At 38.2% G+C, this 70,412-nt stretch overlaps 6 protein-coding genes and 1 long non-coding RNA gene across 9 annotated transcripts in view; all 7 read right to left on the reverse strand.

The window, feature by feature from the left end:
- Positions 1-9,977: 9,977 nt before the first annotated feature.
- Positions 9,978-34,008, reverse strand: tacr3a (tachykinin receptor 3a). Its single transcript, XM_026171107.2, has 5 exons — positions 33,363-34,008; positions 29,776-29,973; positions 28,865-29,015; positions 14,527-14,723; positions 9,978-12,705 (listed from the first exon to the last, which is right to left on the reverse strand). The coding sequence occupies exons 1-5, from the start codon at positions 33,728-33,730 to the stop codon at positions 12,372-12,374; spliced, it is 1,248 nt and encodes a 415-aa protein (XP_026026892.1). The 5' UTR covers positions 33,731-34,008; the 3' UTR covers positions 9,978-12,371.
- A 5,588-nt stretch (positions 34,009-39,596) lies between these two features.
- Positions 39,597-44,097, reverse strand: LOC145429227 (uncharacterized). Its single transcript, XR_013909453.1, has 2 exons — positions 39,852-44,097; positions 39,597-39,763 (listed from the first exon to the last, which is right to left on the reverse strand). It is a non-coding gene; the product is annotated as an uncharacterized LOC145429227 (long non-coding RNA).
- A 5,604-nt stretch (positions 44,098-49,701) lies between these two features.
- Positions 49,702-54,515, reverse strand: cnga1a (cyclic nucleotide gated channel subunit alpha 1a). Of its 2 annotated transcripts, none has more exons than XM_080302471.1 (9): positions 54,145-54,515; positions 53,308-53,409; positions 53,153-53,212; positions 53,013-53,066; positions 52,766-52,915; positions 52,570-52,674; positions 52,143-52,249; positions 51,018-51,628; positions 49,702-50,916 (listed from the first exon to the last, which is right to left on the reverse strand). In XM_080302471.1, the coding sequence occupies exons 2-9, from the start codon at positions 53,385-53,387 to the stop codon at positions 49,915-49,917; spliced, it is 2,169 nt and encodes a 722-aa protein (XP_080158597.1). In that variant the 5' UTR covers positions 53,388-53,409; positions 54,145-54,515; the 3' UTR covers positions 49,702-49,914. The 2 variants fall into 2 exon arrangements, with proteins under 2 accessions (XP_080158597.1, XP_026025209.2); XM_026169424.2 differs by having other exon boundaries at positions 53,153-53,215; positions 54,145-54,365.
- Positions 54,516-55,081: 566 nt separating this feature from the next.
- enam (enamelin) lies at positions 55,082-58,307 on the reverse strand. The gene is made up of 8 exons (XM_026169314.2): positions 57,496-58,307; positions 57,229-57,305; positions 57,099-57,122; positions 56,863-56,925; positions 56,706-56,747; positions 56,547-56,567; positions 56,360-56,443; positions 55,082-55,791 (listed from the first exon to the last, which is right to left on the reverse strand). The coding sequence occupies exons 2-8, from the start codon at positions 57,280-57,282 to the stop codon at positions 55,411-55,413; spliced, it is 669 nt and encodes a 222-aa protein (XP_026025099.2). The 5' UTR covers positions 57,283-57,305; positions 57,496-58,307; the 3' UTR covers positions 55,082-55,410.
- A 4,414-nt stretch (positions 58,308-62,721) lies between these two features.
- Positions 62,722-64,950, reverse strand: scpp5 (secretory calcium-binding phosphoprotein 5). Of its 2 annotated transcripts, XM_080302473.1 has the most exons (11): positions 64,757-64,950; positions 64,579-64,639; positions 64,438-64,491; positions 64,237-64,302; positions 64,055-64,105; positions 63,867-63,935; positions 63,713-63,742; positions 63,556-63,603; positions 63,409-63,459; positions 63,203-63,286; positions 62,722-63,088 (listed from the first exon to the last, which is right to left on the reverse strand). In XM_080302473.1, the coding sequence occupies exons 2-11, from the start codon at positions 64,630-64,632 to the stop codon at positions 63,071-63,073; spliced, it is 525 nt and encodes a 174-aa protein (XP_080158599.1). In that variant the 5' UTR covers positions 64,633-64,639; positions 64,757-64,950; the 3' UTR covers positions 62,722-63,070. The 2 variants fall into 2 exon arrangements, with proteins under 2 accessions (XP_080158599.1, XP_080158598.1); XM_080302472.1 differs by having other exon boundaries at positions 63,052-63,286; positions 64,757-64,844.
- Positions 64,951-65,405: 455 nt separating this feature from the next.
- Positions 65,406-67,970, reverse strand: scpp7 (secretory calcium-binding phosphoprotein 7). The gene is made up of 9 exons (XM_026169315.2): positions 67,684-67,970; positions 67,495-67,559; positions 67,161-67,205; positions 66,897-66,944; positions 66,765-66,806; positions 66,465-66,524; positions 66,205-66,381; positions 65,825-65,900; positions 65,406-65,691 (listed from the first exon to the last, which is right to left on the reverse strand). The coding sequence occupies exons 2-8, from the start codon at positions 67,546-67,548 to the stop codon at positions 65,868-65,870; spliced, it is 459 nt and encodes a 152-aa protein (XP_026025100.2). The 5' UTR covers positions 67,549-67,559; positions 67,684-67,970; the 3' UTR covers positions 65,406-65,691; positions 65,825-65,867.
- A 443-nt stretch (positions 67,971-68,413) lies between these two features.
- Positions 68,414-70,412, reverse strand: part of LOC113023292 (uncharacterized) — a 2,252-nt gene continuing 253 nt past the window's right edge. The window contains exons 1-7 of the mRNA XM_026169316.2: positions 70,306-70,412; positions 69,807-70,079; positions 69,656-69,712; positions 69,297-69,470; positions 69,178-69,213; positions 69,031-69,069; positions 68,414-68,902 (exon numbers count right to left, since the gene is read on the reverse strand). The exon at positions 70,306-70,412 is cut by the window's right edge and continues 253 nt beyond it. Of these exons, the coding sequence (XP_026025101.1) occupies positions 68,606-68,902; positions 69,031-69,069; positions 69,178-69,213; positions 69,297-69,470; positions 69,656-69,712; positions 69,807-70,079; positions 70,306-70,359 (930 nt within the window). The 5' untranslated portion in view covers positions 70,360-70,412 and the 3' untranslated portion in view covers positions 68,414-68,605. The remainder of the gene's footprint in view (positions 68,903-69,030; positions 69,070-69,177; positions 69,214-69,296; positions 69,471-69,655; positions 69,713-69,806; positions 70,080-70,305) is intronic.

Genomic DNA, 70,412 nt, shown 5'->3' on the forward strand with positions numbered 1-70,412 from the left:
TGTGAGATGAGAGAACGTGTTAGCTATGGGATGCTATGCTTCATTAAACTCCAAAACTCAAAAGAGGGTAATAAAGTTGCCAACAGGAGAATGGAGTCATGTCTCTTTGAGAAGGACAATTAAAACCATCTGACCTCCATCAGGAGGGGAGCTGTGGTGTCTCAGCTCTTTTATTGTCACAATATGATACAGGGGCAAAGACTATCCTTTTAAAGACTTTGTAGTCCATGAACACAAAGTCAACAACCTATTCAGCCATTTCCTGTCAGTTAAGATGAATCTGATGAGGCGTGTGAGGTGTATATCAAGACAAGTGTATATTAGCAGCCTTACGGGGAGCACGGCACTGCCCACCTGGTGCCTTATTCCATGCTGCTGAAAGTAGAAGAGGAACTACAAAGGATGGAGATCAATCATGTCATTGAGGTGGTGATATAACCTACTGAATGGTTAAAAAAACTGCACTACATCCTGCCTACCCCTGATTAAAGAACCTAAGTGGCACAACAATATACCGTATTTTCCGCACTATAAGGCACACTTAAAATCCTTTAATTTTCTCAAAAATCGACAGTGCACCTTATAATCCGGTGCACCTTATGTATGAATTCTGGTTGTGCTTACAAACCTCGAATGGATTTTATGTGGTACACTGCGCTCAAATGTTGTAGTACAACTTTGGTAAGCTACGAAGCTGCACGGCTTGATGGATTGTCGGAGCATTACGGCTACCGTAGTCAGGAGCCTCGTGGAGTACTCTGGGTCCAAAACTCTCTCCGGTCCCAAAGTCAAACGAACACTGCGTTTGTTCGTCACTGAGAGGTAACTGAGAGGTCACTGAGAGGTAAAAACTGTCTAAGTTCTTTCATCTTTAATGAAATGATCAGCGTAGTTGCTTTACGAGGTGTAACAATTAAGTTTAACATCCAGGAATCCATGAAAACAGAGTTTTCTTTGCGGAATCAAACTCAAAGTAATGTCAGTACTTCAAAGCTTTAAACACTGCATGGTCATAATCTCTCCACACTCCATATTATTCATTGCAGACCCTAAAAGACTTGCAGATGCAGAAAATATAATCTCAGCTGCCAGTCAGGATTTTCTGTGAGACAGTTGGAGGTGCATTACAAGCTGCTTTCTGCTAGAATTCCCCTCACCTAATCAGACTTACAGAACCATACCAGTTGACCAGGTTTGGAAGGATTTCTGTTTATTAATTAGAGCTTAATTACAGCTTCCTGTGTTGTGAATTGTTCTGACTTAATGCCCACCGAATTGACCATTTTCTTGAATCATGAAACTTGAACTTGTTTGTGTTGTCCCATGGCTGTCTTTTGTCCCGTCTTCCTTCTCTTACCCCAACCGATCATGGCAGATGGCCGCCCCTCCCTTAGCCTGGTTCTGCCAGAGGTTTCTTCCTGTTTAAAGGGAGTTTTCCCTTCCCACTGTCGCCAAAGTGCTTGCTCATAGGGGGTCATATGATTGTTGGGTTTTTCTCTGCATGTATTGTAGGGTCTACCTTACAATATAAAGTGCCTTGAAGAGGCTGTTGTTGTGATTTGGCGCTGTATAAATAAAATTGAATTGCAAATTAAATTGAATTGTTGTCATTGTTTTTATGCAGCCTTTGCAGGGCTTTTTTAAGCACTAATAATTCTTAACTAATTTATCTTTTTCCAGTGGATGAAGCAAGTCAAAGGTCTGAAGTTGCTTCCAATGCAAAATTGCATTCAAAAGTCCCCTGTAAGAATCCACAACATGCAGAGAAGAAAGCGCGTCAGTAGACTGCCAAAAGAAAACATATTCAATAGAGAGAGAGCAACAACATTAGTTGTGGCCAAATCAAAAGTTAGGTACCAAAAGTTAGGTACTTTATGCAACACACACACACACACACACACACACACACACACACACACACACACACACACACACACACACACACACACACACACACACACACACACACACACACACACAAAGAAAATGCTGAAATGTAAAAAGGCCTGCACGGCAATAATGAGAAGACAAAATTGGTGGATGATTGCGGGATCCTTATGGAAAGGAAAAACATCTTCAGACCTGGCAGTAAAGTACAGAACACTTTCCATGAAGTAGGCATATTATTATCCTACCATAAAGAGAGGAATTCACAAGAGTAAATAGAGAGGGCCCATCACAACTCACTGTGCAAATCATTCGCCTGCTTCAAAAAAGGCAGGCTATATTAGGCTTGGTCCTAAAACTGACCTGTAACAGCATGACAGGAATAAAACAAAAGAAGAAAAATTTAAATATTGTCATGATCCTAGGTTTTTTTGTGTTTGTATGTATTTATTCTTACTCTATTTTCTATTTTATCTTAGTTGTTCTTGATTCTGTTATTGATTGAATTTTGATCTATATTTATTCTTGAGTATTTTTTAAGCACTTTGTATAATTTAACATAGTTATAGAGTTGAATTCCATCAGTGTTTGCTGTCTCATTCTTCTGTATCAATTTCCTTATGGTCAGTTTATTTATGTGTCTACATTTCCCATGGTAGTTCTTACTTCCTGTTTTATTTTGGTAGTAATTTGTATCCTATGTCTTGCTTTTAGTATTACTTCCCCTCACTTGTGTCTCATTGCCTTGAACATCCTCAGCTGTTGCTCTTTAGCCTCCACTTTACTCTTGTATATAAATAGTGCTGTCTTCCCTAAGTGTTTCATTCAGTTCCTCTAAACCTGTCCCATGGATTTAGTTTCACTTCACTCTGTGGACTTCATGTTTTGCTTTCTGGACACAGAAGGGAGGCCAGCAGAAATCCTACTGGCACCCTGTATCTACATATCCTCAACCTTTTACACTCCATGAAGTCAACAAACAAGCAGCATGTACATGAGTTCCAGATAGGGCTGCATGCTTATGGTCAAGATTAGAATCAATAAAATTATAAAATAAGGATCATCAAAGACTCCAGTCACCCCAGACATAAACTGTTCAAATTACTATACTACTATAAGCTGTTCAAACTACTTCCATCAGGCAGGAGGTACTGCAGTATCTGGTCCCGAACCAGCAGACTGAGAGGCAGCTTTTTTCATCAGGCCATCAGACTGCTGAACACTTCATAGACATCTCACCTTCACTTACTGGAACTTCGACATTATGCACTCCATACTGTACATAAATACCATTTCTTTTGCACAATATCCAACTGCTAACCTCTGTACATATAAGGCTACAGTGATAGATGGAGCTGTACAACCACATGAGGAAGAAGAAACAAGAGAAGCTTGAGAAAACCAAGGGTTGAGAGAGGAGCTAGAGAAAATGGGTTAAGGCAACGATGGTTTCTGTGTGAATTGTAGCACTTGGGGCAGTGACCCTCAAACTGGGTGAGTGGCTCCAGCAGAAGCTGTTCAGAAGAGCGCAGTTCATGGAACAACAAAGATACTACACAGAACCCTAAAGCTCTCAGGCCTTTGGTAGAGGACCCGAGCTCAAAGGATAAAGACCACCCGGAGGGCGCTTGGGATTTTTTTTTTTAATATTTATATATATTTTGACTATTCTCCAAAACATTTGTTACTTGCTGTGTTTAATGGCCACATACCATTGGCCAAATGAAATATGATGATGCGCTGTACAGGGTCGCCTTTTATGGGCATCTGAGCTGATGTTAGGACAGTTCATGCTAGCTACCATTGCATTGTTTTTCCTGGCCTTCATTCATTAATTATACTGGAGTTTGTCATGTCTTTTCAAGCGGTTGAATAAATTATTTGTGTTGCCTTGCAATGCAGACACAATTCTGCAACACTCTTCACATTTGATTTGTTCTTGGTTAACATCAGTTGCGGTAAACCCAAAGAATTTACAAACAACAAATGACGATCCACTTCTAGGAACATGCTCTTCATCGTGCCAGACATTTGATTTTCATTGTATATCTGTGTTTTAACGTAGCGTTATTCATCCAGACTAGTCCAGGAAACTTCGAGCTGCATGGTGTAGCTCACAGCTCTGATGGGTTCGTGCAGGTACGTCAGGTGCTTGATTTGCTTTTTCTTTGCTTTTTACATAATGGAATTGTATGTAAAATTAAATCTTGCTCGATCATGCCGATTAGTGGGAAGCCAAAATTGTGATTGAGATTAAAATGTAATTAATTTTTATCTCAATCACTATTGTCTATAGGATTTTTAGAAAATTATTGAAAGTTAATGTTATTTGATTTTTTTAATTTGTCCAATTATATTTGAGCTCTCTAAAAGAGAACCTAAAATAAAACATGGATGCAGTTGCTATTGAATGAATTAATGAGTTCATAGGAGAACCTGAACTTTAATTGCATGAAAAATTATGAAAATTATGTCACAGTCCAAACATTTACTGTCCTCATTGTATCGCATGCAGATAAACCTAAAAAATCACAGTAGGAAAGAATGATGGTAGCGTTCCATTAAGTGGCATGATACGCCATCATATTGAAACCTTGCAGCTTGTATCTACTTTCAAAATAAAGAGAAGCATAAATAAACACTACTCTGTATATGTGAAAGAACTGCTCTCTGAATTTGCTCTTTTATTTCTGCCAGAAAAACCACAAGATAATTTTATTCACAAATGTAATGCATTCTGTCTAATGTGTCTCTTCTGTTGAAATAAATAGTTAAAATTGGGTCATGAATAACAGCTATATAAATACATGTCTTGCATGGTAGATAATTGACAGAGGATTAGGAAAAAGATACAATTTAACTGTGTTTATAAGAAATAACAACCACAAATTAGCCCATTCTTTTATTTTATTTTTGGTTATATTTCTTGGTTCACAATAAAACAGCCAACTTTTCTAATCTTTGTATACGTCTTTACATAACTGCAAACCTTAACATGTACTCCCCGCGACAGTAACTACATTACCGATTGAACTTTATTACACTGTTGAGTTTCCTCATCTCACGCAAGACTTAACTCACAAAGAAGTCTTTTATTCACATTCCTAGGCTCTAATTAAGTGTTTAAGAGGCTCCTCAAGAGAATACAACTTAAGCTAAACATTGCTTAAGAGTTAATCAGTAGATCCAAGCACTTTTTCCAACAGTATCCAGAGAATCACTTGAATTTTTGACTGTCTGCATACAGATAAACAAACTTAAAATTTCCCCTTAACAGTGTTTTATCCATTAGTTCTTGTGACTGCAGGGGCACAGGGAATGGAATGAAGCCATTATTTAACCTATTAGTCACAGCTTTGTTTGACAACTCAAAATATCTCACAATACTCCTTGCCCTGCCACACAAAAGGATTTTGCACGGAACATTCTGATATTGCAAACATCTTAGATCAAACCACAGGAGAACACTCACAGATTTATCAAGTTAATCTTCACTGGCCGGAGTTCCAGTCAGGCGATGCTAGGTCTCCAGGCTCATAATTTGTCACATAACTCCTAGTTCAGGCCTGGCAAGTTCACAACCTGGTGCCTATCTCAAACCTTGCCTGTTGTCTGACATTTCTCTAGTGCAGCTGTGTAAGCTTTTCTGAATGAGGTTAATCTCTGGGGGTGTTTGAAAGTCAGTGTGTAAGAAAATGTAAACTTTAAGTACTCATTTTCACTGATATTTTTTAACTTCAACAACTAGACTACGGTGCAAAGACAAAATTTTAAACTGATTCTTGAGAATGAGGCAGATCACTGGAATCTTTTCTAGCTCAGAGTGAGCAACCTATGAGACACTCAATAACCAGTTGATTACTTACACCTGCTTGTTAACACAAATACTAATGGACAGCCTGTTAGGGTATGGGTAGACTAGCTCTGGTTTTGTGTTGTATCTTGTTTCATGTTTTGTTTTTTGCGAGCAGGTGTGTCTGGGGTGGAGCTGGGTGACAGATTATTTTACTACCTATGTGGTAACACTTACTGGCCTCTGTGCGATACTTACTGTCTGCATTCCTTGCATTCATTTAACCTTTCTCCAGCGTCTGTTTCCACCGACTCACCTCTCCTTCCAATTGTGTCTCAGTCTGAAATCGCAGCTCCTTTGGTCTGTTTCAGATTTCACAGTGAAAGCCTTTCCTGTTTTGTTATTTAGCACTGTCTCTGTAAATAAAGGTTACATTAACTCAAACATTGTTCTTTTGAGTCTGGTTTTTTGGTCCACCTTTTGGCTCAACCTGATATAGCCACTCATAATGGTAGTGACTCATTGCACTTAAACATGTAGATATGGTGATGGCAACCTGCTGAAGTTCAAACTGAGCTTCAGAACTGGGAGGAAAGGTGATTGAAGTAACTTTAAACGTAGCATTGTTCTTGGTGTCAGATGAGCTGGACTGAAACTGCTGCAGACAATGATCCATAAAAGAGAAAATATCCAGTGAGTGATCGTTCTCAGTGTGTCTGAAAATGACAGCAGGTGCTGCTACTGTCAAGTGAGAGCAGGAAATCTAGACTACAATTTGCATGGCCTCTGCAAAATTGGACATTAGAAGATTGTAAAACCATTGCCTGGTCTGATGCGTCTTGACTTGTGCTGTGACATTCAGATGGTACGGTCAGAATTTGGTGTAGATCAAAGGATTCATCTCACCAACTATTGGTGGTTCAGGCTGATGGTGGCAGTGACGTAATGATGTCAGAACTATTTCCTCAGCTCCGTTAGAACCAACTGAGCCCACAAGAGAATCATTCCTGATCATTTCCATCTCTTTATGACCACAGTGTACCTATTTTCCATCTGTTCCACGTCACAAAGCTCAGATCATCTAAAGTTGGTTTCACGAACATGACAATGAGTTTGTTTTACTGTAATGGTCTCCACACCCACCAGATTTAAATCCAGTTTAGCCCCTTTGAGATGTGATGGAACAGATTTGCATCATGAATGCACAGCTGACAAATCTGCAGCAACAACATCCTAAAAATTTAATGATCCCTTCTTGGTTCGGACCCATGTTTGAGGACTGTATTGCATTTTTTAGAATCAGTCTAAGCATTTAACTCTTGCCAGCTAATATTACAGTGGCCTGTATGTCAACCCTGCCACTTACATAGGACAGAATGGCAATCCTGGGGTGAGATATATTTTCTATGAGAGCAAACTGTAAACAATTTGACAGAGATCTGCAAAACAGAACCCTAATGACCACCTACCAAATGCCATTTGTCATCATTTAAAACACAGGTAATTTAAACTTATGTTAGAAAAAGAAGGTGGACAGGGTGCACAAAAGGTAAAGCTTACGTGATTAAGTTGCCAGAAACCCACACAGGGCACCATTAAGAAGTATAATGCAGGTTTTACAAAATGAAAACAAGCTAATGTTTGTGTTTGTTGCTGGTTGCTGTGTGTTGGAGTCTTTGCTAAGTTTATCCCTTTAGCTTCATAGAACCCAATCTATTCATTCAGCTATTAATTATGTCTGACAGGATCAGGATCAAAATCTTTTTCAGTTTTCTAAACCCTAGACAAATGAAAAGTCACAGGGCTGACTTTTGAGCCTTGCCAGTTGTGGGAAAAATTATTTATTGTACCGTTATTAAAAGCTTGATCTGTTTAAAGTCAAAAGTATTTTTGTCCATTTTGTTTTATCTATATTTGCGTTACATCCCGTCTGTGTTTTGGGGCTATTTAAGGAGAGAGTGAATCAAATGAGTCAAATGTTCTGGAAATGACTATTTTTCCAAAAATCCTCCACCACTTGGTTATCTGTTAATCCATTAATGTGGGATGAAAGCGTTCAATTTGGATGCACTTTTGGGGTGTCGTAATAGCATTTAAAATTGTATTGTTAAAGTGCCACATAGCCTTTAAAGTGTAAGTGAAACAGAACTAGGAAACTAAGGTAGGTAGGTAGATGCCTGCAGAGTTTAAACATCACACTGTTTATGCCTCTGTTTGCCTACTGCGGAGTGTCAAAATGTAACAAAAGGCAAATGCGGCAATCTTCAGACAGCCCAGAAATTAGCCTGTCACCCCCGGCTGTTTTCAATCAGGCTAATTAAGAAAGTGCTGAAAAACTTTTTCCACACATTTGTCAAATAAAGAAAATTGCTGCAGCATGCCATGATAAGGATATTGAGTGTAAATTATTTTGTTCTGCAGTCACAAGTCAGAATATTTAAGCAAATATTAAAATATTTGCAAGTTTTTAAAAATAGATTGTAAGAAGTGTGCATTGTTTTTAGCACATTTCGTGTGAGTTACATTGTGGGCCCAACAATGTAGGTTTATTCCTTCAGACTGGGAGTATAAGCAAAATGTTTTGAACTGCCCAACGGATATGTGCAATTTTTTTTTCATGACTTTCTTTCATCTTGAGAAGCATTGGATTCTTTGTGGGGAGCAAGATATTAACGCTGATAAGCACAACTGTGTGCTTATAGGACTGCATTTTTCACACATCATTTGCTAGCCTTCTTGCAAGGTGGGGCAAAAAGGGTTTGAGTGTTCTCTGCTGCCATAAAAGCAACATTAATTGCAGTCACTGAAACAGAATCATTCAGTGTTTTAGCAACATTAAAATCAGTTTCCAGAGCAATTAAAAATATATTTTCTTCAACACAGGAAGGCAAATAAGTTATTGTGCATTAAATGTCCACTTTGATAGGAAGCTTTATACCACACTGGTGGGTAAGATGCCACACTGCAAAAAAAGGAATGACCTGCCAAACGATCTGACACAGACCAGCAGACCAGCACTCCTAAACCGAATGCACTAGACATGGACTACTGCACAGCAATTTCCTTATTTAGTGTTGCAGATCCATGCTTGTACCTGCTGTATCACCCTAATATGTATTGACTCAAGATTCAGTGCTTTGCAGTATTTCATGTTTCAGCTCTGTGTTCTGACACAAATGCAAATATTTAGGTTGTAAATTGAAAGATTTGGGTCTAAAAATCATTCCTTGATGGAGTTAAATGTGATAGAGTGTATTTTTAAGGAGCATTAGATTTACTGCAGATTTGCATGAACACTGTGAGGATGTTTCCCTGCTGGTCCTAATTATCATGCTATCCTCTGAAAAGGACAAACTACACCCCCAGATATTTACATGTTGTACTACTATCAGTCATTAAAGTCTTGTTGTACCCACTGTCTCTTTCAGCCTTTGTAATCTGCTTCATCTCCAGATGATCGTTTGTTTGCACTCCCTGCCTACGATGTAAAAAAAAAAAAAAAACCTCCTGTTTTTAAACTGTGAGATTATGATCCGATCAACAGAGAGATACCACCACAGACAAAAAAAAGTATCAGCTGTCTGATGAGTTTAACTCACTTTTCATGTAGACAGGTTTTTCTTTTTACTTGACTGCTGATCGTCGCATCAAATGCTGCAGCCGAAATACTGAAGACTAAGTAACAAGAAAGAAATAATCAAGGAAAGTTATCTCAAATGTTCTGCTTTGATGACAAAACAACCGGAAGCTAAAAGCTCCTGCTAAGCACATAAATTTCAAAGCATCTTTTAGATTAGACAAGCCATGCGGTAATGATGCTTTGAGGCGGCAGAGAGATGAAACATATCCAAGCGGCACAGCTTGTAACTGAAAATTTTAGGGGATTGAGACAGCAGCAGATAGAATTTCATTTACTCATTCTCAAAACAGCTAAACACTATTAGCCAGCTCCCTGTGAAAACTCAATAAGCTACCTCAAAGCTGTTTTTTTGTCACCTTCAAGTTGCCTTAATACTGTTATTTTTTTTCCCCTTTAGCCAAACTCATACAGACTTTACTACGCCCACAAGGCCTATCACATTTACTCCCCTGTGATATCTGTCATGAAGGCAGTTTGTAGACCCATTTATAGGTTTATATCATTTTGAAAAATTGCATCAACAGCTTTGAATGGTCCCCTTGAGAGATAGAAGGCAGATGAGTACCTGGCACTGAACCCCCTTTCCCCCCCACTGTAATAAATTTGTCTGGTTTGTTAAACACTTCTATATAACAAGACAGAGGACACAACACACACTGGCTGTTTATTAAAGTTGAATTTAATGTTAAAATCTGTAACATTGTGCTGTCGATTTTTCCTTTCATAGGGACTGATCTTTGCACTGGATTTCACCATCAGACAGAAGCTGCTAAACCACAAAATAGATGTGAATTATTGTTTAGTAGCTGCAGGCACCAAAACTGACATAATGACAGAGAGTAGAATTAAGGTCTGTGCTGTGCAGCGATTATGTCTGCAGAGAGTAATGTTTAGCATTACACATGCATACATCAAATATAGTTTGACGTGTTTTTTAATCTCTGATTGCCAGCAAGTACATTGTTTCTCGTTTATTTTTTGTGCAAAGGTGGTAGCCCACTTCTCAAAACTGAGTAAGCTAATTTTTTACAAAAGGACATGTTTAAATTATTGAAACACTCGGGCTTACGTCGACACAGAAATTCATCACAATAATGAAAAGATAACGCAAGATGAGTAATAGAGCGCAAACAATCTTGTAACTGCAAAATCAAATGTTGCAATGTACTGTATGTGGCAAAGCAAACTGCACAAAACATTATTCTTGGATGCAGCACAGCACAGTAATAATCTTTTGTATAAACGAACAGTAATACTGAAAAGTTTTCTGGCTATCTTTTGTAGTGTTTTTTTTTTTTTTTTTTTTTTTACATTTAACGTCTTTTTAAAAATTGCAATAAGTCACAGCTACATTTCATCATAAGCATATTCTGTCACTTGTAAACACTCATAATGCGACGAAGAAGACCAATATACAATAAAGCTACAAGCAAATATATTAGTACTCACAGAGCAGAGCAATGAGAAATCTTTTGGAGGCCTTTATATAAGAAATGTGATATCGAATTAGAAAGTTATTCATTCTCATATTAACAAATTACTTGACATTTACCAGGAATAATAATTAAGTGTTTAAAATATAGTATACTGCTTTTACACCAAGAAGAAAGAAAGAGACCCATGCTGAAAGAAACTTTAAAGACACAACAAACAATTTAGTCACCGCTGAACAGAGAGAGGCACACACCGTGCTGTACATTCAAACAAACACATTATTTACACACAGAAACAGCAAAATACTTTGATTAATACGTCTCAATATTTAACCAACCTCAATAAAAATGATTGGACAACTTAAAAATGCAAAACACTAAAATGCACAGCATATATGTTTTCACATTCTTTGAAAATACTTTCATGAGTCTATTAACATTCAAATCTCTTTAGGATAATTAAGGACATTTGTGTTGTGTTTGTATGGCTGTACCTTCTGGTTGATTTACAAAAAAAAAAAGTTGGTTTTTTTTTTCTATACTATGTGACAGCTGAATATCTGTTCGCTATGTGTTAATCAACATGGAATATAAATGACAAAATACCAAAACTGTATTTAGCTTTGATCACAAAATCTTTTTTTTTTATTCCAAAGCTCGGTATGTTCAATAGGAAACCAAAACTATGATTATGCTTGATTACCAAAACAAGTGACAAATCTAATCTCTTAACAGCAAAATCTATGAATAGACCAAAAATATGAAAATTTTCATGTCTGAGACTTGATGAATGCTGAGTCATTGAGGATCTGCCACAGTATGCTTCCACTGTAAACTGTAAATTCAACACAACAGAGGTTGTCGTACTGCCTGGTGCCATCTCAGCACTTGATGTTCACACAAGCAACAATTTCCATGCAACACAGGGAAACAGCGTTAAAACAGCAGTGGCACCGGTAGCGGAACAACGCTATCCTTATATATTGCACGTCACCATGCAACTTCCTGTATTGTTTTCCTTTCACTTGACTGAAAAATATAAATAAAACAATGACGCCCTAGCTCCTAGATGGCTAGTTTGCGTTCAGTAAGCTCATTGAGCTGCCTGTTTATTGACATGGTGGAAATGAACTGGATTTCTCCTCTGGCTTATTGTAGGTCACCAGGAAACAGTTGCATAACCAAGAGTTACACACAGAGCCATGTAGTGCTAGAAAGAATTCCATCAGCAGCTGTTCCGCTGGTGACTCTCTGCAGCCACTCGTTCATGGCTTCTCCTGAAGCCATTAACGCCCATCCTTTGTGAAGTTCACAGCTGTTATGGGGTGAAATAAAAAACAGGCTTTTGATCTGATCTCCATCAGAACTGAATAATTTTATCATCAACTGAATGAGCTGTAGGACAGATGGCTGTGTTTAAATGCTTCTTACAGTGATTTGTATCAAAGGGTGAACTTGAATGAACAAGAGTTAAACTTTTTGCTCTCAGTATTTCTATTTCTAAGCTAACCAAGCACCGTGCGCACTTTTTTGTACATCTGCGGTGTAAGAATGCATGCGTATAAAGCTTTACACATGGAAATGTTTTGTGTACACACACATCTGGAAATGCTCATGTTCAAGGGAATTCTTCAGGCTGAGCGCTGGGAGCGCTTCCATTTTGTGTTTTCACAGCGGTGTCGCTGCAACCAGCAATCTCTGTGTGCCGAGAAGTGACGTAGCTTCTCTTCCTACCAGGCAGGGAATGCTTCCTTCCGGTGCCACCTACAGCGCTGCCATCACCTTCAGCAGGGTCATAAACTACCACCATGGTGTTATCCATCCGTGTCAGTGTGTACATACTGCTCTGGCGTGTTTGGGTTAGCCGTGTAGAGCGTAGTTCCAGCTCGTCGTAGCTGGACACCTTAATAAAAGGGCACCAACGAAATGCTTGCTTGAAGCCTGCTCGAAACCTGTTGTAGTGAGAGACAAACACATGACAAAAAAATGAGTTCATTTGTCATTTAATTGGCCTTTATTTCTGTTAAATCTTGCATAATTTCTTCTAATTGAAAAAGCAAGTGTTCCCCTCCTTGGCTTGTAAATGAACCACCGTATGAGGTGAGGAAGGCATACAGCAAACTGCTTTCTGTATCACTTGGTATTGTTGTTCTCATAAGCCAATTTGTGTCTCTGTGTTTTGAATGTTCTATTCTCAGTGACCATGGTGGCAGGCTGGTCTGCAATGCATGAAGGAAATTGTTTTTCTGCATAGTGAGGTGCAGAACAGCTGGCTCTGTATCATCCACTCATCCATCCATCTGGAGAATGCTATCACTCTCTGAAGTCACCAAAACCTTTTATAGAAATGCCTTTTTGGTCTATTTTTCATTTTTGAATTAATCTTTGGCAGAGTGGTGGCACCGTTGAGACAACTGTTTCTGTTTCTGGCACTTGAAAGTATCTCCACTTTTGACTGGGAGAAACTAGTATCAGCATCAGTATATGTGCTGTGCAGATTTAAATACCCTGTCATTTGAGTGGTAGGGGTTGTGGAGACAGCTGCTCCAAAGAGCCTCTGAGAAAACTACCAAGAAGGTCATTTTTCTCCTTGGTGAAGAGAGTAATGAGGCCACTGAATTTGTACCTGAGAACTATAACTGTCCCAAGCCTGGACTGAGTGGTGGTAACACAAACATCCTCTAGTCCAACCCTCAGGTACCCAATGACCTATCACTTGCCGAAGCTGCTCTTGAGGCCTGTGGCCACGACTCAATGTGGCCACAAGTGGATCATGGTCATCAGTGATGAGAAGATCCGACAAACACATCATCACCCACCAATCTACACTTATGAGTTGCTTGCCCCAAGTTATGTGTCTAGAATGCCAAGGCTCACACTGGGTAAATGCAGGACAAGGTTGTCTGAGAGGCCAGTCAGTGTTGAAGCACCTTAGGACAGTGTCTGCAGTTGGCTTAAGATTCAAGGGCAATTCTGATGAGTTTCAAGACACATATTATGAGTACGCTCTGTATCTTATCGACACAGACACAGGGTCATGTCTTCATTTTCACCTTTGCCTTTAGTGGGAAGTGAAGTGGTGTCTGTCATTATTAGTAGGGATGCTAGATGTGAAGCTGCAACGTAGTTGTCTGTTCTGTATTGTTGACCAAGTGTGGCTAGCATAGCAAATGTTATTTTGGAGGTAGCATTCCCCCAGGCAATAGTATTGCAACTGATATATTACTACTGAAACACAGCTACTTGAGTTAGCTAACAGTTAAGCATTAGCTGACTTCTTTATGATAAGTAGCTTATGATACTTCTTGGATAGAGAAGCTTACTTTGCATAGCTAACATTAGATAACACTGTAGGCCTTCCTAGTCATCATACAAATGCACTGAGGGAATGACAATCCCTTAACTGCTTTCATCTCAATATAAACAACAATCATTATGGGCGCCGGTTTAGCTCAGTCGGATGAGCAGGTGACCATATGCCGCGTGCCTTAAAGCGGCCACCCCGAGTTTGAGTCCGACCCGTGGCCTCTTGCTGCATGCCTTCCCCTCTGTCTTTCCCTCCGCTTTCCTGTCAGTCTTCGCTGTGTCTATCCAATAAAGCCAATAAAGTTAAAATGCCAAAAAATATATTGAAAAATCAAATCATTATGTAATACAGGTGTAAAAGACCTTGAATGAATTCCCTCATGCATCAGGTGCCTTTGCAAAATTAGTTGCACATTTGTTGTCTCGTTAAGTAGCAATGCTAAATTAGCAACACTGTTGTTACCCACCTGCTGTTGAGGCAGCAGTAGATGATGGGGTTGTACATAGTGGAACTCATTGCAAGCCACATGATCGACAGGTATACCTGCTGGATGTACTTCCATTTGCTCAGAAACTTGTTGAGACCTGTTGCAATGAAGTAAACATGGTATGGCAGCCAGCAGAGGGCAAACGTCACCACTACAACAATCATCATCTTAACCACCTGAAACAGAGAGAGTGCAAAATGATGAAAAGCATAGATAAATGACAATCATTTGAAAGAAGAATACGGTGCACATAACTTCAGTCCAAAAGCAGGCAAATTATACTTTTATTACTGTAATGCTGTAATAGGACTATCACACAAATACGTGAAACACCAAATAATTAGTACCAAAAATAACTCTTCTGCCAACTCTGTTATGGGAAAAGAGATGCTAAAATTAACGTTAAATGTCCCTGGATCAGACTGAGGCGATAACAATTCCTTAATTGGCCTTACTTCTGCTTTTTATACATGGAAATGGAGTAATGCTAATAATAATAATAACAATGATAATGTAATTCAGAATTTTTTCAACTGAAACATTTCATAAAATCATTTTGAATTGAATGACATTTGAAGAAAATCTGGAGAAATCTGTCATGAAGATCATTACATGGACTCAAGAACACTGTCTGTGAGTCTGTGGTCAAACAAATCATAATTTTCTTCTTCTTCTTTTTTGAAAAATAGACTCTGCATCCTCCAGACTAAAAACAAGAGACTCGTTATGACCATTCAGTTCAAAAGTCGTAATGGAATTGACGGCTTAATAGGCACCATCAATGCTGAGAGGTATTTATAGGTTTCAGAATAACAGCACAACTTCATAGAAGAACAGTCCAGGTGCTGAACTGCCTTGCCTGCAGTTCAATTCTTTCACAAATTGAAAACATTTGGAGCATCACAAAAATTTAAACAAATGAGAAAGAAGACCCAGGACCACTGAGCATCTAGGATTCTGTATCAGTCAAGTGTTTTAGCATGTTTATATTTCCCCCAGCATTCCAGTTTTTCTTTTCTCTTTTATCTATCTCTGTTTTGTTGATGTGTTACTTCCCTTGCCTTCCTTGTTTCTACTTGTTGTTTTATTTTGGTAATTGCGCTTCTTTGTGTGTTTGTCCTGTCTTTTTTCCAGATAACTTCAGATCATTGAGCTATTGTTTTTGTTTTGTTTTTTCATTTTACCTAAAGCTTCGGTATGAATGCACTGTTTTATCTTTTGTAAGTTTATTAAATTCCCTTTGTTAACTGCATGCCTTTCCACTTTTGCGACATCCTGCATTTGGAACCATTTAAGAATTGAATCAAACCATATCAATATGCCCATTTTAAACACGCTACATTTATTGAAAAATAAAGGTTAATAAAAATCAAGTCAGAGGAAAACCTACTTTTTTGCCTGACTGATGGCAGTTCAGGCAATTCTGAACTGCAGTGGATTGTATCTGGGTGGTTACCAGGAACAAAATCTCCAATACTTTGTTTCTTCAGAGAGAGGCTAGAGAGGCACCATGAGCAGAAAGCTTTGCAGATACAAAACAGACATGTCTGAGTCCTCCCTGAAATCTAAACAAAGTCTTGGAACCCTTTGTTTTGAGTATATGTTTTAAAAAGAAGTTTATGGCATAATACAAACTATGTGGTAAACCTTACTAGGTGGCTGCTGAACAGGGTTGAAACACTTAGTTGCTGTTTTATTTAATGACAGTGTCTACATTAAATGAAGGATGATACCCAAAAGATATAATACAACTTAAACAAGTCAAAAGACCAATAAAAGACCAGGAACGCCTTGTGTGTGTAAGTATAAATGTTTCCATTGCATGTACAATGATCTGTAGCAAAAGAATCCTCCAGCGGTGTAATTTATGGGGAAAAGCTGAGGGGAAGGTTTTGACTCCAAAGTTTATTTTACACTAGATTATTTGTAGGACCTCTCTACATTTATAAAAGGCTGGACATTTTGTTTGTGTGTCACAGAGCCTTGAAAGGATGACAGAAGATAAAAGAGCAAGACATAGTGGCAACCATTGCTTCTATCCATTTTGATTTCGAAGGTGTTAACTGATGGTAACTACTACCATTTATATCTTATGGTCTATGCTGTTATTTATTTATTATTCTTGTCCATCTTTTAGTTGTGTTTGACTTTCTTGCATTGCCTATGGAGCCAGTTTTCAAACCTATTTTCTTCCTTTAAAGATCTTTAAAACATACAGTCTTTTAGAATCATTGTCAATCTCTCTGTGTTTACCAGCATGCCTTCTGCCCCTCATCTCGAACTGGTTTGAGTTGGCAGATGGGTGCCCCTTCCTGAGCCTGGTTTTGTCAGAGATTTCTTCCTGTTAAAAGGAAGTTTTTCCTTGTCACTGTCTCCAACTTCTTGCTCACAGGAGGTCATGTGATCGTTGAGGTTTTCCCTGTATCATTTTAGGATCTTTACTTTACAATATAAAACACCTTGAGGTGGCTGCATTTGTGATTTGGTGTTATATTAATTATATATATGAAGTAATTCACTTGAACTCGATTGAGCTGAATTGAAATGCTTTCAGTGAACACTACAGGAACAGCTGTTAAAAATCTTGCTGCACTTTTTGATTTCTTGCAAATATACCTCGGAAGGCAAAGCCAAACAGGCACTTCCTCTTCAGGCTAAACATGCTCATAACTTAACAGAACGACAGACACATTTGCTAAATTCTCTTATTTTGTTTAAATGGTCCATATTTGGACGGCCAGAAAACGTAATCACACAAACTTAAATATTTACTTTAAGAAGTATGCTTTAAATAATAATAATGAACTATTATGTTAACAAACATAATATTAAAGGGGGAACAGAATATAAAGCATTTCTTTGAAGATTAGGTATCTGTACCATTGGGCATCAAACAAAAGTACAAAAAAGCACCTTTTTGGTAAATGAGTATAGGACAGAGTTTGTTTTTCAAGCTTTTACAGTAAAATGTAGTCCACAGTGGTCAACATTTTGTGTGCAGTAAAAATAACCCACAGTCCCTTCCTTATGCAACTATGGTCCATAAACAATATTAAAAAGGATATTCTGTGACGCACAAGAGACTGAAACAAATAATGGCTAGAGTGCAAAAGGTTTATTTCTACATACTCTACCTTGGGTGTTTTGGAGGTTATTGAAAGGAAAGAGAATATATGGGGACAAAGGGCTTATTCTGTCTAGCAGTGTACTCAAATGAGCTTTGAATTCAAAGTGACATCAGACAATATTAGAATGAAAAATTGAGGACAAACAGGGGCTCATACCTAAAATCATATGCTTTGTAACAGTCATGTTAAATTTAAGTGAAATCCAGCGAAAACAATAAGTAAGATGTAACAACAATTATTTAAAACCGAGCTCACAGTATTGGCAGTAATTTAGCACCAGGCTACTTATAAAGGCAGCAACTGCAAGAGTAAAGTATTCAGTCTAATATTCAAGCAAGCACTTTGACAAGAGTGGGAAGGAAAAACTCCCTTTTAACAGAAAGGAACTGCTGGCAGAACTAGGATCAGGGAGGAGCATTTGGGGTGAGGGGAGGAAGACAAGACACATTTTCCTAAAGAAAAAAGGATTTCAGTCTAATACCAGTATTAAAAAAAATCATCTAAAACACACACACACACACACACACACACACACACACACACACACACACACACACACACACACACACACACACACACACACACACACACACAACATAAACAACAACAAAAAACAAACAAACACACTTAGCACTATGAGAAATTAGAGGCAGTAGTTCCATATTATTGTGTTCTACGTGCTTTGTTTGATCCCAGGAGGAGACACAAATCCATCTGCACTGGAGGCCTACACTACGAAGCAGCATTTCATCTTATCCAGGTGACTCTTGGGATTAATCCTGGGGCTTCTGTAACATGAAGGTGGCTTACCTCGCCATGTACATGGATATGTAATTTATGCTTGGAACAGGTTAAGTTCCAGATTAAAGATATTTTTAACCCTACAAAAAAAAGAAAGAAAGAAATACAGTTTTGTTATTCTACTGTACAAACAGTGACATTCAACTATTTGTACTTGTGGACTTTGTATCACAGGTAGACTAAGCCTTTGAATTCTGTCTTTGTATTTATTCTTTACTCCCTCTCAGATCATTAAATAGCAGTATAAGTAACCTTAAATTTTTGTCCCCCCAGCCTCTGCTTTTTGCTGTCTTGGCTCAACACTGAGGCGTGCCCATGCCATCTCAGAGACATGATCTCACCAGCATGTCTTGGAAATGCCTGAATGAGTCATTCTATATAGATGCCTAAACCACCTGAAATGACTACTTTTGATCCGGAAGAGCGGCTGCTCATCTCTGCTCCTTAGTGACTGAGCCTCACCTTATCTCTCAGGGTGAGAACAGACACTCTTGAGAGGAATCTCATTTCCGCCACTTGTATCTGTGATTTCATTCTTTATATCACTATCCACAGCTTATGGCTGCACATCAGCCAGTAAATTGACAGCTTTGCTTTCATGCTCTGCTCTGCAGTCACCGTGACAAACAAGTCGCTCACCGACGAACTGAGGTGCTTGTTGTCAATCATCTGCTCAACACTTTCCGCACTTGTGATCAAGGCTCCTAAATACTTGAACTCCTCTTGCCATCCAATCTAAAGCGCATATATATGTATTATTTTATATTAAATATATAGATAGATAGATATAGCCTCTTAACAACTAACAGCTTATTGCAGTAAATCTACCCCATGCAAAACATAATTGAGAAATGTGTGTGAAAGACTGAGTGAATTCTGTTCAATTTAAAGAAAATTGTTTTTATGGGTACGATCATTTTCCTTTAACAGCAGGGTAGCAGGAAGGCAGATGACAAAACATAGGAAAAATCTAAGGAAAATCATAATATGATTTAATCAGTGTCTAAGATTTGGACTCAACATATTTTCTCTGGTTTATCTTGAGAAAAGATACTAAATGCTTTTGAGACAGCTACAAAAGACAGTCTGACACCTGCAGTTACTATCCTGTAGGGCCCTTTTGTCTGAAGAGCCCAGTGCAACACTCAAGTCATCAAATCCTCATGGTCAGGACCTTGATTGGTTGATGCTGGCTTCAAAAGCCCCCTCACTGTGCTAATGAAGAAAATCAGCGTTTGATAATGGGAAGACTGCATTTTAACCCATATCTTGATCTTTTACTAACGCGATTCAATAGCGTTTTCTTCTACAACTAACCAAAACTGCTAATTATCGCTGGACAAAAATACTTTTCTTTTTAATCATAGTTAAGACTTTTTGTCCAGTGATTTTCCCAACTTAACCTAACCTAACCTCAGTAAAATGCTATTCTAGATTATTTCCAAACACACTAAGAGTGCAGAATAGTACTCCTCTATATTGAAATGAACCAACTGAGGTGGTTTCAACATTTACCTCGGATGCCTCCTAGGCAATGTGCTTTGGTCTAACTGAAGGAGGCCCTGGGGAAGACATGAGTGGACATGGAGTGGTTATATCTGTTGGTTGGTTTGGGAATATCTCAGATTTCCCAGGAACACCAGAGTAGAACGGAACCGGCTGTTCAAACCCCCCCAAGGCTGCCCGCTGGAATCGCAATGGAACGAGGCGCAACCTCTCACAACGAACGTAATATGGTCAACACCTTGGAGATGCTTACAGCTGCTGTGAAGGCTCAAAACAACACCATTGAGCGTATGGGGGGATACATCAGAGAGAGGCCTGCTCAAAATGAGACCCTTGAGCGACAGTTGGAAGACATCGCGGAACGGATCACTGCAGTTGTGAGGTCTCAGAATCAAAAGAATGACAACACCATGGAACAGAAGTTTGATACCATCATGGGGAGGCTCGCGACTCTCCAACGGAAGATTGAGAGACCAGCGTCGGAGTGTTAAAGAGCAGCCTGAAAATTCTCCTGGGCTGCTCGCATGGAAATTAACAAAATCAACATGAACATTGCGGATCCCCATCACGGCGCCAGCTGCAGGCCCAAGGCTGGAGCCGAACAATCACTCCCTGATAACGACTGTGCTACGGCTATTCTTCCCATCCCATGCAAGGACACCTGGATTGGCTGGAGGACTGTTTACTTAGCCTGATAGGCCGAAGGACACTGTCTCAGCTGAACTATGGACACGCACACACATACACTTACACTGATAGGCACTCACTCATCCCCCCTCCCTTTCCAACGCCTTCAATGCTTGTTTACACGGCGGGTCTGTGTGCCACGCTGGAATGGTAGCGCTGTGCAGGGCGGCTGCTGTGTTCGCTTCGGATTACTCCTCACCCCCCACCCACCCCTGTGGCTTGTCATGTCTTCACAATGTTGTGCTGTGGACATTTATGTGCTTTTTTTGTGCAGAGGAGTTTTTTTGTTTCCTGTTCTCATGCTGTCCCATGGAAGCATAGCATGAGTAGGGGTCTCTTTTTTTCCTCTTGTACTTTCCCCATTGTAGTGTACATTTCAATGTTTTTTCTCTGATTCTACCAATCTCCGACCTGTATCCCCATGTAATGTTTGTGCTATATGTGTAAGGTCGGGGGGGGGTCCCATTTCACTGCAGGGCGACCTGCATGTGACGAATAAAGCTTTGATTGATTGATTGAGTAGGTTGTTGCAAGCCAGACGCAGATGAGCTGCAGAAGACGAATATCTGGATGGATGTAAAAGGAACCCAGTGTGTTCAAATATGACACTAAAGCCTTCTGACCAAACATGTGTTTGTCTAAGAGTAGAATCTCAAGTGTTTGTATTCAGTATTACATCTTAAAAACATTGTGTTAGTCAAGCCTAAATTGGCGTACAGTAGCATTCCTGTGAAACCTTTAAGCTATTTTATATCAAGACATGTAAAAGGGACTAAATGAAAGTAGTCCTTTCTCACTGAATATTACATTACATGCTGTATTGCAGGCGTGTACTTGGTCCCCTGTTGGTGTGAAGCTTGTAGAGGAAGAAAAGCACAAAAATATGTTGCTTGCAATGTGGAAATCAGCCTGAGGAGCACAGAGTGGGAATCAAATGTAGCACACAGTCCAGCACCAACATTCAATTCATATATATTTATATCACATATATAGGTTATATACATAATTTAACTGCAAAAACAAAATTAAGCCAAAGTGAACATACTAACTGAACCTTTCTTTAAAAATCTCCATTACCACAATATTTCACATCTAAATAAAATGAAAAGTGGGAAATGTGCAAAAAAAAATGGGACATTTTGATTTAATGCTCAGTTCCTTTTGAAAAAACCCAAAAAGTAATAAAGCTAGTGAGATATGAATAATTTAGAGTTAGACCGTAAACCACCAAAACAGTCTTGGGGTTTGCCCTAACACTGGACTTCATTAAGCTAGTAAATAACCACACATTACTGAGCATGAAACTAAAATGAGTTATGCTTCGTGTGGAACAGATATCGCCAAATAGTGAGTTTGAATAAAACACAATATTGATTAACTGATTAAGCAACAGAGAAACTCATTCAATAAAATGAAAAAATGAACGAGAAAATAATGATTACTAATGACCTAGAATGAAGTTTAGATATTAGCAGCTGTGAGAACTATTAGTATATAAACAGTAAAGCTTTAAAGCAACAATATTCATAGAATAATGTAATAATATATTTAATTACAATAATAATAATAAACGATATTTTGAGAGCAGACAAAATGTAGATAAAAGAAAGGGAGACTCAAGGTACCACAGGCACATGATTTGTGCCTGCAGTGAGGGCTTCAGCTGGAGTCCTTGTCAAGGTGTGAGGCCGATATTTAATTGCTGTTTTGATCAGTCACTGACGAGAAGAAAGAGTGTGACACACCTTAAGGTCAGCATGCACTCAAAAAAACAAAAAACAAAACAAAGCAGCAAAGTTATATGGTATTATTAATGACCTTTAATAAAGCTTTTGTAGCATAACCCTCCACACTGACTGATGCTTGTATGACTGTCTCTCTCAGGCCATGGATGAACCCAGATGGGATTAAAACATTTCATTATTGCTGATGTTAGTGTTACACTTGCACACGATACAGGTTAACACTGCTGTACTGAATATCTACAAATAACTCATCTTGTAATGTAATCCACACCGATCTTTACCTTCTCACGTATCATTCTCAAGACTCTACCAAGAAAGAAAAACTGAGCACAAACTACCTTAAAGGACTGCACAGCGGTCTTGCGACAGGTCACTAGTGTTTCATGTGTCAGACTGACATTTTCAATGCACAGCCCCAGGCATGAGCTTAAAATAGAGTACCCATGGTGCTGTGATTGCAGAAGAATGGATTAACTCAAAACAATGCAGCAGTGTGAATCCACTTTTCATCACAACGATGAGAAATGATGCACACAATCAAGATTTCTTTTATTGCTTTGTCTCATCTCGCAGACCTGTTGCACAGGAAATCTATTATTAGGATGAAAAATTACAAAACTGAGCTTAAATGTGTCTTTTTTATGTTTGGTTCAAACAAACAAGACACTGTCAAATCATTTCTGTATTTATTAGGTATTTTTATTGCAGTTTGTTTCTCTGGTCCAGACTAAAATATACACTTGTATTTGACTTATGTGAGGTCCCCCTCAGGTTTTGCATGAAGCATAATTAATATTTGTTACACATTTCTTTCACTGAGTTTGGACATTAAGTTTCTAGATGATAGCATTAACATGTAGCTAAATTTTTAATATGTCAAAGCTTTACAGAGCTAATATTAGTAGATATACCTTGTCTTTAGTACAAAATAGCAGATCTTGCTGACCTAACAAACAAATTAGATTGTAAACATGGAAAAAAAAATCATACCTACAAACAACTTTCATATTAGCTTTGTCATTTATCATGTTAATTAGCATGCTGATTGGCGCTCAGGCAGAAGACCCACTGAAGGCAGTTTGGCATTAGAAAGATGTGAGCAAATCATGTCATGAGATGCTCCAGAAATGCGGTGAAAAAGAAAGACGTGATTCGGCAGTTCAAAGTATTAAGATTCATTCAAGCGAAGGCATAATTTGGCTGATGATGAGGACATTGTTTTGCTAGATAATTTTAAGTAAGTGAGCAATTTATCAGGTAGTAGGTATTCTCCTTTTACCTCTGCTTTAAAGATGATATATTGAGTTACACATTCAAGGTCACTGGTTCAGTTCCAGCCAGAGGAACAACTCCACTTTATGGGTGTGTAAAAACTCTGCCAAACCAAACCTGCAGAGCTAGTCCACTGCAAAAGAACCGTCTTGTAAAAGCTGAGGAGTTGACAGCAATGAGCAAGATGCAGCAGCTGCGTTGTTGTCTGTACGGTACTATAACACCCTGCTGTTTGTGAAATTATGATGAAAAAGGAATCTATGTTCATGGATGTGAACCGTTACCGGGGTTTTTTGTCAATTAATATAAATTTATAAGTAATATATGTAAGTAATAAGAATTTTTTTTCTGAGTAAAGAGGAAAGTGTTACCAATAACAACAAGGAAAATAACGTTTTTTTTCCTTTCTGAGATAAGCTACTACACATAGTTCCTGTGGTAGTTTACTTAATCAGTCTCATCCAGATTCAGTGAAACGTCTTGGACAAAACAGGGAAAAGACATACATGCTTACGTTATGATCTTTGTAGTAAGATGTCACTATAATTTCTTTTTGCACTGAAACATTCTCTCAGATTAAGCCTGATTAATTGTAAGATTACATTAAATCTGCAGACTGTATAACAAACAAACAAAATAAATTCAATCTGTGTTGTTGGTTTATGAGCAAAATGACAGAAACATGGTTACAGGCTTGCAACTTCCCAGTCGCACAGTAGACCAGCCCTGACACATACTTTTTTCACTCTAATTACAAAACAAATATTAAGGGCCATAAATTGGCTTGAATTTTTTCCCTGGCCTGTCTGAAAATAACGTTTTAAATTTGTATTTCCCCTTCATGATTTCTTTCTTTTTTTCTTTGCTTTTTTTCATATTTGTCACACCTACATGTTTCAGATCACCAAATAAAATTTGGTATTACAGACAAAGTTAACCCAAGAAAATGCAAAAGGTACTTTGTAAATGAGGATTTTTTTTTTTACTAAGGAAAAAAAGCTTTCCAAACCTGCCTGGCATTATGTGACGAAATTAATTGACCTCTGTTATTAAATCATGAATTAACTGTGATTAACAACATTATATTTGGAAAGCTGAATCCACTTTCAGTAGCCAGGCTCAGGCCAGACCTGTTGATTTAAGAAATCACTTAATTAGATGCTGTCTAAGAAAGTGAAATAGGCTAAATGCAATAAGCTGCCAAGCTTTGCACAGTCATTTATATGGTTTAAGGGGCAAATACTTTTTCATACAGGAAGGTTTTTCTCCTTAACAAATGAAATTATCATTTTTTAAAAATCTATTTTATATTTACTCTAGTTATCTTTGGCTATAGTTAGAATTCTGTTTCACTGTGGTCAAAGTGAGCTGATATGACTGAAAAGTTCTGACAACAGGATGTTTTTACTTGCTCGTTCGTCTAAGAAGTTAGAGGGACATTTATTTGGTGTAACATTTAGAAAAAAGCTTTTATTTTATTTTACTTATCATAACATAACTTGTTATGTCGAATCAGTCACATATTATTTAACCTCAGTCTCCACATACACAACTGTAACTGTAAATAACAGCAGTTTGCAGACTAATGATTGAAATAAGAGCAGTGCAAATAACATAAGTTCATTTTTTACACTGTATTCATCCTGGGTCTGTTTTCATTTATTATTTCATTTTTAAATTCCAACAATTAAGTAAAATTGTATTCTTGGATGTATCTATTTATTAGATTTTATGTTACAAAGTTAGGAAAGCTTAAGTCGAGCTAAGTTGTGCTTGATGTTTCCTTACACATAAAACAATCCCAGTTTCTTTCTCACAGTGACGGCCACAGTTGATTATTTTAACACTAGTTTTGGTCCAGCACGATGGCCATGTGGCAGACAACGCAGAGGGCATCAATCAGAAAAAGAAAATTGTGAGTGATTCCAGAAAATATTGAACTGATTCTACCTGATGTTTTTGTATTTGCTTTCATTTTTTAGCACGTTTATGGAGCTAATCATGTTTATTGTGCAGTGAACTGACTGCAAAGCTCATGGTCAGCATGCTCAAAAAAAAGTTAAACTCAATGCGTACTGACAAGCCTTTCCACTGTGAACCCATTAAATTTAATTTGCTCAGAATTAATAAGTAAAACTAAACTGGGACACAGCTAATGAGCCATAGCTTTGTTCACTAATACCATGAAGAGCTGAAAGCAATTTAAGGTCAACTTGGAGTTGAGTTTCCTTTAAAATGGGTTCACAATGCACAGTTTGACATCTTCTATGTACATTGTCTATAACACTTTCATAAAGGCGACACAATCCTTTAAAACATGAAAAAAACATTTTAGGAACAGGAACCCTGACACCATCTGCATTTACTTACTCAAATGAGTTATAGTTATAGTGTCTATTTAGCTGTAGACACAACAATATTTCCATCAGATTCATTTACATTTCTGTGCCAGTCACCAAGCTGATTTTTTTTTTATGAGTTTTCAAATTGATTCGGCTCACTGAGCTGAATATATATATTTATTTATTTAGTATGTTTTGCCTGGAGTACCATAAAAACATTAGCTTGTAAGCCTGGTGCTGTTCTCTCCTTTGTGTAATCTATTCTGACCAGAGACTCAGAGCACTGTACTCTCAACCTGCATGACATTCATGTGCTCAGATAAACACACTGTACCATGTAAACCAGCAATGAGAACAGAACAGTGCTTCATCAATTACAAAAAACAAAAAAATTAAATGGTAAAATTAAGATTTCAACAATTCTGCTCTAAAACAAGTGAACAAAATATATGTCTGGGGTCAAATCTGAATATGTCTATGTACAAAACCCCGTACAGACATATCTATCTATCTATCTATCTATCTATCTATCTATCTATCTATCTATCTATCTATCTATCTATCTATCTATCTATCTATATATATATATATATATATATATATATATATATATATATATATATATATATATAAAATTACAAGCACATCATTTAGTAAATGTAATGACTGTTCTACTGTTGAGTGGACCTTACATCTCCTCCAGTGATTTCTAATCTATCCAATATATTTACCTTTATTAGTGTTGTCTGAGAAAAGTAAATATGTTTTGTTCTTTCATAGATATAATTTTGCTGGCACCGTGAAGACACCGTGAAAGGCATTAATAACAGATCATGCCTGTTAGCAAATAGACATTTTATTTGAAGAAGAATTAAATGTTTTTGACAAAATTAGAAAAAGGTCCAAAGCTAAACCAAAGCATAATCGGTGTGCAGCAGCATTAGCTAGATAATAGTTGTGGGTGAGCCAACAATGGTTGCTTTTTTAAAATGCCTTTGTAGTGGGGCGTGGTCTGCGGTGCCGCTGCAGGGAAGGCAGACGCACCTGAGGGACATCCCCAATTGTCGCATAAAATGGAAACTGGGTCCTGTCTTTAAATTGTTGTTGTTGGTGTTTGGCTGGCGCCTGGACTTCGACACTGCCGCCACCCCCACCGGCGTTCCCCAACAGTGTAGGAGAGGGGGCCAGCAGAGTGGGGCCAGCCAGGACGCAGCCTGCCTTTGCGCCCATACCCACTTCTTGGGTGGGAGCACCTGGAGCCTTGCAGGTGCCTGCACCTGCTCCAGCTCCCCGGAGGAGGGCCGCAGAGGAACCATTGTGTCCTCAACCTGTGCAGCCAGAGCTGGAGGTGGAGGATGAGGCACGCAAGCAACCTCACCAGCCGGAGGTGGAGGATGAGGCGAAGGATGAGGCGAACGGGGGACCAGTTTGGCCTGAGCCCAGAGGTCCGGGTGGCGGAGGGACTGGCCGTGCCACCCGGTACAGCGGTGCCACCTGGTACAGCGGCGTTCTCACTGGAGTCTGTTGCACCTGCAGGACCTGCCAAGCTGGAGACAGAGGTCAAAGTGTGCGGGAGTCCTGCCAAGCCCAAGGTTGGCATGCTGTTTGATCCGGCCTCTCTTCCATCAGAGGCCGGCGTGTTGTGTGGTCCTGCGTGCCGGCTGCCTGCCGAGCTGCCAGGCTCTACATCTGTCTAACTGGGTCCCCAAAAAAACCACCCAAAGTACAGCCAATACAAACTTATTGAAGTGAGACTAGAGCAGACTAGCAGATATTTAAAAAAAACAAACAAAAAAAACATAGAACTATGAAACGTATACATAGTCCAAGTTTAAATTGCATTAAAGTACAATTTCCAATAATATTTATTTTATAAATAACTGAATATATCCATATGGATACACACATTTGTTATACAAATATGGGTCTATGTGGGTCCTTCTAACCTAGCTGTAATCTGTACTTTAAAAATATTATGACAAACCTAATTTATCACAATCACCTCTACAGCAGTTTGAAGATCTGCTTTGTGTTATTTTCTCTCTCTCTCTCTCTTTTCTTTTTGTGTGCATTTTTTTCAGTATTTTAGGCAATTGAAGTGAATGACGTTTTCAAAATTAATACCCACTGGTTGGTTGGACAGTCACTGGAGCTACAGTCATTAGAAGAAAAGTGCTACATCAATAGCCTTACAGCAGTAATCCATTATTTTTGACAGCAGGCAGCAGAACAAGCTACCTGTGAAATATGGTGTGTTTTAACAACAGCTGCATTCTCACAACTTTAAATTGTCTAATGGAGACTACAAGGTTAAAATTATTTGTCATCCACTTCCACTGGATGTTTATTCCAAGGCAACGCTACACTAACCATGGCATGTCCAAAGAAGTACACAAAATAGGCCCAGAGAAAATAATTAAGTTTGGTGGCAGTCTGAGAGTCTTCCCCTCATTCAACAATAAACGTTTCATCTACAGTGACTATATCATTAAAAAAAACAAAAGTTTAAATACAAATCCTAAATGTATGTGCACTGCTGCATAATTCCTCTGCCTTGGTGCATGCTGAAATGGTTTCTAGCTTGAGCAAAGTAAAGACAAATATACGCAGCAGGGTTTGCTGTCCTTATCCTGGCTTACTTTAGATTATAAAACAGAAGCAAGATGAAAGTACTCTGAAGCTTCAGGATTCTCAGTGGCAGAAAAATACTTATTCCCATTTCTCTGCCTTTAAGCATTCAACAGTTATCACATTCACAGTTGCAAATTGGGTTCCCATAGGTCATATCTTGATTTTTCAGATGCTGGTGTATTATTTCCCCTGTAAGCCCGCTTACCTTCCTTTTAGCCCGGAGCTGTCCATGATAGTTATCAGACGAATCTCCAGGGATCTCACCACCCCATAGTGTCAGCCCCACTATGGTGTAAGTAATGCCCATCACCACTAAGGGCAGCAAGTACACCAGCACTGTTACTATGATATGATACCTAAGAAGAAGGTATAAAAATTGTCAAAGAAGTGGGAACACTTAAAAAATAATCATACATAACTCACACATAGTATATGTTTCATGCTGTATAAACATGTCCACCTCTGTGCTCTTAGTTCCTGTTGCAACTGATAAATGTAACATTCTGGGAACACTTGCACTATAATCCCAAATGACTGCATTTGGTGCTACCTTCCAGAAAAAATAACAAAAGACAATAAATTAACAAATTGTTTTGGTGTGTTTACTATATTTTGCATTTTTTGAATGCTTCTCTATTCTTATTTACCTCTGAAAAAAAACATAATTTCTCTGGAATGCTATTTTTTACTCTCATAATGCTAATGAATACGACAGTAAACACTGCAATATTTCATATTTTGCCATTTTTCTGACAATGGCACAAGTTTTCATCAGATGTAGTCATAGGGTTTATGTTTTCCAAATACTTGCAATGTCTTTACCTTTTAAACAAAACTACCACTGTACAACTATATACTTACAAAAATTAAATCAATATGTTGTAAAATCGCTATTTTTTGCTGAGCTTAGCACACATAATGCTCAAACGGGAACACTACCCTGTAGTGTTTCCAACAATACTGCTCTGCTCTACTTTGTTTAAATGTACTGAGTGATGTTTAAAATGAAGGATGGGATTTATTAGTTTATTTCATCTTGCTTGTATTATTTGTATAAGTACATCCAACACATTCAAACATCAGACATAGCAGAAAAAACAGATAAATCTTTCTCACATGAAGGAGTCATCCTTCCTGTTGGGCCAGGCCACATAGCAGACAGTCCTTTGGGGTATGCTTCGGATGGTTTGGATGGTTGAGAAGTAGCAGAGGGGGAAAGCCAAAACTATAGCTAGACTCCAGATACAAACAATAACCCCTGTGGTGACCTTCGCTGACAGTCGAGGCTTAAGAGGATGGATGATGGCCATGTACCTACAGCAAAGAGGTTAAAAAGAGAATTCTGTGTTTCTATTTAATTGCTGACGTACATGTCAGAGTTAACACATTCTTAATGTTATTATTTTGTCTTTATTGCAGTTACTTTTTACAGATCGTAACATCTCAAAATTTGTCTTCAAATCAGTGGTCGTTATACACTCTGAAGTTGTTTCATGTCAAGGATTTTAAGAGGACTCAAGAGGCAAACATGAAACAATATTTCACAGTTCAAAAGTAATTATTTGAGAAAGTGTGAAATTTAAAAGATAGCATCAAGTCTATTTGCTGTATGCAATAAAGAAAAAAAAATTCTCTTACCTAAGCATTTAACTTCAACAAGCTGCTGGAATATAAAGTATAATTTTAAAGTGGAAAATGTCACCAATGCACAAGTGGAATTGACTGAATCGCCCATTAATTCAACTTATGATTCAACGACATTTTCAACATTAAAAATATACCTCATTTTCTACAAGGCAGTCTTGTATAAGTCCAATTACATGGGGGTGTTTGAATTTCGGGGAAGCTGATGGATTATTCATTCCTAAAAAGCTGTGATGAGATTTTGTTTGACTGACACAGTGAAACACTGACAGGAGATTACCATCTTCATGAACTCAGCTCAGGATGTTACATGATTTTCAATAGGCAATCACAGGGGCTTAGAGCTGCTAATTCAATCTTCATAGGATGGTAAAAAAAAAAAATAGGCCTTGTCCTTTCACTCCAGTGACCACAACCCTCTCGGGGATAACAGCAAATTCACCAGTAATTGTTTGGAACTTATTGCTTCTCACTGGACCTTGTTAAATGTGGAATCAAGTATGTTCCAGAGCACAATGTCAGCTGATGGAATGGACTTGCAGTGAGCAAACATGAAAAACCTAAATAAAATAACACAAGTGTACACCTTTTTGATATCTATCGAAGAACATTTAGGGAGACAACAGAACTGGGTGTGACTCGGAAGCCTGTCATGCCTGAAGCTACACAGGACAGCTTTTGGAAAGCATATTGTTTTGAAGCTATGTCACAACACTGTTTTATTACCAAGTAAACATTCACTCAATCACCAGCATGTGCTTAACTAGCAGAGATTACCTCAGATGAAGAGTCCAGACCAAAAATAATGTACAGAGGTACATTTCAAGTGCTCTCTCAAAAGTCCTCAAGGGAAAGAAAAATGTTTAATCAGTCTGCAAACCTCACTTTAGAGTATCACAAAGGAATCATTAATTGTTATTTGTACTTAATCCTTACTAGCCATGGTTTTCTATTCATTTTTTCTTTATATTGTTATCATTTGAACAACATTGCATTTTCTTTAGTAAAAGCTATGTTAAGTGTTCCCAATTAAAGCTATTTAAACAAAGAAAATCAAATTGTACATAAGCTTTTAAGAAATTAATTTCTGTTACAATATTGACCTCCAAAATATAATTAAATCAAGTATGTTCCAGAGCACAATGTCAGCTGATGGAATGGACTTGCAGTGAGCAAACATGAAAAACCTAAATAAAATAACACAAGTGTACACCTTTTTGATATCTATCGAAGAACATTTAGGGAGACAACAGAAAAGGGTTGGCGTAATAAGCAAATGCTTCAGCCAATACCTTTTGATTAGCCTTGTCTCATGCTTTCTTTCTTTATGGTAGATTTTTGTTCTGTTTTCACTGGGGGTTTTTTTCTCACTGTTTTCACTGAGATTTGAATTTGAATGCTAATCAATAAAATCAATAATCAATAATCAAATAATTATATGAGGTATAAAAAATTGTTTAAAAAAATGACCACAGGGACATTGTAAAATCTTCAGTGGTGTTACCTTTCACACAGAAACCTGTTTTCTTTTCTTTCCGCTGCCCAAGGAAACACACTTGGCAGCTGAGAGACTCAGCAGGAAGGACAAATTCACAGATGATCATGAACTGTGGCCTCATGCCATTTCAAGACATCAGAGCGGAGACAGCACCATACTGGGGTTACGAAAAGCATGACCGGAGGTTACATCTACATCATCTAGGTCATGCCGATGTTCTCTTTCTCTGTACACAGATGACAAATTGAATGGACATTGTGGACCAAAAATATAAAGGCATGTAAGTCGTTGTTGAGAGAAGCCAAAATGAGCACGGCCTGAGGAATTACATTGTTCCATTTGAGCGACAAGAAGAAGCACTGGAGGAAGAAAACACCTCAGACAATAACACAACGCACTGTGACACGTGAACACTAGCTGTAGACACACACTGCACTTGCTTGCAGCTTTCACATGATTTTGTCTTTTCATTATGTTCAGCCTGTGGCTACTTCTTTCATCAGTTTAATCCCTTTATTCAAACATTATGATGTATGATGGTCCACTGATCAGTTTCAAAGCCCTGGTGATAGTGTTGACTGCATCCTCACATTAATGGAAAGCACAAGGGTTGTCAGAGAGAAAGACTGCAAACGAACCAACGGAGAAAAGAGGACGTGTGAATGAGCAAAAAAAAAAGAAAAAAAGGAAAAGATGTGCATGTGGCAGAAAGCAAGAGAGCCAGAGCGTGTAGGAGGAAAGGGCAATCTTTTCTAGGGTGTTGGCATACACAGAGTCATTCACTGCAGCACAGACTCTGTCCAAAATAACTGTTTCAGTCTGATTCACTTGCATTGAAATGTAAAACTAAATCTATGAAACAGGCTCAAGGTGTATGAGATGGCAGTCACCCCCCTGAGGAACTGCCTTTCCAATACAATTATGCAAATCACGACTTGACTACTCCATTGGGAATTGGGGAAAAAACAAACAAAAAAAACGTGTAACAGCAGGGACAGAGAGTGGGAACAAAAAAGGACAAAGATGAAGTTGATAACAGAGGCATCAGACTAAACTGGTGACGACTCCAAATCAGTTTCTATAAGGGAACAAGTTAATACATTCATTTGCCTTGCAAAACGCATTTTGACTTGAAGCAAGACACTGATTTTAATTCACATTCCCACAAGTGCTGCTTGAACTCAGGGTTGAAATAAAATGATCCAGATTAAAGTGTCAAGGTTATCTTTCATCCTGTGTGTTTTCTAATATTCTATTTTTCTGATTATTAGTTGCATTTAATAAGACTGTGCACATAAGTGGGATATATTCCCATTGCTGAATGAAGGGTCTGAACTCTAGTGTTTGTATAACATCCTCACACTGAGTGATTATTTGTTCCAATATTGAAAAAAAAATGACAGAAACTGATTAAAGGCTGTTGGTAAACCTAAAATAAGACCTTAATCAATTTACCCGGTGACCAATAAAAACGAATTGGTGTATGAGGTGCATGTGGAGCAACAGAACATTATCTGTTTAACTTTTTATTTTTATTTTTACTGCATTTTATAAAACCCACCTGTCCACAGCTATTGCCGCCATTGAGTAGATGCTTGCAAACACAGATGTGACTGGAAAGAAATTGTGGAATTTGCAGTAGGCTTCCCCGAAGTACCACTCCCCGTGAGCGGCATAGATAAAGTTTATTGAAGTATTGAAAGCAGCCATTGACGCATCCGAAAACGCCAGGTTCAGCAGAAAGTAGTTTGTCACTGTCCTCATGCGCTTGTGCGCAAGAATGATCCATATCACAATTAGGTTTCCAAACACCGCCACCGCCAGCACGAAGCTGTAGGCAACAGACCAGAGAGCGATGCGCCATGGCGGCTGGACGAACTGGTTGGTGTGATTCGTCGTTATGTTGGATCCGTTATATGAAGCCGTCATCCTCTTCTCCGTTTCCCCTGATGTTGTAAAGGTTTCAGTTGTTTCGCCAATATGTTCTAGGCGCACAGCTGGATTGGCAAGAAGGATTTGCTTACATGCGCCATAGCGCGCAACTTAAACACCCCTAACAAGATCCCCGTTTGTTTGATCCGACATGCACGTCTCTGCGCACAACTAATAAAACGCAGTGAAACTGTGTGTGGAACAAGTAAATCCCAGTGTCTGATTGTGCCTATGAATGCGCAGCCTCTCCTCCAGCAGCAGGACGCCGTGCGCGCTCAGTGACGCACAAGTGGCACAAAGTGAAAAAAGATTGATTGATTCTAGTGGCGGCTGTTTTACACTTCATGAATAATGCGCGCTCTCTCTCTCTCTCTCTCTCTGCGGTGTAGAATCAGTCCGTGTTTAGTGTGCACCTTTATCTACACTGACCCGTCAGATGATGTTGTTTGCAGTATTTCCAACGAAGCTACAAACAGGATATTACATTTCATTCATTCAGTCTTTCTCTCTAACACTTGTTGTTCCAACTATGTCAATGAATTCATCAGTGCCATTTCCTGCTGTTGGGTTCTCCAGATATATTAAATTTTGTGCTGCTTATTATTATTATTATTATTATTATTATTATTATTATTATTATTATTATTATTATTATTATTATTATTATTAAGTTGTACTGGAGAGAAAGTGAAAGTGTGCAGTGTCCTGTGTCACCTTTACTTTTGGTATAGTTGTGATTTTTCTCATTTCTCCTTTTCCTGTCAGACCCATGCAGCATTTACAACTGACAGGCTGAAGTTCCCTCCAGACATCCAACAGCTCACATCGCTTTTTTCCCCATACAGTGCTATACAAACCTCTATCCGGGCTGCATTTACATGTTTTATACAGCTAATAAAATCCAATTGAGTTCAGCAAAGCTTTCTGACAGACAATAACATACACTCACCAGTACAACTTGTTTGACATGGTTTGAGCTTTGTGACATGTTTTCATGCTGGAAGCTGCCATCAGAAGATGGGCACAGTGTCAGTCTGAAAAAAATCCCTTATGTAATGGCAACAGCAACAATCATCAACAACAATTGTGGTGTTAAACAATGCTCGGATGTGAAAGTGTTCCAAGAAAATATCCCCTCAATATTGCACCAGCAGCTTGAACCGGTGATAGAAGGCAGGATGGAACCATGCACTCAGGATGTTTATGCCAAATTTTGACCCTACTATCTGTAGTTCGCAGCAGAAAACAGCCCTCATTAGACCAGGAAACATATTTCCAGTGTTTGATTGTTTAATTTTGGTGAGCCTGTTATAATTGTAGCCTCATTTTCCTGTTCTTAGCTGACAGGAGTGACACCCAGTGTGGTCTTCTGCTGCTGCAGTCCAATGTTTTCAATGTTTAACACGTTGAGAGATGCTCTTCTCCTTACCTTGGCTGTACAAAGTGATGATTTGAGTTAGTGTTGCCTTCCTCTAAGCTTAAAGCAGTCTTGCTATTCTCCTCTGACATCAGCCATCAACAAGGTATTTTCTCCCAGGCAACTGCCACTCACTGGGTGTTTTCTGTTTTTCAGACTATTCCCTGCAAACACTAGAGGTGTGTGTGAGAAAATCCCAGCAGATCTGTAGTTTCTGAGATACTCAGACACACTGCACTGGCACCAACGATCACACCACTTTCAAAGTGTCTTAAATCACCTTTTTTCTTAATTCTGATTCGAACATTGGCAGGTTGTCTTGACCATGCCTAAGTACATGTGAGTTACTGCCATGTGATTTGCTGACTAGATATTTGCATCAATGAGCAGTTGATGAATAAAGTAGCTGGTGAGTGTATCCCACTGTACTGTGGCAGCTGCTCAGTGTCATTTTTCCTCATTGAAACAATACATCCCCAGTTATCAGGTATGGTTCCACAGTAGGTCTTCCTCAAACTAAAACTTTTAACTCAGTTCAATGTGTGCATTCAAACAAAAGAAAAAAGTAAGCTTTGTTTTGAATTCTGACTCAGCAGAACATTTAATGCTGCATTTAAATGTGAGAGGACGTTTATTAGACATTTTCACTCTGCTAGGCACAATTACACTGCAGTGACTGCAGCCTGCGTCTATAGGCTGTGTCATATAAAAGTAAGGCAATGTTTCCTGACACAAAGACATTGTTTGCAGCTTCTGAAATTCATCTTAATTATACTGTTTACCAAGAGATACAGGTGCATAAAAAGATGCAAATAGTTACAAACAAACGCTACACCTGTCAACTATTGCTACCCTGCAATCTGAAGCATAATGGTTTTACTCTCACTGTTAACATAATACATTGTAATGGCTATAGAGTAAAAAACTTTGCAGAAGTAATTAAATGGTTTTGTGGTGCAGGAACAAAACCTAAATTACCAGTAATTAAAAAAAAAAAAGTAAATACATTTGCAAAATGTTCAAATGATTGATGATGTAGTCGATAAGACAAGAAATGTTATGTATTGAAGGATTTACATAATAAGTATTTTGTTCTGCTTTGCAATCCTGCATATTAATGTCGGTTAAAATGAATATCAGATCCTTATTGTATAATATAACAGCATAATGTATACTGTGTGTATACATATTATTAAAGCAGGGTAAGATTTCCATTCATATCTGTCAGCAAACACAGTTTCTTAACAGCAGCATCAATGTTGGAAAAAAACAACAACAACAACTTCTTTTGTATGTGACGCATACCAACTTGAAATTGACTCCTGTCTGTTTTCCCCTTGGATCACGTTGAGAACAGCTGTGTAATGAGCCACCATGGACTTATTGTTTGGTCACTGCTTCTTTGCTGTGTTGTTGTTGTAAAGCTTGATAGGCTTGATTGTCATTGGGAAGCTCCATTTTCTGACTTAATGTGTCATTTGCTTAGCTATTTAGATAACAGTACCTTTTATAAACATGCCAGGACAGCTGATGTGTAGCTCTTTTCACTGCTGGTGCTGTGGTGTTTCAAACTGGGGTTAGAGCTCGGGGCTATTTGGTTTGATCAGTTCAAAATGTGGACAGCAACCATGGACAGCAATTTATTTGCTAATGAATGTGCATCGCTCTTCAATTATTTCCTAATTAGTCCATATCTCAGACATTAACAGCTGAAAATTGAATTCCTAAGAAGACTGTCATGTGAGGAATTCATTGTATTGTTCGTTCAGTTCAGTTTTTGCTGTCAAAGTGCAACTATTGACCAACAACAGACTGCCACACACTAATCAATTAAATGTTATCAGCAGCCATGCTTGCACTGCTGAAACATTTGGACTCAAATTTAGAAGCAAGGGAGTGTTTTCAGTGTTACCTCAACTAAAATGAGAATAATGAGGTAGGACTGTCAAACTCTAGTTTGTTGCTATAGATATACACCTACCAGAGCAAAGATTAACTGTCTTCAATAAAACCAGCTTCAGTGCAGTTACAGCAGCTGTCAAGGTCTGCTGCACTGATAAGAATAAAGCACCATTGCTTGGAATAATCATCATGGATGGTGGTGATATGCTAAAGTAAAGTATATTTTGTACATTCATGTTAGATTTCAATTTTAATTAAATTCAGTTTATTTATATGGCGCCAAATCACAACAGCAGTCACCTCAAAGTGCTTTATATTGTAAGACTCTAACAAAATATAGAGAAAAGTTCAATAATCCAAAGAATCCCTATGAGAAAGAACTTGGCAACAGTGGGAAGGAAAAAAGGCTTTTGAACAGGAAGAAATATCTGGCAGAAGCAAACTAGAGAAGAGACAGCCATCTGCCATGAGTGGTTGGGTTTAAGGGAGGGAGAAAGGACAAAAGAAAGACAAAGAAATGTGGTTGTCTTCTCATCTAGCACTTCAAGATTTCTATTAACATTTCACTTTGCTCATACATACTTGCATTCATCAGAGGTAAGATAAAGGTTGCATTTTCTGTGAGATCTGTGGAAATGACCTGGGTGGGATATTGGCAGCTTTTGACCATTTGTCGATTTCTTTCAGCTTTTAAAGACCAACACTATTAGATATGAGATAGACTATAGATAGACTGTGGTACGAAACAAATTCAAAAAGGTCCATTTTATTCATGTAAAAGTAGAAGTCCAGTGATCCCAGTCTTTTCCCCCTAAATGTGATAAAAATGTCAGCAAAATATTAACAGCTGGTTGAACTGAAGACAGTTTAAATAATGACTCAGACTCTTAAGCCACACAGTCTATACAGCACATAAAATTACAAAATGATAACACAGACTGGGCTATTTGGAGGAGGGCCTCAGAGTGAGAGAAGCTAAAATTAGGCTTTTAAACAAATGATGAAAATAGGTGTTATATCAGTAACATTGTTACAGTTGTACACAGCTAAGGGGTCAGAAATTGGTCAACTGAAACACTGTAACCATCATCAAACATTTAAAAAAAATTGTGACATGCTGGTCTTTCTCTTTGGAGCTCTTGTGAGCTGTCCCCGAGGCAGCTTTGGATATCATCCAGTATGACATACAATTAGAAATAAAGCGGTCAGCTGTCATGGACAGCACCACATTCATTCGCCCTTCTGTGTGTTGTGGATTGGACAACAGTTGGGCTGACATCATGTTGCCTGAGCATGGAATAAGATCTAAAGTAAAAAGTTTGTTTCCCCAAACAAATGGCTTGAATGCCCAAATAAAATGAGACAATAAAGTGATGCATGTTCAGAGTCAAAGTCCTTAAAACAGACCAAAATCACACTGACTTCCACGTCTGTAATCACTAGGAGAAGCTGTTGTGTTTAATAACAATACACCTCTTTTGTCTTCTGATAATGTTTTTTACATCCGTACAGGAGATATTTTGTTGCATTTATTGTGATAAGTATAAACCCGTGCTCATCATAGGCAAAGCTTAAACCTATATGTGGAAACTTGATTTTTGTTTTGGATGGAGTACTGCAACATAAGGCTTGTGGGCCAGAATCAGCCTGGCAAAGACCCCAAAGTTGGACAGCTTTGGGAAATATAATGGAGAGCATACATTTCTGAACCTTTAACTGTATTTTTGTACATTTTGCAACATTTCTTCCAAATAAATACCTCCCCAGGGACATTGAAACTACAATAAAGTAGTTCAGTAATAGATAAACATTTAAATGACAGAAACATTCCTGTACTTGATGTAAAATGAGTTTAAAATCCCTGGTGTAGATCAAACAAACACAAGACCTGGACCAAATCAGCTAAGTTCACTTTCAAAGTTTCTTTTTTTTCTTCTCACAACCATGTAATTGATCTCACCATTACTGATTACTGTTGTTACAGTTTTGTGGCTTTGGAAACCATTTCTCAACCAGAGATACTCCATAGCCGATGCAGGGTTGATGAGAGAAGTAACAACACATTCATATTTAGAGAAATTAAAATTCTCATTAAAAGGACAGGAGGTTAAAATCTGCTAAATAGTGCTGCCTAAGAGTTTAATTCTGATCGTTCATAATAACTCACAGACTGCTTCTGCATTTTCGTGCCTTTGCATAAATTGCCATCTGCCAGGGAAGCAACAAATGGGCTGGTCAGAAAGGGGTTTTGAGGTCAACTCCTCCCTGTGACATCTCCTTGGACAGGGGACCTCAGTTCACTTCCATCATCTGGAAAAGCTTCCGCTCTGCCAGCATTCTGATTTTATCTTTAGAGTACTAGTAAAGCAGAGAACAACAGAACAAAGAGTTGGCAACTATATCTACTCTCTGCCACCCTATTCTTCTGTAACTCCAAACTCCCATGGGTTGGGTATGCTAGAACATCAGGCTGAGTGTCACAGTCCGCGTGGCAGACTGTGGGGATGTGGAGGAAAATAGGACCCAAAACACAGGACTCTTAGATGAAGGCAGTGCATTTATTTACAGAGATGTAACAATCCAAACAACAATAAATCCCCAGTGCGATCCCGACTCCCATTCCGTGTCTTCTCCCTTCTCCAGTGCGCCGTGCTCTGTCTCCGTTCCTTGTGTATAGTCCGTCTGCTGCTTCCTTGTTTCCACAAATCCTCCTGGGGAAACACACATACAAAGGCAGCCGTGAGTACCTTTACACAACGGCAGACTGGCACTTACTTCACACATTTACTGAGAACTGACGGGAAGTCACAAAACGATCCAGTGTCGAGGAGCTCTCAGCCACACTGCTTTGTAGCTCCCCCGACGATGTTTGATCAGCTGCAGGTGTGCGATCATTTTTTTAAGGTGTGGCCAGCCACCTGGCCAGGCCTGGAGATGGCAAAGACTCCAATCCGGGCCTGAAGATGCCTGTAAACAGGTGCTCCCAGACACACCTGTATCCACACACACACACCCACACATACCTGCCAATACACAAGCATGGAACACCTGCCGAGGCGGGCAATCGGAGTCTAACCGCCAACGCCTAACAGGCCTAGCCTATGCAGATCCAGTTGCTTGTGCCAGGACTAGTGATTTAAAAAATATGAATATGAATATGAATGAATAGTTTTCTTCAATCTTTTAACACAGGTTCTCTCCTGTGAAATACAACTTTTTAAAAAACCTATATACTAATAGGTAAGTATACACTAATATATAATATAAATGAGTGCTGTCAAACAATTAAAACCTTACAGGGTTACAGTGGATTAATTTTGATTAATCACGATTAAATATCATTTATTTGTATTCTATATTAATCGCATTTAATTTTGCATGAGCAAACAGACTCGAGAAAAAAGGGAAAATATACGCACTACCTGATCAACTGCCCATTTGCCCATGTGCAAAGGTAACTCTACTTGCAAAAACTGCCCAAAATGCATTGACAGAAACATTTCAGGGATTTTGAGTCATTCTGCACTCCAGATGCATTAATTGCGTTAAATTTTTTTTATCACATTGACCGTGATGGCGGATTAATTTGCGTTAACGCGTTAATTTTGACAGTCACTAGGACACTTGTCAGTGTGCCTAACTTGGTTATCCTCTAGACCAGGGGTAGGCAACCTTTCTGATGGCGAGTGCCATTTAAAATTTCCTCAGAAGTCAGTGTGCCATATGATTGCTTTAGCAATAAATTTAATAATGCTCTATATGAACAGTTACACAATATAAACAAAAAAAGACACATTTTATCCACAACAAGAACTTCATAACAGCAAATGGACTGTACAACAGAAAATACAAATGCTATTTATGGTGTCCTCACAACAATGATAAGAAAAATAAACTAAGCCAATATGGCATGTCTGTTAATACAGAGACACACATGTTAATGTCATCTCTGGTCTCCCACTCAGCACTCCAGCATTCAGACGGCTACCTGAGGACACGCTTTGTGTAGGAGAAAATGTGCTCACACAGATATTAGAGCCAAATACTGTCAATAAGGCCTCTGCAATGTTCTGAAGACAGTTAAACTTGTCAGGTAGTGATGTCCAGCAGGTGAAAATGCAAGCTCCATGAACACGCACAGCTGTGGATACCAGCTGCTTTGATGTTGCATTAACTGGCATTAACTTAGCCAGTTAATGCGAGACAAATCTAGCTGCTCATTAAAGATTTCTGGTTTGATCAGAAAATAAAACATTGGTCCATACACCTGAAAGTCCCAAAAATGCATTGTGTCTCCCTAACCTCATTGGCACTCAGACATCCTCTTCAGAGAGCCTTAATGTTTGGCATGATTGTAGCTAAAAGACTTATTCTTAGAGCCTGGAAATCACCATCTCCTCCATTGTTCAGGGTTTGGCTACATGAGATGATTGCTTGTTTGTATATTGAAGAGGTTCGTTATCGTTTGGCTGACACCCATTTTAAGTTTGTCGAAATCTGGGGCCCTTTTCTCAATCATATTAATGGGAATTCAACATAAACTTTAACCCATTTGACTGCACTTTGTGTTTGTGTGAAACTGCACTTCTGCCGGACCCTGATTCCTTCCTGGACTTGTTTCCCACATCTTTTGGTCTTGGTGAACTCTCTGTTGCCCTGTCTAAACTCACGCAGAAGATCATCTTCTTTGAACAATGGTGTTTCTTTTGAACTTTTGATTTGTACTGGCTAACTGGTGTATTTTTTTTTTTTTTTTTTCATTTATTAATAAATTTTTTATTTATTTAATTTTTTTTCCTTTTCTTTCCTGTTTTCCTGTTTGGGTTTTTTTTTGTTGTGTGTTTGGTTTCTGGTTTTTTTTTTTTTTTTTGTGCTTAAATGTTATTGTTTTTGAATCTTATGTCCTTTGTCTGGTGTGACGTTATGTAACTTTGAACTTAAAATCTTATAAATAACATTTTAAAAAAAATGCATTGTGTCTCGAGTCTACGGATGTATCTGTGTATTTCCGTAGTGCTGATGCTGTGCTGAGCGGAAAGCTCCTGAAGCTTTTGAAGTGTCGGATTGTGGAAAGCTAACAACGTCCCTCTTACCAGTAGGCTAAATTATTTTTAGCCAATTACAAGTTGAATCTGGTAGTTGGGGTTGTTAGCTAAGATACCATCATTCATTATGAAGAGGCACAACTAATGTGTCTATGCGAGCTGATTTGTGATATGCACTGCTGGCCCGGCCATTTATTTTTTGATGCACCCTCTCAGATTAATTCACTGCGTGTCGTGCCCAGGGCTGGACTGGGACAAAAAAACAGCCCGGGCTTGACTAAAGACCGGCCCACCAGGTATTAAAGCCATATAGCCTTTGAATGAAAACAAACACTGTTGTGACAGTGATGTACACAGTCTTGTTGGTATATGTATGATTTCTATACATTTTACATCAGATAAAAACTTTGGTTGTAAGCTTCAGATAATTATTTAATAACAGCCAGACATTTTAAATGAAAATAAGAAAGTATTTCTTTGTGCCCCCCTTTCCCTGTTAATGCCCCCCTTGGCCCCCTGGCAAAACTTTGCTAGATCCGCCCAGTTACCAGCTGTCAGCTACATAGAAAAGGATCCTGGTGTTATTTGTCTCTCAGAAACAGTTCATAACTTCCCTTTAACTCATTCATGTTAACTAAAAGGTAAACCTGTTTCTCCATCACAGCTCTGATGATCCAGTAAGGACATCTCCTGGTTTCATCTTCATGTTTCCCTCTCACCAGATAACCAAACCATATCATGACCAGCAGCTTTTACAGCTGTGGCTCCAGCAAACATCAGCTGATACTAGAAATTAATATGAAATAAATTCTAACAACAGCTGATCAAGCTTAAACATGCTGCTGTTGTTTAGCGCGACATCCGCTGGTTTCCTCTTTCTGGCGCAAAGTGGACGATAAACAAACAAGAGAAAAGCCGATCAGCTGATCATTGATCAGTTTCATGATTAAAGTAGCAACAGGAGAGAGAGGGGAGAGAATCAGAGAAGAAGAGGCAGCTGTGCAGCGTAACAACAGAATAACTCCACCTTTGTGTCTTTTTTCATTCTAGATGAAGTCTGGGACAAACTGCGTCCCCTCTCAGCTCAACACGAAACGTGTAATAATTTCTCTGAATGCGGGACGATTCCGTCTTTTTACGGGATGGTTGGCAACTCTACTAACTAACCTTATGAATAAAATAAAGTTCACTATCAGTAACATCACAGCACCGACCCAGCTGTATAGAAACTCTGTCATGCTAGCTAGTACGCAGTAGGAGTTATTGTAACTGACGTAACTGACTGTAAAAAGTCAGCACAACGAAAATAAACCCCACCTCAACTTGGTTTATATCTGACCCAGATAGACTGCAGGTCATAACTTCTTACTTGAAGTTCAGTTCACCTGACGCTCGGGTCTCTCTTCCTCCTGCCTCCCCTTTCTCTCATCCACCTGCTGGCCTCCACCACTTGCTAATGTTACTGAATCTGTGGAAGCTCCGCGATAGCCACTACCAAACAACTGAGTTATTTTTACACACCGGCCAGCATCCGGCCAATCCACCACCTTTCATTGTTTACATCGTTACAAAAAATATTTTAAAAAAATCATCGGGCCACCAAGCAAATGCCCGATGGCCAGTCCAGCTATGGTCGTGCCATCAGTTAACCCTTGTGCCTAGGGTTGCCGACCCCTGCTCTAGACACTCACACCATTAGAGACCATGTTTGGCTTAAACTAAATATTTGTTTAGTTTAAGATCCCCAGCTCTGTCTGTCTTGGTCGTTGTGTCCTTGGGCAAGACACTTCACCTACCGCCTACTGGTGTTGGCCAGAGGGGCCGATGGCCGAGGAGTACAAATACCTGTGAACCATCTTTGACAACCTCCTGAAATTCTCTGCCAACACAGAGGAGATTCTCAGGAGGTGCCACCAACGGCTATACGGAAACTCAACTCCTTTGGAGTCAGCACACCCATCATGATGACTTTTTACTATGCCTTCCTGGAAAGCATCATGACCTTCATTACCTGCTGGTTCCACTCCCTCAGAACTCTGGCACAGGTTTTCAGCCAACAGGCCCTTAGACAGGCAGCCAAAATCATCATCGACCCCTCTCACATTTTTCACTCTGCATTTCAATGGCTCCCCTCCGGGCGATGCCTCCGCTGCACTTCCTGCAGGACTGAGAGGAGGAGAGCTATCTTTGTCCCCAAAGCCACTCTTTGCTTTTTAACTCCAGCAGATAAGACCATTTCCCACACCAGAAACATAAACTACCCCACACTCTTTTTATACTACCGACACTTTATTCACTCTTAGTCACTCACAGTTATTTATTCACCTTTCAGTCACTTTAGTTTTGAACTGTGTAATTTTAAAACTGTGTATACTGTATATTCTGTGTATTTATTATCTCACTTTTATTGCCTGTTCTTATTGTTCTTATCTTCAACGTTATGCTGCTCTGTTGTATGTTAATTGCCCCTTGGGGATAAATAAAGTCTTTCTGATTCTGATTCTGTCAGTCTGCCCCAGGGCAGCTGTGGCTACAACTGTAGCTTGCCTCCACCAGTGTATGAATATGTGAGTGAATGAATAGTGGAATTGCAAAGCGCTTTGAGGGTCTCGAAAAGTGCTATATAAATGCAATCCATTATTATTATTATTATTATTGTCCTTACAGAACGATGTTTGGTATTTTGTAATGGTCAAGATGAAGGCCACAAGCCAAAACACGCTGTTCTGCTAATAAAGTTGTTTCCTAGTCTTTCAAGTGTTGCTGGAGTAATCACCTGACCAGATCCTTACAGAACAACACAAAAAAAACTGTCCCTTAACTTAACATTTTTGCTGTGTTCTGTAGATAAGCAAAAAAATATTTGCCTGGTTACCAGTTAAATTATCCGTTGTTCCTATGTGCAAGAAAACCCATCTGCTCAACAGTAACCCAAAACCCCCAGCCTCTCACCTTGCCATCCAGCACTTAGTATTTCTCAGCCTAGCCAATAATGTTCATTAGCTCTTCCAGATAAAAACAAAGACTTTCCTGTTATCTGCTTTTGCGTTCAACCTAAACCTTTCAAAATTTCATTTAGATCAGGACGATAAATATTAATAAATAATGTTACCACTGTCTTCATCAGTAGTTTTCTATCCAATTATGCTCATCTTCCCTCATTTTTAAACACAGGGATAAAATAAACACACTGTGCCATCTCTTCTTCTGACTGTCATTTAATTGGTGGTAATACCGCAGAAGCACTAGCTGGTAGTTGGGCCATACGCGTGTCTTTGTGCAGTTGAAAATAATCCGCTTGTAGTTGAAAAACAATCAGGCAAACATTTATTTCCACAGTCTTGAAATAATCCGTTTGAATGTTCCTGTACACTGCAAACACGGTAAGAAAACTGTTTGACTCCACAGCTAGTTAAAGCCCCGTTACTCCACACTGCCAGTCGCGAACGCTCCCCCCATGCACAGTTACCATGTATTAAAGGAACAGTACGTAAAAATGAAATAAGGAAAGAAAATACAATTTAACTGTAAATCTTATCCTAAACAAATTATAAAGTAAAAACTGAAATTCCCCATTATCTTACACTTATCCTTATCCAAAATTATTCAAATTATTAACAAATATACACTCTGTGCAATCTGAGTAAACTAACAGATGATTAGACCTTTATCTTATACAGTTGGAAGAAAAGAATAATCAATAAAAAAAGAATAAAGTTGAAACACATTAATTGGGTTTTGGTGCTTTTGACACATTATAGAATCCAAAAGTGAATCTGTATAACAATAGAGATAGGCTTGTTTATTCTGTCTTATTGAGAGACGATATTTAGAAAATGGACTTTTAATTAAACACTAAATTGCTACCATCTGAAGTACAGTGCAATGAACCTGCTGTCATCTCTTCATTAATCAGGACCAAGATGTTCTGCTCTCAGAATGCACCTTGTTAATTTTCCAAGCGCCAACAAATTACAGTCCTCTGTGTTACTCATTCATCCTTGTGAGTTATCTCAAATGAGTTGCTTTTCTTCTTGGTTTGGCTTTATCACTGATTTACATATGAGAGCTCACAAACTCTTTGCTAGTGCCATACGTTCAGCAGCACTGGGAGAACAGCACAAAGGATGATCAATAGTCACATGCCTGGCTGCTTTCACACTCTATTTGGGGACCCGAGTGTGTGGCATTTATTTTCGTTCTCTCAGATGTCTTACTTTGATCTAAAACGGTTCATTTATTTTCAGGTGAAGTGCAATAGTAATAAAGTGCTGATGAGTGAAAAAGAATTAGGTCCTTTTGATGTGAAACAAGAGATTTCTCTATGTTATTTTTGAAAAAAAATCAGGGTTCACAAATGTCCCTTCACTCTTGAAGACAGCTATGTGATTTCATACAAAGTACCTTCATATGACTGAATGTTTTTGTTACATTTTAGATTTTTATTTCCAGCTCTTCCTGTTTCACTTGAGGAGAAAAACAGACTACTAGGAATATCAATTTAGTGACACCATAGGCTCCACTTTTTGCAGTAATCTTCACTGCAGTATTAATATTTGAACACAATGAAATGGAAAATAAGCTCAATTATTTACATAGTGTATGACTAACATGAAAATTTTCTTTAATTGTTAAATAATAACTGGCATTTATAATAAGAATTATAAAGAACACTGTTGAAACAACAGTATGTGAAACCAAAAAGGAGGCGACTCTCACCCTCCTTGACTTCAATTTGACTCCATTCTTTTAGACTTTATGTTCTCTTGCTTCATGTGCTGTTTGGTTAGATTTAAGAACCAACACTACTTGGTTAAGGCTATCCCACATACTTAAATTAACCACCGGTCCAATTCCTAGCAGCAGTGAATCCATACAAGAATTTCCATGTACCTATTCATAAAATACCTAAGGGTCTTTTATAATGAGCCGCTTATTGTTTACTTATATGACTGGCTGACACAGTAATCACTGTTTGCTATTGTTTTACTCGCTATGTGTATCTACATCACTCTGCATTCAATCATTGGTAAATTAATATTATATATATATGACTTTCTTCTACCTGTCTCTTGTCTTAACCCAGTATAACGGCCAAATATGTAATGTAACGTGCCAGTCCAATGTGTGTATGTATCGCTTTGCCTCTCCAAAGTGTGAAATGGACCTGCATGCAGAAGTTCCAGTAAGCTACAGTACCAAAAGAGGGAGATTTTTTATGTCGAAGAGACATTGCTAATACATTTACATGTAAATACATACCTGTCTTAATCATTTGTAAGAGGACCCTGGAATGTACTTCATACCTTCCTTGGTCACTACTAACTTCTTGGATTTAAATATATTACCTCCTCCTGCTGGAAGTGCAACTTCTGCATGTATATTCATTTCAAGCTTTGGAAAGGCAAAGTGTGACATGTACACATTGAAGTGGCGTGTCTGATACACTCTTTGCCATGATATTGGGTTGTTTGTTCTGTTTCCCTCCCCACAAGAATCATTAAATAAAGAACTAAAAAAACTGAGCCATGTTGGCCATTATTAAACTATGATTCCTCTCTCTGCAAATAACATTTTCAATTATCATTCCTAGTGCTATTAGCAAAGTCATACACCATTTCAGGTCACTGAATGATAGTTTTAAATTAGCCTCAAATCATTTATATGAAAGAGATTTGACTTGAGGTTCCAGAATTTTTAAGTTTGTGACTCCATCAAAAAGGGCCAGTGCCTGGGCCTCTATTTATACACACTTATGTATGACAGCCTCTCAGTTTGAACTCATCAACCCATGCATGGGAACTAATGAGCTGAACTAGTGTGTCCAACTTGTGGGTTTGTCCAAAGCCAAATATGAAAAGCTTTCCTAATATTTGGATTAAAGGCTATATTGCATTTTTTAGATTGTTTTTTTTTTTTGTTTGTTTGTTTGTTTTTTTAATGAAACAGTTCATAGATTTTTTTAATGCCTCTTAAAGTCAGTTTTCCCTTTTTGGTTGACCTACTTATGATTCATGTCGTCACTACTTGGAATTGTTAGACAGCTTGCCTATGGATTTTGCTTATTGCTTCCACTTGCACTTGTGCTACAACCAGCTGATTCCAGGTTATATGCTGGAGGAGGAAAATAGTGGCGTAGTCTGCACCCTGGATATGACAATTGCTTTTATTTTTATTGCACAACTGGACGAGAGCATGGTGGTTAAGTGGAAACTGCATCCATGACAGAAATAGCTGCATTATGCTGCAACTCCCCCCCCCCAAAAAAAAAAAAAAATGTTAGCTTTGCAAGCATCTGCATAGAAAGCATGCCAACGCTAGCCAAAGTGATGTTAAAGCTGAGCCCAGCCCAGCAAGCAAGCAAGCAGACCCTGAACTTCAGCTTGTAAAGTTCAGGGTCTGGTTGTTGGACTGTTTCTACCTGTTCATGTTTCTAAAGTAATATGACATTGGTGATCACTTTAAAGTTTCTTTTTGGTGGTATTGATCTTTCGTTTGTGCTGTTGTCTTTTTTTTTATTATCCCTAAATACTAAAGGAAAGATCATATGTGTGTCCACAGGATAGGGATTTGTGTTGGTGTATGAGAATGTAGCCTATGGGTTTTATATTGTTAAATGGTAAATATAAGACAATGTGTTTCATGTCAAGACAATCATTTACTAAATGTAACAAATTATTTTTGCCTGGAAGTAATTAAGTATGTAATTAAGTGTACTTTATTACAGAAAAATGTGTAATATGTTTTTTTGAGTAACATATTACATCAACATCAATCACAGCAAAGAGGGGAAATACTTCCAACATTCACAAACATTTGACCACACAGCACACAAATAATTTGGATCAATGTAATACCTTTGACATATTGGCTTGTGATGATGGTGACTCTCAAGGCAGAGTCAATGAGAACCCAATGAGAATCAATAAGGAATTGAATCAGTGATGCAATCGGAATCGTTAAATTCTTATCAGTTACCATCCCCAGGCAAACAGATAATCATCAGTTGTTCTCTTGGGAAGAGCTGCTGAACAACTTGTTAAAGCAAATATCTCATCACCCATCAATGTGCCAAAAACACAAAACATTTAGGCATGTTGATATGGTCAAGATGACCAAAGATGAAGCTCAAAAAGAGCTTTAGGATGGGGAAGAAAAAAAGAAAACACCTATGAGCCGCAGTTCTCTGGGTAAAAATATGTTGCCCCTGCTGCTTCAGGTTGATAGGAAGATAACAGTGACTAAAATAACCACTCATTACAGTGAAGGTATGCAGAGGAGCATCTGCTGTTTTAGCTCATCTGGCTAAAACAGCAGAAGACCGCAAAAAGGCACAACTCATGTCTGCTAAGAACAGGAAACTGATGTTACAATTTACACAGCTCAACAAATTTTGACAATAGAAGATTGTAAAAATGATTCCTGATCTAATATGTCTCAATTTCTTATCCAACATTTAGATGGTAGGGTCAAAATTTGACACTTTGAGCCCCTTAGCACCAAACAAGTGTCTTTTAGTGCTACAGCCTACCCGAGTATTGCTGCTCATAGTGTGTTTGTCTGCCCAATGTTCAATTGAATGAGAATATAAAAATGGGAAAAGATTTTGTATAATATGTTAATTTTATTACACATATAGAATAGCAACACCTTTTAAGGACAACTTAGAATAGGTATTTCAGTCCATCTATAGTGTTTCATATGTTGTCTTTTATATTATTACTGAATCATTAAAGTACAAAGTCCACTTCATTATGATAAGCATTCTATTGTAGCTACATAAAAAAAAGAGCTTGGTGCATTACATAAATTATTGTTTATTTTTTCTCTTCTTCCTTCTCTTCTTTGGTGTCTTCATCTTTTCTTTCTTCATCTCCTCCTTCATCTGTTTTTTCCTCTTCCTGCTTTTCTTCATCTTCTTTTGTCATCTCAATCTTTTCCTCTTCTTCCTTTTCCCCTTCTTCTACTTTTTCCCCTTCTTCCTTTTTCTCTTCTTCTACCTTTTCCTCTTCCCTTTTCTCCCCACCCCCGTCTTTCTCTTCCTTTTTATCTTCTCCTTCTTCCTCATCTTCTTCTACCTCCTCTCCAGTTAAGCGCTCAAGATCTATAATACGATGTTTTAGAGTTTTGTCTGCATTTTCGTTATTTCGTAAGATCTTCTTCAGCTTGACTTGCATCAGCTCCATGGTACCATACAATTTGTTTACCTTCTCCTCCAGCTCTTTTTGCTCAGGTTTGATATTAGCTGGATCCAAGTCTATAAGACCATCTTTCATCAGGATCTGCCGACCCTTATCCTCAAGCATGCCTTTGGCATCTGGATACTCTGACAATGATTCCATCAGGTCATCCTTGGAAAGGCAGAAGAGCTCTGAGTATCCAATGCTGCGAATGTTGGCGGTCCGCCTGTTACCCGCTTTGCTACCTTTAATATTAAGAATACTAATCTCACCAAAATAGCTGCCGCTTCCGAGTACAACAAATTGTGTCACACCATCATCGGCAACGACTGCCAGTTTTCCATCTTTGATAATATACATCTCACGACCAATGTCGCCTTTCTTACAGATGTAATCTCCAGGGCTGAACACCTGTGGCCGGAGTTTGAGCACCAGCTCAATCAGCAGGCCTGCCTCACAGTCTGCAAAAATCCGAACTTTCTTTAGCGTCTCCATGTGGACTTGGATGGCTATTTCTGCTTTTAGCTTGTCTGGGAGATATCTCAGCACTTCTCTTTCATCCTGTGCCTTGCCATTATTCCACAGATAGTCAAACCACTTGATGACTCGCAACTCTAGGTCCTTACTAACCTTTCGAACCTGCAAATGAAAAGAAAACAAGAGGATTAAAATAATATTTAAAGACTAGATTATTTTACTACGTCTTTTGATCTAGACTTTTTTGATCAATGTTTATTTACCTGCATGTACTGCTTAATGTTGTCAATGCGGGACTGGAACTGGGCTTGGGCTGCATTCATGTTGGAGATCATGGTGGCAATGTTTCCCACAATGGTGGCAAAGATTAGGACTCCAACTAAAAAGTCCACAACATGGAAGAGAAATTCTGAGTCCAAAGCTGGTGGTGGGGTTTCTCCAATAGTTGTCAGAGTCAGTGTGGACCAGTACAGGCTGAAAGCATACTTCCTCATGGGCTGTCCAAACTCAGGCTCCTCAGGATCATCCAGAGCAGGGTAAACCCAGTCATCAGCACCAAATCCAATAGATTTGGAAAAAGAGAAATACCAGCAGGCATTCCAGTGGATGATAATAAGGATGTACATGATAAGGTTTGCAATACGGAAGATGTTGGGGTAGTTGGTTTTAGTCTCTGTTTTGGTAAAGAACTCCATCATGCGCCCAATCCTCAGAAGCTTGTTTATGCGGATCTCTGGGTAGTCGATGCCAAGGACGAAGTAGAAGATGTCAGTGGGCAGCATGGAGAGAACATCGAGACGAAACTGAAAGCTGCTGATGTATCGATCCAAAAGCAGCTTCTTATCTTTCACTAGTAGGCCTTGTTCAAGGTAACCTGCAGTTGAAAGACAGTGTTTACCATTTACAGGGACATTGTGTTTTTAAATACTATATGGAATTGAATGTTCCCTTCTACTGCAACAATCACCTTTTAATTGCACACAGGATCACCGTTCAAACTGTAATTATTAGCAGCTTTAAGATTTGTAGTTGGTGGTGTAAATAATGCTCTAGATATCTTATAGTAAAGCAGTTTCAACAAGTCTTTTTTTTTCTGTTGATCAGAGTACAAAAATTATATCCAGAAAGGGAATTCATGTTAGAAAGGGATGTTTTCTAACATGAATTCAGCAGTACAAATTTCCATTTTGAGTCTTGCTGGATGATAGTTGATTGCTGTGCTGCAGTAGAGAGACAGAACCACACCATCACTTACATATAACATGACCAGGAGAAACGATGACATCACTGGCCACTCATTTCATCTGTGTAAGTCTAATTAGTGCTTTGAGGAAAACTATATCACATTTTGAAAATATTTCTGCAGAATGGTAAGGTTAGTCTTTCACCTGTTCTGGCCCTGAAGAACATATCAGCCAGGTAGATAAGGTCTGAGGTGTAGTCCAGAATAACCCAGTAAATTATGTAGTCATGCTGCAACTCCTCAAAGCAAGCCCTGTTTGCAAGAGAAGACAACCACCAGCAGTGAGGGTGGTTTGTAAATTAACAATGTTGAATATCTCAGGACTATGTCCTGTTGTGCTACTGTCGCACCCCATTAACCCAGTAATCTGTACTAACAGAAAAAAAGACAATACAATGTTAAAAAACACAACTTCTCACTTTAAAAAAAAAAAAAACTATTTCTGTGCATGAAACCAAACTGTAGCTAAAAGTAGTTTTAATGAAGTAGGATATTAAAAACAAACAACCAAATGAAATCATGTAAATATTTGACCTTTAGTGATGGAAGAATGACTGATTTATCAAGGTCACCTGGCTATGATCATGGTCCAATTATACATCACTGGTAGCGTAATGATAAACAGCCAGTTGTAATACAAATTTCCAGCAGGATTAATGACAAATATTTCTGCTGGCCTGTGGAGGAAAGAATGAAAGTGTAAAATAAATACTCAAAATCATACAACACATAAATTTATTTTGAAGTTTCTGTAAATTATGTACTTACTTATCTTTGTCCTTGCTCTTGTCTTTCTCTTTTTCTTTTTCTTTTTCTTTTTCTTTCTCCTTTTCTTTTTCTTTTTCTTTTTCTTTCTCTTTTTCTTTTTCTTTTTCTTTTTCTTTTTCTTCCTCCTCCTTCTTCTCCTTCTCCTTTTTTCTGTAATGTGCAATAATAAATTAGAGAATACTCAGCACCGGTTATCCTTAATAACATAGTAACATTTCCTAAAAGGTGAGGAGATAAAAATCAATACTCTTTCTTTTCCTTCTTTTCCTTCTTCTCCTTTTTCCTTTTTTTCTTTTTCTCTCTGAAAAAAACGATTAATGCAACATGTTTAACGTGATTACAGGAATCTAAGCCTTTACTTTTTTCATGACTCCAAATTGTACTTACTCTTCATTGTTGTTGTTATTGTTCGTGTTGCCTATATGAAGAGGCGTTGATTGAGGTGAACTTCTGAAACAAACACAGCACATTTTATTAACTGACAAATCTTTGCTTTTTTGTCATTATTATTCTTTGTGTATTTATATTTAAGTTTTGCTCACATGTCATCGTCACTGTCACTGGTAAAGTGAGGTGGAACATAAGGTGGCGAGGTGAGCAAGGCCTGGGTGGTAGTGGCCATTGCAGCAGAACTGTAGTATACTCTGCAGCAATAAAATATTTTTCAGGATGACAACTTCATTTAAGTAGTGTTGGGTTCTAAATTGGTTTACACATATTTTAAACTGAAACAGGACGTATTTTGGCAGTTGTTTGATCACCTAGCTTTAAAAGAAAAAAAACTGAAAAATATATCTGCTTTTTGATTTACCATAGGAACTTTTTGATTTGATTTGATGTTTTCTTTTTACAAACAAGAGCAACCCATGGAAGCAGAAATGTGTTGTGCTGTCAAAACTTGTTTACTGAGACAACAAATAAACATATAAATGATTAATGCCTGAATAAATAAATAACTAAATAAATACAATTCTTACATATGTAAAAAAAAATATTTATAAATATATAAAGTTTAATTCAGTTTTATTTATATAGCACCAAATCACAACAACAACAACAGTTGCCTCGAGGTCTAAATACATAAATAAATACACACACACACACACACACACACACACACACACACACACACACACACACACACACACACACATATATATATATATATATATATATATATGAATAAATCAATCCATTAAAAAAAAGATTTTACTGTCTTCATCTGCATCATGTGTCACTTATATCCAATGTTACTATTGCATTTGTAGTGTCAGTCTCAGCTGGTAAGCACATTGTTTTACAGGTCTAAATGAATTATTTAGCCATACACATAGATGATGCTACAAAAAGAACTTACAGTATCGTGTGACTAAACTTACCTTTTCCGATCCTTAATGTAATTTAAAGTCCATTTCCCTTTAGTTGTGTACTTTCCTGGAACTTAGACACTCACGGTATCCACAGATTTATTGTATCATCAATCACTGAATGCTATTTAATAATGTATAACAACATGTAACTAGGCAACTAACACCTGTAGGTACTGAGTCCATCTAACTGTGTCATAGAGTCTCAGTGACCCTGATGAGGATTTGGGGATTAGACTTGTCTGAGGAGAGTGGTGGCAAACTCAATCATCCTCCCTGCTTGTCCACTCCAGCGGGAGATGAGATACATTTAAGTGAAGTTTCGACAAGCCTCAGTTAACCTCCTACTCAGGATCCACAACACTGAAAACCATTATGTGTTGACATTGTTTTTAAAATTCAGCAACAAGCTATAATTTTCCTGATCATTTGCGGAACAGAGGATTTAGTCTGCTTGCACACACACACGCTTACACGCACTCTAACACACACACACACACTACTCCTGCTCAGTCAGCACTCTCCTCCATATCCTCCTTTAATCCTATTAGATTATGTCCAGTAAAACAGATTCCAGATCAGGCATAAAAGAACAATAATGTCTCGTGTGAAATCAAAGCAGAACCTCTATCGGTGAAAAACGTGTACAGGAGTATATGTAGAAATCCTGTGGTTCAGTGGCTCTCCCTGTTGGCTGATGTGGTGTTTGCAGTTTTATGACAGCAAATTTCACAGTTTGCATTTGAACTGAAGCATCTTTGCAGGAGTTTAATGTCCTTTAATTTGTTTTGGTTTAGTGTTGAAATAAGTATAAATGGAGATGACAGTGTGTGATTTTGATGTGTTTATGTCACTGATGAAACTCAGGAGAACATTGACTAGAAGGAAACACTGTTGAGGTAACAGTGGCACACAACAAGATAAAGATCGTGTACACAAAATACTGATATGTTATTTTTTGGCACTTTAATGGTTTAATACTGTGGACAGTACAGCAAAACAATAAAACATAAGATAATCCTCAACCATTTATACAATGTGTTGATGACTAAGAATAAACTTTCAATTACAGAACTACAGAAAAAGAGAGAAACCACAAACAAAAAAACCCTTTTTAGATTAGGTCTGAAAACACATTTTGGTTATTCTCTTTAGAAAGTGTTCAATTTTTTCCCAAATAATTTTTTTTGTCTCTTTTAACTACATCACCTGTATCTGTTTTCAGCTTTTGTTCTATTTGCTAACAGAGGAGTATTGTTGCTGGTGATGAGAGGCAGATTACAGTGCAGTGGGATCTGCTGTCATGTTAGCCTCACCGACATCAGTGGCACGGGCGTCAACCTCAGCTGGGACATCAGCAGCAGCAAGTATATCGGCGGTGGCAGGGGCAGCTGGATCAACGGCCACCTCAGGGGCTGCTGGGGCACTGTCAACAGGAACTACATCAACAGGAGGTACATCCACAGCAGCAGCATCATCAACTGGAGCAACATCTATGGGGACGTCAACTACAGCTGGCTCTACCGCTGCAGGGTTTGCTGAAGGCTCTGCTTCAACCATGGCTGGGTCGGCCTCAGCTACTTCCACCTCCTCGGCCTCCTCTACCTCATCAGAGTTCAGCAGGGCACGTCCTGCAGCTTTGGTGGCAGGGTTACCATCCTGTGCCAAAGAAATGGGAAAAAATCATGTCATATATATGTTGACAAAAAATGATGAATTTTTGAAGTTAGCTGCTTCATGTTCAGGGTTTATGCTTGTGACGCTGTCATATTTAAAGTTATTGTTTGAACTAATGCTCCAGCAAAATGTGTAACAGTCTATGTTTCTTTGCCTTGTTACACCCGTCAGAGTGTCGTCTGTCCTGAATGTGTCCTTTTCTTGTTCTAGCTCTGTTTTAACAGTGTTTGCACATAGCGTCTACCGCCGTTGTCAATTTAGCCTAAATTTATTTATTCAGGTCTCTGAGGAAAATTGAGAAAAGCCTCAATTTATTCTACAATGGAATGTGTTTGTTCTACATGCATTACAAGTTTTTCCCAGTTTGTTTTTAGCTCTACACTTAGGCTATTCTTAAACCAATCCATTGTGGACAGAGAAGTTGTTGTGAATAAACAAGATACGAGAAAATATTAGTAAATATTTCTCTAAACAGGGAAGAAAATGTACACATGAATTTCTCAATAACAATCAATATACAGTTCAGCATGAAACTATGATGCCTGAGCACCTCTGTCTCCTCCTCTGAAGCATCTCCAACAGGGACGGGAGCTGGAGGAGGGACATCAGCAGGTTGGGCTGGTGCTGCATCCACCTATATTAAATGTATATAGCCTATATTATTATTTGTAATAATAATATATATAACAGGAAATAAATGTGTATATGCAATGTCACAGTGCTGTGTGTATGCTCACAGTGGCCCCAGCTGAGACAGCCTAAAAGAACATAATTTTATGTCAGATTGCAAATAAGTAACACACAAACTTCAGCAATCATGCCAAATATGCTTAATTTTAGTTTTCACAAAAATCCACCACTAAGCTCCTGTAAGAGGCTAACAAGAGTAAACTTACGGGAGAATTAGCAGAGGGAATGAAGGGATTTTGGACTATTCCCTGGAAAGAAACAACAATAATAGGAATTAAAACAGATTTATAATCATAAATGAGCATTCATGGAAGGTCTATCTGAAGTTCTTTTTTACTTCAAACATCAATGAACCCCCATTACCTGCTGCTGGTACAGCCTGTACATCTCCATCCACCTCAGGGCCTCATTAGCATGTGCTGCAATCTGCAAATAAATACCAGGCATCTTCAGACATGCGGTGCAATTAAGCCAATTATACCCTGTCTGTCAGACAACGATCATAGTGCCCAACTGATGGCATGACAAAAACATAGCATTACATGTCATAGCAGACGGATCCAACACTCAAAACAGAAAAGTTGAAAAGGCCATCTTACCTCACTGCTTTCGCTTGCTGGAAACTGCAATTTCAGAAATAGAAGTGAGCAAACAACAGTTAGATGTGGATAACTGTGTTTTAAAATGGTATCAGATGGCAGATTTAATAATACACAATATTAGACTTACAGGGGCAGCGAGAGTAGAGACCAAGAGGCACATGAAGAGAACAAGCTGCTTCATTTTGACAGGTTCAGTAGAAAAACCTGTATAATATAACATACAACCCAGACTTTTATCTCAATTTTTCTTAATTTTCTTTGGTGAATAGGGGGGGGCACTTTAAGAAAATCAAGAGAGAAATAGTTTAAAAAAAATTAGATTAAAAATATTTGTGAAAACAACAAGGTTGCCCCAAAAAATGAGAAATAGTTTCTGTTTGTAAAGTCACCTTACCTTGTTGTCCTGGAGAGAAACTGTGAAAAAGTACCTCAGTAGAAAGAAGTCTACTTCTTGTCCCTCATGGATGCAATTTATATACTGCTATATCACGTAGCAGCCAATCCCATCCAGTAGAACAGGCACACCTATGTGTTTGAAGAATTATCCTTACATGTCAAAGGTAAAAAAAAGAGGTATCTAGGGTTGAGGCCCCTGTTGTTGTTAATTACATGCTATACAAATATGCTTAGCACATATGCCCACCTTTACTGCCCTAAAACCAAACTTTGAAAAAAAACAAAAAAAAAAAAACAGAGAGAGACGCCATGAAGCAGACATAAGCATGTAATGATATGACAGAGAGTCCCTACTTAGTTTGACTTGAAAACAGTGAAAAGGGAACTTAAATTAACTTAAATATCTGCAATATCTTATTACTAAAAATAATGTAAGTACTGGTGATAGCTACAGAAACATGAAATACAGTGTTGATCCTCCTCGCTTGAACAGAGGTTATAAGAACATCTATTCAAGTATTGCACTTTTTCAGCTCTTTCTTTTAGCTTAGCATTTTAAAGGGTGGGGTATTTTAAAAAAAAGTTTTTTTGACTGACTACAGACATTATGTTTCATTATGCATACAGGAGATAATGTGTAGAAATGTATGTAAAGGCTGGTTAGCCTTTACATACATTTTTCTCATAATCTGTTTTAGTCTAAGAAAGAATTCTGACCCCATGTAAAATACCCTCTGCAATGGGGTATTTTACACTGTATGTATTACAACAATTGTGTGACTTAAGTTAAACAACTACATATTGTTTCTCAATTGAACACCACATTTCACACAAGTATTCCAAAGATTATTTTCATCTACTGAAACTTACAGTGGGTGTAAGTGCCAGTGGGAAGCACCACTTCTATAGTGTCTGAGTTTTAACTAAATGTGTTTCTTTAACTGGCGTGGCTGTTCATCACAGTGATTTTGAACATTATAGCTCACTTATGTTTATTTTTTCAGGTTCCAGATCAGATAATGAAGGAGTTGGTCTGTAATTTGCTGAACTCTATACTATTCTGACCTCAAATCCGCTGAGTTAATCAACTTTGTCAAAAGATAACAATCTCTCCATTAGGCATTTAAAAGTTAACAGTTGATATTGTGCCATGTAGTTAGATTATTCCTGTTTTCTCCTTTGAAGAAAAACTGCAGTTATAAAAATGTGGTTACAATGTGATCATCTGTTTCAACAGGAATATAGAACTTTTAACTCTCAAACTATGCTTTGTTTCAGAAGGCTACATTGTTGCTTTGACAAACAAATGCTTTAATGCTTTTTTGTTTCTTAGAACAACATCAAAAGCAACAGAACGAAATAAAGCTTTTTTTTTATTTTTAGGTTTTTACTTACTTTTAGTAAAAATCTAAAAGCGTGACTTGCATCAAAGCTCTACAAAGCCTCTACATAGCAGTGAACCTCATAACTGGGTGTGGCTCACTTAAGGTAAACCGTCATAAAGAACCTCGTTCAATTCACTGGAGTAAAGTGTTCTAAACATTTTTCAAGGACTAGCATGAAGCAGATCCTCTTCCAGCTTCATAAAAGTCTATAGAAATGCAACCCTTCAGCTCCCTTCAGTGAGCATTTCCCTGACAAGTGATTCAACCCTAGTTTCAAGTCTTAAGGTATACAAGCAGCAATGGTTGCTTTGCTTTGCCACTGCAACCTCATCTCACAGTCACTTGAATTTATAGTTAAGCCCTTGAAGCTGCTGCAGTATTCTCCTGAACGATAGTTGTCACCACTCAGACAATATCTTAAACATAAGTGCTGATAAAGGAGGAGAACTTAAAAAGGAAGCCAAGACTGTGCCTGTTGCAAAGTTTTTTCCACAAAATCGACAAAACAAGTTTTCAAAGTGTTCCAACATTTACGTCTGTATATCTGTGTGTCTTCTGAGTTTCTGTACACGATTGTACACTTGAGTTTTTAACCTATCTGTGGCAGCTCCAGCACAATGTGCCAGGTTACAAAAATCAAAAGTGCACGTCCGGCCACAAAGATTGTGTCGTGCAATACATTTTGTGATGTTAAAATGGGTATGCAACACCTGTGACACAAGAAACATGGCGATCATAATGGGGCCATTAGATTCCGGTCACATTGGCCTAGAGACCAGTTGGTGACCCCCTGGCAACTACTAGTGTCCAGGGAAAAATGTGTATTCCCTAATTAGTTGGTCATCTGTTTATGCCTTTAGTTTCAGTACTTGGGGGGCCATCTGGGGGGGCATCACTGCAGCTTCCCAGTCTCATTATCAAACAACAAAGACACAGGCATTCTCACATTCCCTCACTCATACACTCTCTCTCTCTCTCTCTCTCTCTCTCTCTCTCTCTCACACACACACACACGCACACACACACGCGCGCACACACATACACACACACACACACACACACTATAGGAAGATTGGTGATTCATGTATCTGTATATTTTTTGAGTGTTTCAGGTGCTGTATGTTTGTTTTGTTTTGTTTTTTGTGTATTACAGGTACCAAAGCTGGCAATACATACAATGCAATACAATACTAGAGATTCTATGTAGCTGTTCTTGTTAAAGCAAAATGTGCTTGGTACCATCATGCATTCAGATTCTAATTGCAAAGCCAGCATAAAGAACAGCATTAAAAAAAACCCTGTATTTTCAGAGGTCCAGTTGCAGGACAACAACAACAACAAACACGATGATCCTATAGAATATGGTGTATTGTTGTAGATTAAACTATGCACCAGTATATAAAGAATTTTAAAATGAGCTAAACCTCAAACATCTGCAGTGGTAAAACCCAACATGAACATTAAACTATCAGTAATGTGAATCCACATCATATATAACTGTAAAACACTAAAAAGGGGACTTTTTGGCTTGAATTACAGTTCCAGGAAAGAATCTTTTGAAGAAGAGACGGTAATAGCGTGAGAGGCCAATGTCTGCATTTCTGATGTGCCTCTGAAGAGGTAAGTGTTCAGTCATGTTGGGACAAGCTTTTGTCCCCAGGTGAGCCAAGATCAGGGAGATCGTTCTCTCTCCTGTAATGTTTTTTATTTTCTTATGACAATTACGTTTCACAGTGGGGAGATTTTGCCACCAACAGTGAAAATCCATGTCTTCTGTGTGATAAACTATAGTAGTGTCTTACATAAAGCACTTAGATGGTGTTTATAATGTATGTGCTATGTTGCAGAACTAAACAAGGATTTTTATACAAGCTGTGATCAAAACCTCTGGGAATTCCAAGTCTGCCAGAGATCAGACAAGTCTGCCAGAGATCAGTAATATCTTCCCCACTCGCTGTCTGAGGAGGGTGCACAGTATCCTGCGGGACCAACATCACCCTGCGCGCCACCTTTTCCATCTGCTGCCCTCAGGGAGAAGGTACAGGTCTATACAGGCCAGAACATCCAGACTGGCCAACAGCCTGTATCCACAGGCTGTGAGGCTCCTGAACTCTCTGCCCCCCTCTCACGGACAATAACCATATCCAACTTCTTAATAGCAATGAACTGGTCTGCATTGGTGCATCATATCTTTATTCTCTTCCCCCTCCTGCCCCCCCCTCTTTCTTAAATAGATAACTATCATATCTGATATCATATCTCACAGTACAATAATATTGAATGGGTTGCATTGTTGTATTTTGTCATGTTTCTCAGGTCTTTGTCTGAATTTCTACGAACATTATTGCTAAGGATTGTCTTATTGCATTGGAGTCACACTGGGTTAAATATGTACACTTGGGTTTTAAGGGGTATTTATTATTTTCTTCTTTTTTTTGGGTTGTATGGAAGCCCCAAACGCAATTTCATTGTTCTTGACAATGACAATAAATAAATAAATACTAAATACTAAATTGTGTTATAAAAGATCAAAATTCTGACTTTTAACCATGGCTGATCTCCTATTCGATAATCTTCACAGGCATGTGCAGAATTACTCTGGTGTAGGTGTTATACTTAAATTGCTCTTTGAACGCCGTGCTCTGCAGTTTAATTATGGAACTTAAAGGTAAGCAAAGAGCAAACATTATTTTCTGTTTCAAAGGGACCCGTGTGAAGATTCAAGTTTTCAGTCAAAGTGACCACAGTTTCCAAGCTCAAAGCCATTGCCAGAGGTGAGAAGCAAGACTGGGAGGCACATGCTGTTTTCTCAGCATTCATGCGGTTCTACACATTTTTGCCTACACTTATGTCCACAAGTACAAGAAAATGTAATGTGACTGAAGATCTAAAAATTATACCACCGATGCTGAAATCAGGTAAGGTTCTACATTTTTGTCGGTTAATTTTGAACAAATTTTAATTTTTTTTATTTATTTTTATATAAATTATACATATATAAGATTGCATATTTATATTTTTTTATAAACATAACTTAATTCATTAGAAAATATTATTTTTAGGCTGATAATGCTAGAGTATTTTCTGGTGAAATAGCTCATGTGATGCCAAGTAATATTAAGTCTTAAACATACCAAACATACCAAACTCAGCAAACTGAAATCAAGCAATAGTATTTATAGATGAATTTGGTTTATTCCATTCAGGAATACATCTAAACTCTAAAATAGACATATTTTTATGTCTTTAATCATTTATAATCATGCTTTTCTTATGACTTGTTGCATTTTTCTTCATTATTCATACATTCTGAGATTAGTTTTCAACACAAATTTCAATGTAAGAGTTCAGTTCAAATAATCAATTTCAAGTTTATTGTGTATGTTAGAAGTTTCTAGCAACACAGTTATAGAAATAGAGTTGCTGCTGATACCCAAACCTTTGGTATTTATTTAAGTGTACTGAAGAGATATGACTGTAAGTAAAAAAAAAAAATTCCAAGGTTTATAGAAGTCTTTGGGAAAGGAACCAAGTTTTGCTGTGTGGAGGCTGTTGTATGTGACAAGTGAGATATTTATTTTCTCACCTGACAGAAGACCTGAGGCACTAACTAGGGCAAGGTCTTTATAGAGCAAGGTATGAAATGTACTTTTGAATGGCACCACAGTTAAAGTCAAACTGATACTTGATAATCCACCTAGCTTTGTAATAGTGTAATGTTAAATCACAAGTTAAATCCTAAAGGAAAAATAACATTATTTTTACTACATGTATATTTGAATAAAAAACAAAACAAAGCAGATCTACAAGTGTTTAAATAATGAGTAAAAGTATCAAAATTTGCTTCAAAAAGTAGACTTTATTTATTCAAAGAAAATGACATTTAAGGAAAAGTTAGAATGAAGTAATTAAAGTATGATGAAAATTCAGCATCACATTGCATCTGCAGTTCTAGAACAGGTTATTGTTAATGTGGGGAAATGACAAGGGGAATAAAAGAGTGCTTCAGGACTATGTCTTATTTTATGCAGATTATCCTATTACTCTTTAGTTTAATAATGTTGTGATTTCTTAATAAAGAAGTGTTATTTATAACATTTGTGGGTGGGGTTTTAACTCATGTTAGCACTTTCGGAAACAACATCACTGACAATTTCTTCCAATGCTGATTTCTGAATGTTCACATGTTTACACCTTTGCTGGCATCTGTAAAGACAAATGAGCAGTTTCATATCAGCATTGTTAAAATCATACACATTTCAAATAGTGTTCCCTTGTTTTTAAAGATGCTTTATAAGGACCAATCTGTTGATTGGTTACCTGGCTTGTCTGTATGGGCTGATCCTGCAGGTGCAATTTTGGGGGGTCCTGGGATGGAAGAGCATTAGCGTCAAATTGCGGAATCTGGAAAAAAAGAAAAGAAAAAAAAAACACCTACTTTACCAAAACATGGAGATACACAGTCAATACAATTAGCTTCTTCAAAACATAACGAGATTATATTATTTGCTACTGTATTTTCTCACGTTCATATTTTGCTGGGGAATGTTTTGTGGTGGATAGTCAAATGGGAGAACCTGTGGGGAAACAAATATAATGGTAAATAAACAAACATGTTTTTAAACATAAACAACAAAAATACGTTGGGGTAAATAGAATAACTAAAATCTTACTTCTGGCACTATGGGGCCTTTTGTCATTGGGGGTATGTTTGGGATTATCTGTAATAAAATTATATATTGTATTTAGTCCCATGATATATAGAAATATACAAACATAAATTCATATTTTCAAATTTTAAATTAATATCTAAGAGTTCAAAATTCTTACCCTTTGCTGAGCAAAGTCATATGCATAGAACTGGAATTGTAAAAACACAAGACACAAAAAAGTTCAAGAAAGCAGTTAAAACACTTCTATGAGCAGAAAGGTTTCCTGGGCCAAAAGTTTCCATAATCTGCAACAGGAAAGAGAAATGACTTACTACTTCAACACTCTGTCTGCCAGGTAGCTGAGGAATGGAGTACTTGATGAGACCAAAAGATGAAAAGGGCTGCAGAGAGAAAGAAGGCAAAAGTAAAATCAGGATCAACGAAAAGAAGTTAGGTGATTTCTATTTTATTTTATTTTTTTGTAGGTGGAAAAACTTCTCTCAAACTGATGTATGCATACCTGTGCTGGGTTTGAAACACCTGCACCTCCTGGAAATCTGTGGGGATAAATCTTGGAGAAAAAAAACATAAATGTTGTACTGTAATCATGATTCATAGCCACTGTTAGAGCCAAATGTAATAAATAATGGTGCTGATCTGAAAACGTGTATAAACCTGAGTAATAATAAGAGTCTGACATACCAGTTCCACACTGTAACCACCAGGTAGTCCAGTGTGTGGAAAACCAGCCGTAAAGGGATTGTTCATCTGAATACATGCAAATTGTGAAGACTTCAGTATACAGCAATATTTTGTGTAGGTGTTTGCAGTATTTTGAACCTGTATATAGAATATACACAGAAGATATAGAGAAGATAAACAGTATGCAGTATGCATAATTACCTGTAAAGTTGGCATCTGTTGCCTGGATCCAGTGTAATGAGGCAAGTACTGAAACTAAAGGCATAAACAGAAGTTAAACTTTAAGTATTGGACAGGTTTCAGCTCCATGAAATAAATGATTGGCTTTTACTTAACACTCACTGGTGCAGCACAGGCTGTGCTAGCCAAACAGAGGCACAAGAGAGCCAGCTTCATGTTTATCCTACAGACATAAAATAAATCATTCCAAGTTGTGAAACTTCCACCACAGTCCCACTGGATGGTTGCTTCCTTCTGGAAAGGCATGTAGGAGCTAATGTTAAAATTTTGCTCAACTCACCGTCTGAAATTTTAAAAATCACCAGAAAAGGAGAAAATGATGAATGCTGATGTTGGAGATGATGCCAGCAGGTTGGACTGTGACTTCTGCAGAGTTACTTGGATATTTATACACTGCTTTCTCACCAAAGAGCCAGTCACAGGAGATAGGAGTGGTGTTGCCCAATGACTAGGTAGAGTTTAGGTGTCTAGTCTTCAGCTTTACTAAATGACCAGTGGTCATATCCACTTTCTGTGTAATAGCAGAGTCGTCTGTTTGATTATACCGTCTAGAGCAGAGCACACCTTCACTTTGCTTACTCCTCATTCTGCCATTAGTCTCACTACAATTGCATAAGGTGGCACAAATATCTGAAACTAAAAATTTATGTTAATACAGCATAGATAAATATAATACTATATCCTTTTTTGTTTGTTTGTTTGCTTGTTTTACTCTAAAAATAAATTTGTACTGAAGCAGCACATAGTAGTGAAATCAGAGAACAGCCTTTATTATTTATAATAAATATAATTGCCTGCTGTAGCTATTTGTGGATAGTCAAAAAAGCAAGTCAGTAATAATCTGCAAAATGCTGCATATAATTCATGGACTGAGTATCAGATATTTATTTTTTGAAATATATCTTAAGCAAAGAACCAGAAACAATAGATGAATGAGCTGTTTCATTTATTATGAAGCACAGAAATGAAACATTTCATGTTGCATGTAGAGAGGAAACAATATACTGCTACATTTATTTTGATATTTTCTTTTGGTCACATTTAACTGCAAACCATCAATTTTTTTTTCATAAGAGGCATGTCATGCTTTTTGACTTTATTCTTCTTTTTCCAAACAAAGCACCATTTCAAAAAATGCATAGCACCACAGAAAATAGCATTGCTGGCTGGCGATTTTTCACCACAGTAAGCAGATAGTCTTACACCTCTGGTCACCTACAGTGGGGACAAAAGCAAATGAAAGTTTGAGAGACTCAATCCCCTAGAAAAATAACATGTGATCCTTGCATATTTATTTATATGAACTACTACTGCTAAAACCTTTATATATGAATATGTGAATTGATACCTGAGTGTGCCAAGAGTGTTTTTTTCCTGCTGACTAAGTAGTTTTAGTCATCTTCATCTTCATCATCTTTGCCACGCTAAAATGACAGAGGACTTGGGTGAGCGAATCAGGACTGATGATAGTCTCCTACATGTGCATTTATGAGTCACGGTTTTTTCCACAACTCAGCAGAAATAGTTGGGAGGTTTGTCTGACGTGATCCTTTTTATTGGAATGAACCGGCTGCCCTCATAACAAATTTCAGTTCAATCCAACTCCACTTTATTGCCTGTCAAAGTCTATTGAAGCTATTACTGCACTAAACTGCATATTGCCAGCATCAAATCATGACAGAGGCTTATTGTTTGTTAAATACATTTAAATGCGATAGTCTTTCTTACTGGGGGAGGTGCAACGACGACAGGATTCAGAGGTTCCACAGGAATGGCAGGATCAGCAAGAGCAACAGGGGCAGCTGGGGCAGCTGGAGCAGCTGGAGCAGCTGGAGCAGCTGGGGCAACTGGAGCAGCTGGGTCAGCTGCAGCTGGATTAGGCAGGTTGAAGCCAAAGGGGTAGAACTACAGAAAATAAAATAAATTGTGAATTCAATAAAATATCTGAAAAACCTTTGCCAGAGAAAATATGTTCTGCAGACACCTACCACCTCCTTGGTACCTATGCCATTCGGATTTGGAATCTCGTGCTTGATAAAGCCGTGGACCTTTCAATGAAAACAGACTTAGAAACTCATAATTGCACTGGAATCTGTAATACTTCTGATTTGTGGCTCTTCTTTGATTACATGTAGGCTCTAAAAACGTCAAAGTCTATAGAATTAACTATTTTTATCAGATAGCATTTAGGTTTCTATTCCATTTCCATTCTTTGGATCAAAGTCTGCAAACTACACTCTCAATAGGTAAATATCTATATATATATATTTATGAACTGTGCTACTCACAGGTCCTCCAAGAGGGTGTCTTTGGGCATCAACAGGGAGCAACTGGAAGCATTAAAACAACATAGTAAAGAAATAATCACCAGATGCACAGAAAAGTTCTGAAAAGGTGCAAAACAATGATTGAACTCTTACAACTTCCAGATTGTCAAGTGGGACTCCAGCAGGGATAACCTGGGCCGCCTGAAATACAGTTTTAATCATATACACTTAACAGGGACACAATCTTATGAGAAAAGTCAGCCGTGTTGGAGAAAAGCAGTTCAGCTATGAAGACATCAGTGGTGAACAAATCATAACAGACCACCGTGCAGAGTTTGAAAATCTGGCTTTTACTGTGGTTAATGTGTGTGGGTGTCATGATATCCACCAGCTGATCCAAGCTGCTTCTTATTGTACCTGAGGTGGAGCGTAATGGATGTCAAACTCCTCAAATATCTGCAGCTGTAAAGAAGAGAATAAAATTCAGTGTAATGCAGGTCAGTGTAACATGTTCAGACAGTTATTGAATGTTGTTTTACTGATTAATGCTAAAGACAAAAACAGACACCATAAACGGATAACAATGACCGAAAAACTCCATCTGCTAAAAAAAACAAAGGTGAGTATTAAAGCTCTGTAGGTGATATTTCTCTAAAATACTGAAGATGAATATTATATGTCAATTGTTACATGTGAAAGAAAAAGAAAGGGAAAATAGATATTTTGGCAGAAATGTAAGTATTTTTCTTACAGGAGCAGAGATGGCCATCCCAAGGATGCAGGCAGCAAGCACGATAAATTTCATTTTGAAACTTGCTGTGACAGAAAGAGAATTTTGAGTTATTACATTTGGTAGTTTTTAGTGCACGTCTTTTAAAAAAGCATTCAAATTTAAAACGTCTTTTGCAGTTTCATGTGATATTAGCAGGATCTACATTACCTTTCTTTCCTGGCTGCACGTGAGCACTGGAGGATTGTTGAAGAGAGGTGTGATTAGAGGAGAGTGAGATCGCCTATTTATTTGCTGAGAGAAACAAAGGGCGAGCAAACTTTTGACAGGTATTGATGGTAAGCCAATCGTTTTTCTTTGTATGATCACAAACCTGGCAGCTGCATGTCTGGGAAATCTCTTAATAATTTTTTTGGCTTGAAAAGCACATATTTCACATTCCTCTGCAATGTGTCTTATCAGGTGCCTCATTGCAACAGCTCAAACTCAAAAAGGGCAACAGGGTTATTCGGGAGTAGGAGTTGGAATTCAAAAGAGTGCTTCCTTACTTACTCCTGTGTGTTTTTCCTAATAGAAAATATGATGCTTTATACCTGATGATGTTTAGAGGATAAATGCTTTACCAACAGCAGTATTTCGAGGCCTGTTAAAACCTACAAATGATCATGTATACTTGTAAAACTGAATGTCTTTTTCAATGAATTGGGTAGAACTTTAAATTTACAACAGTTTTAGGGACATTCACTGCACATTGTATCTGAGCCTGCGTGGATACGTCAGAGGTGTGATGACAATCTATAATCTGGGATAAATATGCTTCAGGATGATGATTAGATAAATACTGTGCACACTCTCTTACATTATGGTTTTAAAATGTATTTAATTGAAGGTTATGAAAGACAGTAACATGGAAAGACAAAACAGTTCAGGCCCAGCCTTATTTGTTTTCCTTTTTTATTTGACATTTATTTTTATTTATTTATTTTTTTAAGTAAAATAATAATAAATGAAATTAAATAGCAACGGTTAGTAATATCCTTGAGAAGCTCCACTGAATAGTTGTTAGTACCCATCAATAATGCATTTTGTTTTCTCTGTATGTTGTGGGTTATCTCCACTGGTGACAACAGTCTCAGACAAGGGTTTCCCGCATGGGCTGAAGCTGGGGTTCAGCAGTTCTTTGGGCAGTGGCAGCATCCGACCCAGCTAAACCTGCAGAGAACCCGCTAGCATTTGGATGTGATCCAGAGCACGGCAGTGCCCTTATCGGTTGAGCTCCAGCAGCTGAGGTCCCCACAGCTGGCTGAACGCCTTGTTGTTCTGGGTGTGTGAGTCCTGCGGCCTGGCTCTCGGGCTGGACAGCTCCCGCAGGCTGGTTTGTAAGCACATTAGGCATGTACACCCCCAATTGGCCCATTGTAGCAGCCATCTGAAACAGTAAACAGAGATAAGATACTGTAAAGAGGCAAGGGAGGGGCAGTGTTAGTGGGATCACTGAGTTCACTAAACAGACTGTTTGAACAAGCTGGAAGAAGAAAAAAATCTTGGCTGTGTTACCTGAAGTTCCTCAGAGCTAAGACTGCCAAGAGGTGAGCTCTGGTAAGGAATTACAACATATGTCAAGTGAAATGTTCTCAGAAAGAAAATTGTGAAATTGCAAATAGCATTAATCATCTAAGTCTGCAGAGGGTGTTATATATTTACCATTGGTTGCTGTAGCATGTATACAATCTGGGGATTCTGTGGATGAGAATTCGGTTAGATAATTGTAACTCTTTTTTCTTTTTTTTGACTTATTCTGCATTATGTATATGCAGAGACACCTGTTGTTGCAGCTGCTGCTGTGGCTGCTGTATTCCCTGAGTTGCATCTATTGAAGGAGCAACTGCAACTCCTGCAGCATTTTCTGCAGGTAACACTGGACTGTTGGGAAGCTGATTTGCTGGAGTTTGTGGGAGAGCCGATTCCAGAATCATTGGGTAACCATATGGGCTGAACTGATGGAGAGAAGATAAAATAAAACAAAACAACACATATCAACAATTTCTGCACCGACACCACAAGTTACAACTCCAATATTAACTCCTTACTCCAAAAGCCAAAATACCAATGTCTTTATTTTCATAATACTGTGTCTTATGAAAGGGTTTCCTGTCTCCAGCAAGCGTGTCTCTTAGCTTACCAGCTGATTCCCATAGTGTGAGGAGAACAGCGGTAAGTATCCATAAGGTGGGAAAATCTGAAAAAAGCAGCAATACACATTTTTAAAGGGAGAAAATAATTTAAAATAAGAGTTAATATTCTGTTTTCTTAGCTCCCCCGCCTCCTCCTACTAGAGGCTGCTGTGGCAGTGTCAGCTGGTGGGGTCCATAGAAGAGTGGCTGCATGGGCATGCCCCCTTGTGGATACCAGGGGTACTGTTGCAGTGAAGGAATGGGCTGTGGATCAGGCTGCTGTAGACCTCCTGCCTGTGGCTGAACACTGGGAGAAATAGAGGCTGGCGTAGGAGATTCGGGTTTCTGGTTTGCGGCTACAACGTGCTGAGCACCCTGAGTTGCTGTTTCCCTTCCTTGTAACAGCAGGGGACGACGGACATTTGAATTGACCTGAAAAAGAAAGAAAGAAAGAAAGAAAGAAAGAAAGAAAGAAAGAAAGAAAGAAAGAAAGAAAGAAAGAAAGAAAGAAAGAAGATGGTAAAATTATCACTGAGTCACAGAGTTCATAGAATGTCAAATGTTAATTAAATGACAACCAGTATTAAATGAATAAACATAAAATTATATAATTATATCAAGTATTGTATTTTAAACCATATTCTATTAGTCTACTTACTGGTACTGCAGAGACTTCTATGGTAAAGCATAACAGCAGCGTTATGATAATCATTTCCAAAAAGAGAACAAAATCGATATGGTTTTTAATCAGTTCCACTGGATCAG

Source organism: Astatotilapia calliptera, chromosome 6 (genome assembly GCF_964374335.1).
Source record: "Astatotilapia calliptera chromosome 6, fAstCal68.1, whole genome shotgun sequence".
NCBI lineage: Eukaryota > Metazoa > Chordata > Actinopteri > Cichliformes > Cichlidae > Astatotilapia > Astatotilapia calliptera.

Coding starts and splice junctions, on each gene's coding strand:
- tacr3a (XM_026171107.2), bottom strand. CDS start 33,730: ATGACGGCTTCATATAACGGATCCAACATAACGACGAATCACACCAAC. Junction 29,974..33,362: donor GCGGCAATAGCTGTGGACAG/GTGGGTTTTATA, acceptor TCTTTGCTGTAG/GTACATGGCCATCATCCATC. Junction 14,724..28,864: donor AGCTCCGGGCTAAAAGGAAG/GTAAGCGGGCTT, acceptor TCTCTGTTTCAG/GTGGTTAAGATGATGATTGT.
- scpp7 (XM_026169315.2), bottom strand. CDS start 67,548: ATGAAATTTATCGTGCTTGCTGCCTGCATCCTTGGGATGGCCATCTCT. Junction 67,206..67,494: donor GGATGGCCATCTCTGCTCCT/GTAAGAAAAATA, acceptor TCTTCTTTACAG/CTGCAGATATTTGAGGAGTT. Junction 66,945..67,160: donor TCCATTACGCTCCACCTCAG/GTACAATAAGAA, acceptor ACTGTATTTCAG/GCGGCCCAGGTTATCCCTGC.
- enam (XM_026169314.2), bottom strand. CDS start 57,282: ATGAAGCAGCTTGTTCTCTTCATGTGCCTCTTGGTCTCTACTCTCGCT. Junction 56,568..56,705: donor TTCCCTCTGCTAATTCTCCC/GTAAGTTTACTC, acceptor ATGTTCTTTTAG/GCTGTCTCAGCTGGGGCCAC. Junction 56,444..56,546: donor CTGTCTCAGCTGGGGCCACT/GTGAGCATACAC, acceptor CATTTAATATAG/GTGGATGCAGCACCAGCCCA.
- cnga1a (XM_026169424.2), bottom strand. CDS start 53,387: ATGGCCACTACCACCCAGGCCTTGCTCACCTCGCCACCTTATGTTCCA. Junction 52,675..52,765: donor AAGAGCAAGGACAAAGATAA/GTAAGTACATAA, acceptor TTTCCTCCACAG/GCCAGCAGAAATATTTGTCA. Junction 50,917..51,017: donor ACATTAAGCAGTACATGCAG/GTAAATAAACAT, acceptor TTTCATTTGCAG/GTTCGAAAGGTTAGTAAGGA.
- scpp5 (XM_080302472.1), bottom strand. CDS start 64,632: ATGAAGCTGGCTCTCTTGTGCCTCTGTTTGGCTAGCACAGCCTGTGCT. Junction 64,492..64,578: donor GCACAGCCTGTGCTGCACCA/GTGAGTGTTAAG, acceptor TTATGCCTTTAG/TTTCAGTACTTGCCTCATTA. Junction 64,106..64,236: donor GTGGTTACAGTGTGGAACTG/GTATGTCAGACT, acceptor TTTTTCTCCAAG/ATTTATCCCCACAGATTTCC.